This window comes from Lolium rigidum, chromosome 5 (genome assembly GCF_022539505.1).
Source record: "Lolium rigidum isolate FL_2022 chromosome 5, APGP_CSIRO_Lrig_0.1, whole genome shotgun sequence".
NCBI lineage: Eukaryota > Viridiplantae > Streptophyta > Magnoliopsida > Poales > Poaceae > Lolium > Lolium rigidum.
In genome coordinates this window covers 119,653,986-119,726,074 of record NC_061512.1, presented here as the reverse complement: position 1 = coordinate 119,726,074, position 72,089 = coordinate 119,653,986, and the positions used below count along the sequence as shown (strand labels likewise).

At 45.5% G+C, this 72,089-nt stretch overlaps 2 protein-coding genes and 1 pseudogene across 3 annotated transcripts; 1 reads left to right on the top strand and 2 right to left on the bottom strand.

The window, feature by feature from the left end:
* Positions 1-28,164: 28,164 nt before the first annotated feature.
* Positions 28,165-33,755, bottom strand: LOC124656321 (annotated as a pseudogene).
* Positions 33,756-40,208: 6,453 nt separating this feature from the next.
* LOC124655069 (actin-related protein 4-like) lies at positions 40,209-46,851 on the bottom strand. Of its 2 annotated transcripts, XM_047194036.1 has the most exons (18): positions 46,575-46,849; positions 46,416-46,489; positions 45,969-46,049; positions 45,806-45,866; positions 45,686-45,735; positions 45,042-45,096; positions 44,723-44,800; positions 44,593-44,646; positions 43,780-43,833; positions 43,629-43,689; positions 43,268-43,319; positions 42,321-42,387; positions 42,074-42,133; positions 41,925-41,987; positions 41,707-41,769; positions 41,087-41,151; positions 40,693-40,761; positions 40,209-40,613 (listed from the first exon to the last, which is right to left on the bottom strand). In XM_047194036.1, exons 1-18 carry the CDS (start codon positions 46,650-46,652, stop codon positions 40,568-40,570), a joined length of 1,131 nt encoding a protein of 376 aa, XP_047049992.1. In that variant the 5' UTR covers positions 46,653-46,849; the 3' UTR covers positions 40,209-40,567. The 2 variants fall into 2 exon arrangements, with proteins under 2 accessions (XP_047049992.1, XP_047049993.1); XM_047194037.1 differs by lacking the exon at positions 40,209-40,613 and having other exon boundaries at positions 40,689-40,761; positions 46,575-46,851.
* A 5,558-nt stretch (positions 46,852-52,409) lies between these two features.
* Positions 52,410-52,922, top strand: LOC124656320 (probable E3 ubiquitin-protein ligase ATL45). Its single transcript, XM_047195087.1, has one exon. It carries the CDS (start codon positions 52,410-52,412, stop codon positions 52,920-52,922), a length of 513 nt encoding a protein of 170 aa, XP_047051043.1.
* Positions 52,923-72,089: the final 19,167 nt, after the last annotated feature.

Sequence of the window (72,089 nt, the reverse complement as noted above, 5' to 3'; positions counted from 1 at the left end):
AATATGACATAAAGTGTGCATAAAACATGTAGGTATCATCAATAATATGGCATAGAACATAAGAAATTATCGATACGTCGGAGACGTATCAAGTACTTGTCAGGAGACGAGGTTGAACAAGGTATGAAGTGATACCGATGATCAAACCTCGGACAAGTAAAATATCGCGTGACAAAGGGAATTGGTATCGTATGTGAATGGTTCATTCGATCACTAAAGTCATCGTTGAATATGTGGGAGCCATTATGGATCTCCAGATCCCGCTATTGGTTATTGGTCGGAGTGAGTACTCAACCATGTCCGCATAGTTTGCGAACCGTAGGGTGACACACTTAAAGTTGGATGTTGAAATGGTAGAACTTGAATATGGAATGGAGTTCGAATATTTGTTCGGAGTCCCGGATGAGATCCCGGACATCACGAGGAGTTCCGGAATGGTCCGGAGAATAAGATTCATATATAGGAAGTCATTTTATGAGATTTAAAATGATCCGGAAGGTTCTATGGAAGGTTCTAGAAGGTTCTAGAAAAGTCCGGAAGAAACCACCAAGGAAGGTGGAGTCCCTCCGGGACTCCACCTCCATGGCCGGCCAACCCTAGAAGGGGAGGAGTCCCAAGTGGACTCCCCCTATGGGGGCCGGCCAACCCCCCACATGGAAGGGGGGAATCCCACCCCAAGTGGGATTCCCACCTTGGGTAGGTTTCCCTATCACATGGAAGGTTTTGGGTTCGGGTCTTATTCGGAGACTTGTAGTCCAACACTTGGGGCTTCCACCTATATAATGAGGGGCCAAGGGGAGGGGGCCGGCCACCCCAACAACCACCAAGGTGGCCGCACCCCCTAGATGGCCGGCGCCCCCTCTCCCCAAACCCTAGCCGCCCCGCTCCTCCACTTCCCGCACGCTTAGCGAAGCTCCGCCGAAGTTCTCCACCGCCACCGACACCACGCCGTCGTGCTGTCGGATTCAAGAGGAGCTACTACTTCCGCTGCCCGCTGGAACGGGAGGTGGACGTCGTCTTCATCAACAACCGAACGTGTGACCGAGTACGGAGGTGCTGCCCGTTCGTGGCGCCGTGATCAAGATCTTCTACGCGCTTTTGCAAGCGGCAAGTGAACGTCTGCCGCAGCAACAAGAGCCTCATCTTGTAGGCTTTGGAATCTCTTCAAGGGTGAGACTCGATAATCCCCTCGTTGCTACCGTCTTCTAGATTGCATCTTGGCTTGGATTGCGTGTTCGCGGTAGGAAATTTTTTGTTTTCTATGCAACGTTATCCTACGGTGGTATCGAGCCGTGTCTATGCATAGATGGTTGCACGAGTAGAACACAATGGTTTTGTGGGCGTTGATGCTCTTGTTATCTTTAGTTTGAGTACTTTGCATCTTTGTGGCATAGTGGGATGAAGCGGCTCGGACTAACTTTACATGACCGCGTTCATGAGACTTGTTCCTCGTTCGACTTGCAACTTGTATTGCATAAGAGGCTTTGCGGGTGTCTGTCTCTCCTACTATAGTGAAGATTCAATTTACTCTTCTATTGACAACATTAGTATCAACGTTGTGGTTCATGTTCGTAGGTAGATTAGATCTCTCTCGAAAACCCTAAACCACGTAAAATATGCAAACCAAATTAGAGACGTCTAACTTGTTTTTGCATGGTTTGGTGATGTGATATGGCCATAATGTGATGATGAATATGTATGAGATGATCATTATTGTATTGTGGCAACCGGCAGGAGCCTTATGGTTGTCTTTAAATTTCATGTTGAGTAGTATTTCAAAGTAGTTGTAATAGTTGCTACATGGAGGACAATCATGAAGACGGCGCCATTGACCTTGACGCTACGCCGACGATGATGGAGATCATGCCCGAAGATGATGGAGATCATGTCCATGCTTTGGAGATGAAGATCAAAGAGATGAAGATCAAAGGCGCAAAGACAAAAGGGCCATATCATATCACATATGAACTGCATGTGATGTTAATCCTTTTATGCATCTTATTTTGCTTAGATCGCAACGGTAGCATTATAAGATGATCCCTCACTAAAATCTCAAGATAATAAAGTGTTCATCCTTAGTAACACCGTTGCCAATACTTGTCGTTTCGAAGCATCTCGTGATGATCGGGTGTGATAGAATCAACAAGTGCATACAACGGGTGCAAGACAGTTTTGCACATGCGGATACTAAGGTGGCCTTGACGAGCCTAGCTTGTACAGACATGGTCTCGGAACACGTGATACCAAAAGGTAGAGCATGAATCATATGGTTGATATGATGAACACTTTGAGTGTTCGCCATTGAAATCACACCTTGTCTCGTGATGATCGGACTTAGGTGCGGTGGATTTCGTTCGTGTGATCACTAAGACAATGCGAGGGATATTGTTTTGAGTGGGAGTTCACCTAGATTTTTAATTATGTTGAATTAAAATTTGAACTCAATTTGTCATAAACTTAGTCCAAACTTTTGCAAATATATGTTGTAGAGATGGCGTCCCCAATCAATTTTAACCAGTTCCTAGAGAAAGAAAAACTTAAGAGCAACGGTAGCAACTTCACCGACTGGTTCCGTCATGTGAGGATCTTTCTCTCTGGCGGAAATCTGCAATATGTGCTTGATGCACCGCTAGGTGACCCTCCTGCAGAAACTAAAACCGATGAAGTAAAAGCTGTTTACGAGACTCGGAAAACTCGGTACTCTCAAGTTCAGTGTGCCATCCTGTGCAGTTTGGAATCCGATCTTCAAAAACATTTTGAGCATCACGATCCTCATGAGTTGATGAAAGAGGTGAAAGCTATTTTTGAGACTCATGCGGCCATGGAATGCTATGAAGCATCGAAACATTTCTTCAGCTGTATGATGGAAGAAGGCAGCTCCGTTAGTGAGCACATGCTCGCCATGACCGGGCATGCGAAGAAACTCAGTGACTTGGGAATAGTGATTCCTAATAGGCTGGGGATTAATCGTGTCCTTCAATCACTGCCACCAAGTTACAAGAACTTTGTGATGAACTACAATATGCAGAACATGAACAAGGAGTTACCTGAACTCTTTGGTATGCTAAAAGCTGCTGAGATTGAGATCAAGAAAGAGCACCAAGTGTTGATGGTCAACAAGACCACCAGTTTCAAGAAACAGGGCAAGTCTAAGGGAAAATTCAAGAAGGGTGGCAAGAAAGCTGCCACGCCTCCTGTGAAACCTAAGAACGGCCCTAAGCCCGATGCTTGAGTGCTATTACTTGCAAGGAGAAGGGACACTGGAAGCGTAATTGCTCCAAGTATCCGGCTGATCTGAAGAGCGGCCTTGTCAAGAAGAAGAAAGAAGGTATATCTGATATACATGTTATAGATGTTTATCTCACTGGTTCTCGTTCTAGTACCTGGGTATTTGATACTGGTTCAGTTGCTCATATATGTAACTCGAAACAGGAACTAAAGAATAAACGAAGACTACTGAAAGATGAAGTGACGATGCACGTTGGAAACAGATCCAAAGTCGATGTGATCGATGTCGGCACACTTCCTCTACATCTACCTTCGGGATTAGTTTTAAGCCTAAATAATTGTTATGTTGTACCCGCGTTGAGCATGAACATTATATCTGGATCTTTTTTAATGAAAGACGGTTATTCATTCAAGTCTGAGAATAATGGTTGTTCTATTTTTATGAATAATATCTTTTATGGTCGAGCACCTGAAAAGAATGGCTTATTTCTGTTAGATCTCGATAGTAGTGATACGCATCCTATATAACTAAGAAATTCATCCCCACTAACTTATTTCTCTTGACATGCAGCCTATCCACATCATCATGCGATCTCAGCTAACATTTTTCACTAATTTGCATGTGTTTTTTAGGAGTATTTTCGGTCTAGACATGTCGTGATGTTCATCAAACCACAGGGAACTTCTAGCATGCCGCCCATTAAATTTCTTTCTTCCTGATTGGTCGCGGCTCACTACGTACAGCCGCGGAATGCAGCTAGCATTTATCTTCTCCTTCTGGTTTAAGAAACCAAACGATATCAATCTGAAGCACGTTCTCCTCGGTCTTCACTTCTCCACATAACCGAACATTAAACTGATAATCAGAAGCCCAGTCGTGATTCCAGAACAGTAGTCCACTACAAATGTAACCAATGTCTGTTTGTCTCCTCCACTATATGTATATATATATATCTCTCTCTCCCTCTCTCCCTCCCCCTCTCCCTCTCTCTGTATTCTCCTCGAACGGATCAGTAGTTGTGGCTTTTAACCAGCCTGCTATCCTCCATTCCTATTTGTTTCTCTACAGCAGCAGCATTTCCACATCCATTGTCCGAGGTGGTCTATGCCGGCTTCGACCTCCAGTGCAGCGCCGCATGTGACGGCATAGAGACCGTCTAAGATGCAGTATTCTTCTACAAGATTGCTGGACCGCCATCCGCGCCCTCTCCTCGCGCGTCGTCGAGCCTAGGATCTTACAACTGCTTCATGGCTAGCTTCTTGGTTTCTTCATTAGTACACTGTTGTGCACACTGATCGGTGAAATATTTCTCGTTTGTCGTTAGCAGTGCTCATATGCATTCAGAGATGGGACCATGAATTCTGCGTGCAGGCTGAAGTTTGCCCTACAAGGATTTCAGATCTGCTGCCAATTTAGTTGTGCCTATTTGTCGATGATTATTCTCACAGCTTCTGCATGATCTATTTCAATTGGTGATTAATCCTGCCCAACAAGGATTTCAGAGCTACTGTCACAAATATTTTGCAGTCTTCGAAGACTGCCGCAGTTACAGATCCAGAAAATTCGAAAGTAAAAGTAAGATTAGTTTTCTAATTTGTTACTCATGTCCTAGGCTGCATATTGGTCTCTCAATCTGCCTCTTATCTTCATACCACTTTCAACAACGAACACAATATTTTTGCTTGCTAGGTGAGTGATAAAATTCCCACGTGAACTGACCTGATTCTCCATGTCGTGTTTTTTGTGCATCTGTCATATATGCATTGCTTAACTAATGATCTTCTGCGTTAGTCAAGACTTGAGAGCTTCTCTCTAACTTTCTCCAATCTCCCCACCATGCATGGTATAGCCAAACCGATCGAGCCGCCATTAGTGATCTAATTTTTTGTCTAAATGTTTTGAGCCAAACAACTCTCAATAGGTTGGCTGAATGATTAAAAAAAACTTAACATTTGGTGTTCTAAGCACATGCTCTTTTATTTTTGTTCTTGCAGGTTATGGTCACCACAATAATTAAAAGATAAGTGTTTTGTGCTGATTTCTTACCACTGTACAAAATATGTCACTTTCTTCGCTCAGTTCGTTTGGTGGGCCATCAGTCAACAGGAAGCTTCTTCATATCTACATTTTTGCACTGCTATGTGGAGGCACTAACTACGAATATATCTTTTAAGGTCCAAGGATTAGGTAGTCCAGTTTGATTTGCCACTTCTAGGGCTCTGAATATGCTCACATTAGTTACCTCTCTTTCAGTCCATTTTACTGACAACAATACCATAACAATCGTGCCATTGTCCAGCTTTTGTTCAATTTGTATTGCAAGATGTAGCGTTTCTCTTCTACTTCTACTTTTCACTCACACCGATTTTATTCAATAATTTATGCAAAATATTTATTCCACAAAATAGGCACAACATATATTTTAATTATTTTTTGGTAATTCAATGGATCCCGCAGCAAAGCGCGGGGTATCATCTAGTATACATAACATTGATGCTAAGCGAATTAAATTGAATGATAATTCTACTTATATGTGGCACTGTCGTCTTGGTCATATTGGAGTGAAACGCATGAAGAAACTCCATACTGACGGATTACTTGAATCACTTGATTTTGAGTCACTTGATAGATGCGAAGCATGTCTAATGGAAAAAATGACTAAGACTCCATTTTCTGGTATGATGGAGCGAGCTACTGACTTATTGGAAATCATACATACCGATGTGTGCGGACCAATGAGCATAGCATCGCGCGGTGGTTATCGTTATGTTCTAACCTTCAGAGATGATCTGAGTAGATATGGGTATATCTATTTCATGAAACATAAATCCGAAACTTTTGAGAAGTTTAAGGAATTCCAAAGTGAAGTAGAAAATCAACGTAACAAGAAGATTAAATTTCTACGATCTGATCGTGGAGGTGAATATCTGAGTTATGAGTTTGGCATGCATTTAAAGAAATGCGGAATACTTTCACAATTGACACCGCTGGGAACACCACAACGAAACGGTGTGTCCGAACGTCGTAATCGAACTCTCTTAGATATGGTTCGTTCTATGATGTCTCTTACTGATTTGCCGTTATCATTTTGGAGTTATGCATTAGAGACAGCCGCATTCACTTTAAATAGAGCACCATCAAAATCCGTAAAAATGACACCGTATGAATTATGGTTTAATAAAAAACCTAAGCTGTCGTTCCTTAAAGTTTGGGGTTGCGAATCCTATGTAAAAAAGTTACAACCGGACAAGCTAGAACCCAAAGCGGAGAAATGCGTCTTCATAGGATACCCTAAGGAAACTATAGGGTACACTTTCTATCACAAATCCGAAGGCAAAATCTTTGTTGCTAAGAACGGAACCTTTCTTGAGAAAGAATGTCTCACTAAATAAGTGACTGGAAGAAAAGTAGAACTCGATGAGATTGATGAATCTATACTCGTTGATCAGAGTAGCGCAGTACCGGAAACTGTTCCTATACCGCCTACACCGGCAACAGAGGAAGCTAATGATAATGATCATGAAACTTCGAACGAGGAAACTACTGAACCTCGCAGATCGACAAGGGAGCGTGCCACTCCTGATTGGTATGATCCTTGTCTAAATGTCATGATTGTGGATAACAATGATGAGGATCCTGCGACGTATGAAGAAGCGATGATGAGTCCAGATTCCAACAAATGGCAAGAAGCCATGAAATCCGAAATGGGATCCATGTATGATAACAAAGTATGGACTTTGGTAGACTTACCTGATAGCCGAAAGGCTGTCGAAAATAAATGGATCTTCAAGAGAAAAACAGATGCTCGATGGTAATATTACTTGTCTATAAAGCTCGACTTGTCGCAAAGGGTTTCCGACAAATTCAAGGAGTTGACTACGATGAGACTTTCTCACCTGTAGCGAAGCTAAAATCTGTGAGGATTTTGTTAGCAATAGCTGCATTTTTCGATTATGAGATTTGGCGGATGGATGTCAAAACAGCGTTCCTTAATGGAGACATTGAGGAAGAGTTGTATATGGTACAACCCAAAGGTTTTGTCGATCCTAAAAATGCTCGACAAAGTATGCAAACTTCAGCGTTCAATCTATGGACTGAAGCAAGCATCAAGAAGTTGGAACCGACGCTTTGATAAGGTGATCAAAGACTTCAGGTTTATACGAGTGTCATGGAGAGGCTCGTATTTACAAGAAAGTGAGTGGGAGCTCTGTAGCATTCCTGATATTATATGTAGATGACATATTATTGATTGGGAATGATATAGAACTATTAAGCGGTGTAAAAGGTTATTTGAATAATAGTTTTTCAATGAAAGACCTTGGTGAAGCATCGTATATATTAGGCATCAAGATTTATAGAGATAGATCAAGACGCCTAATAGGTCTATCACAGAGTACATATCTGGACAAGATTCTAAAGAAGTTTAGAATGGACGAAAGTAAGAAAGGGTTCTTACCTATGTTACCAGGCAAGGTCTTGAGTAAGACTCAAGGACCGGCTACGGCAGAAGAAAGAGAAAGGATGAGTAATATCCCCTATGCCTCGGCGATGGGATCTATCATGTATGCCATGCTATGTACTAGACCGGATATAGCACATGCTGTTAGTTTGACTAGCAGATATCAAAGTGATCCAGGAATGGAACACTGGACAGCGGTCAAGAATATCCTGAAGTACTTGAAAAGAACTAAGGATATGTTTCTTTGTTATGGAGGTGACCAAGAGCTCGTTGTAAGCGGTTACACCGATGCAAGTTGGAACACTGATCCTGATGACTCTAAGTCACAGTCTGGGTACGTGTTTATATTGAATGATGCTGCGGTAAGCTGGGCAAGCTCGAAGCAGTGCACGGTGGCGAAGTCTTCAACAGAATCAGAGTACATAGCGGCTTCAGAGGCTTCATCAGAAGCGGTATGGATGAAGAGGTTCATTGTAGAGCTCGGTGTGGTTTCTAGTGCATTGGACCCATTAATCATTTACTGTGATAACATGGGTGCCATCGCCAATGCACAAGAGCCAAGGTCACACAAGAGGCTGAAGCATATCAAGCTGCGTTACCACTCGATTCGCGAGTACATCGAAGATGGAGAAGTAAAGATTTGCAAAGTACACACTGATCTGAATGTAGCAGATCCGTTGACTAAAGCTCTCCCTAGGGAAAAGCATGACCAACACCAGAATGCCATGGGTGTTAGGTATATTACAATGTAATCTAGATTATTGACTCTAGTGCAAGTGGGAGACTAAAGGAGATATGCCCAAGAGGCAATAATAAAAGTAGTTATTATATATCTTTATGTTTATGATAAATGTTTATATGTCATGCTATAATTGTATTAACCGAAACATTAGTACATGTGTGATATGTAAACAACAAAGAGTCCCTAGTATGCCTCTTAACTAGCTTGTTGATTAATGGATGATTAGTTTCATAATCATGAACATTGGATGTTATTAATAACAAGGTTATGTCATTATATGAATGATGTAATGGACACACCCATTTAAGCGTAGCATAAGATCACGTCATTAAGTTATTTGCTATAAGCTTTCGATACATAGTTACCTAGTCCTTATGACCATGAGATCATGTAAATCACTTATACCGGAAAGGTACTTTGATTACACCAAACGCCACTGCGTAAATGGGTGGTTATAAAGGTGGGATTAAGTATTCGGAAAGTATGAGTTGAGGCATATGGATCAACAGTGGGATTTGTCCATCCCGATGACGGATAGATATACTCCGGGCCCTCTCGGTGGAATGTCGTCTAATGTCTTGCAAGCATATGAATAAGTTCATAAGAGACCACATACCACGGTACGAGTAAAGAGTACTTGTCGGGAGACGAGGTTGAACAAGGTATGAAGTGATACCGATGATCAAACCTCGGACAAGTAAAATATCGCGTGACAAAGGGAATTGGTATCGTATGTGAATGGTTCATTCGATCACTAAAGTCATCGTTGAATATGTGGGAGCCATTATGGATCTCCAGATCCCGCTATTGGTTATTGGTCGGAGTGAGTACTCAACCATGTCCGCATAGTTTGCGAACCGTAGGGTGACACACTTAAAGTTGGATGTTGAAATGGTAGAACTTGAATATGGAATGGAGTTCGAATATTTGTTCGGAGTCCCGGATGAGATCCCGGACATCACGAGGAGTTCCGGAATGGTCCGGAGAATAAGATTCATATATAGGAAGTCATTTTATGAGATTTAAAATGATCCGGAAGGTTCTATGGAAGGTTCTAGAAGGTTCTAGAAAAGTCCGGAAGAAACCACCAAGGAAGGTGGAGTCCCTCCGGGACTCCACCTCCATGGCCGGCCAACCCTAGAAGGGGAGGAGTCCCAAGTGGACTCCCCCTATGGGGGCCGGCCAACCCCCCACATGGAAGGGGGGAATCCCACCCCAAGAGGTTTGTAGAACAGCAGCAAGTTTTCCCTTAAGTGGATCACCCAAGGTTTATTGAACTCAGGGAGGAAGAGGTCAAAGATATCCCTCTCATACAACCCTGCAACCACAAAGCAAGAAGTCTCTTGTGTCCCCAACACACCTAATAGGTGCACTAGTTCGGCGAAGAGATAGTGAAATACAGGTGGTATGAATATATATGAGCGAGTAGCAACGGTGCCGGAAAATAGCTTGTCTGGCGTGTAGTTGATGGTGGTAGTATTGCGAGCAGTAGTAACGCAGTAAAACAGTAAACAAGCAGCGATAGCAGTATTTAGGAACAAGGCCTAGGGATTACACTTTCACTAGTGGACACTCTCAACATTGATCACATAACAGAATAGATGAATGCATACTCTACACTCTTGTTGGATGATGAACACATTGCGTAGGATTACACGAACCCTCAATGCCGGAGTTAACAAGCTCCACAATTAATGTTCATATTTTAGTAACCTTATAGTGTAAGATAGATCAAAAGACTAAACCAAGTACTAACATAGCATGCACACTGTCACCTTCATGCATATGTAGGAGGAATAGATCACATCAATACTATCATAGCAATAGTTAACTTCGTAATCTACAAGAGATCATGATCATAGCATAAACCAAGTACTAACACGGATGCACACACTGGTCACCATTACATCGTGCAGGAGGAATAAAACTACTTTAATAACATTGCTAGAGTAGCACATGGATAAATTGTGATACAAAACACATTGCAATCATAAAGAGATATAAATAAGCACCTCACTATGCCATTCATCAGTGAATAAGTATTCTGTGAAATATAGCCTAAGAGACCCACACGGTGCACACACTTGTCACCTTTACACACGTGGGACAAGGAGTCTCCGGAGATCACATAAGTAAAACTCACTTGACTAGCATAATGACATCTAGATTACAAGCATCATCATATGAATCTCAATCATGTAAGGCAGCTCATGAGATTATTGTATTGAAGCACATATGAGAGAGATGAACCACATAGCTACCGGTACAGCCCCGAGCCTTGATGACCCACAAGTATAGGGGGTGTATCGTAGTATCTTCGATAAGTAAGAATGTCGATCCCAACGAGGAGCAGAAGGTGTTGACAAGCAGTTTCGATGAAGGATTCACTGTAAATGCTCACAGACAAATATTCGGGGGGTTTTGATGTAACGGTTGAATAAAGTACGAGTAAGTAAAGTGCGAGAGTAACAATTGCAGCGAGTGGCCCAATCCTTTTTAGCACAAAGGACAAGCCGGTTTGTTTACTTATAATGACCAAACGTTCTCGAGGACACACGGGATTTTAGTCTAGTGCTTTCGCTACATACGGCTAAATAATCTTCATTGTTATGATAAGTGTTGTGTGGGTGAACCTATGCTAATGTACCGCCCTTCCTAGGACTAATACATACTTGTGATTATACCCCTTGCAAGCATCCGCAACTACAAGAAAGTAATTAAGAATAAATCTAACCACAGCCTTAAACTGCGAGATCCTGCGATCCCTCCTCGCATCGATATACCAACGGGGGTTTAGGTTTCGTCACTCCGGCAACCCCGCAATTAGCAAACGAATACAAGATGCATTCCCCTAGGCCCATAAATGGTGAAGTGTCATGTAGTCGACGTTCACATGACACCACTAGAAGAATAACACCACAACTTAAGTATCATACCATTGAATATTACTCATCCATAGTTCACTACTAACATTTAGACTTCACCCATGTCCTCAAGAACTAAACGAACTACTCACGAGAAATCATATGGAACATGATCAGAGGTGATATGATGATGAATAACAATCTGAACATAAACTTGGTTCAATGGTTTCACTCAATAGCATCAACAACAAGTAGAGATCGATACCGGGAGAGTTTCCCTATCAAACAATCAAGATCAAACCCAAATTGCTACGGCGGTGACGGTGTCCAGCGGTGGAGACGGCGGTGATGATGGTGGCGATGATGATGATGGTGATGGAGATGATGTCCAGCTCGATGACGGTGACGATGGCGTCGATTTCCCCCTCCCGGAGGGAATTTCCCCGGCGGATTCCTGCCCGCCGGAGAGCTCTTTTCTCTCTGGTGTTCTCCGCCCCGCAGAGGCGGCTGTAACTCTCCGTGAGGAACCCTCTGTGGCTTAGGTCTTCGGGACGAAGGGTTTCGCGAAGAAAAGGAGGCGAAAGGGGTCGTGGGCCCCCCAACCACATGGCGGCGCGGCCAGGGCATGGGCCGCGCCGCCCTAGGGTGTGGGCCCACCACGGGTCCTCCCGGCCCCTCCTTCGGCTTCCTTCGTCATCTTGAAAAATAGGATTTTTGGTATAATTTCCTTCCACGAGTTGATCTTCCGAAATATTGCGTTCGACGGTGCTTTTTCCAGCGAGAATCCCGGCTCCGGTGCTTGATCCTCCAATAATGATGAAACATGCAAAATAGATGAAATAACATAAGTATTGTGTCCCAATATGAAATATATCAATGAATAACAGCAAATTATGATATAAAATAGTGATGCAAATTGGACGTATCAAGCCTCGATGGAGAACTACTCCCTCCTCATGGGAGCAGCAGCGGTGATGAAGATGGCGGTGGAGATGGCAGCGGTGTCGATGGAGAAGCCTTCGGGGCACTTCCCCGTTCCGGCGGCGTGCCGGAACGGAGACTCCTGTCCCCCGGATCTTGGCTTCGCGATGGCGGCGGCTCCGGAAGGTTTACGTGGGTTTCGTCGATCGCATCGGGGTTTTCGCGACGGAGGCTTTAAATAGGCGAAGAGGCGGCGCGGGAGGGCTTACGGGGGCCCACACCATAGGGCGGCGCGGCCCCCCTCCGGCCGCGCCGGGGTGTGGTGTGGGGCCCCCGAGGCTCCCCTCCGGCGGCTCTCGGGTGTTCTGGATGGTTCCGGGAAAAATAGGAACCCGGGCGTTGATTTCGTCCGATTCCGAGAATATTTCGTTACTAGGATTTCGAAACCAAAAACAGCGAGAAAACGGAAGCGGCACTTCGGCATCTTGTTAATAGGTTAGTTCCAGAAAATGCACGAATATGACATAAAGTGTGCATAAAACATGTAGATAACATCAATAATGTGGCATGGAACATAAGAAATTATCGATACGTCGGAGACGTATCGGCATCCCCAAGCTTAGTTCCGCTCGTCCCGAGCAGGTAAAACGATAACACAGATAATTTCTGGAGTGACATGCCATCATAACCTTGATCATACTATTTGTAAAGCATATGTAGTGAATGCAGCGATCAAAACAATGGTAATGACATGAGTAAACAACTGAATCATAAAGCAAAGACTTTTCATGAATAGTACTTTCAAGACAAGCATCAATAAGTCTTGCATAAGAGTTAACTCATAAAGCAATAATTCAAAGTAAAGGTATTGAAGCAACACAAAAGAAGATTAAGTTTCAGCGGTTGCTTTCAACTTGTAACATGTATATCTCATGGATAATTGTCAATGCAAAGCAATATAACAAATGCAATATGCAAGTATGTAGGAATCAATGCACAGTTCACTCAAGTGTTTGCTTCTTGAGATGGAGAGAAATAGGTGAACTGACTCAACAATAAAAGTAAAAGAATGGTCCTTCAAGGAGGAAAGCATCGATTGCTATATTTGTGCTAGAGCTTTGATTTTGAAAACATAAAGAGAGCATAAAAATAAAGTTTTGAGAGGTGTATGTTGTTGTCAACGAATGGTAATGGGTACACTAACTACCTCGCCAACCGGACTTCCAAGAGCGGCTCCCATTTTATTTTATTCTTTGGTGGCACTCCTTCCAACCTTTCTTACACAAACCATGGCTAACCGAATCCTCGGGTGCCTACCAACAATCTCATACCATGAAGGAGTGCCTTTTTATTTTAGTTTTATTATGATGACACTCCTCCCAACCTTTGCTTACACAAGCCATGGCTAACCGAATCCTTCGGGTGCCGTCCAACAATCACAAACCATGGAGGAGTGTCTATTTAAGTTAATTAATTTGGGACTGGGAATCCCATTGCCAGCTCTTTTTGCAAAGTTATTGGATAAGCGGATGTGCCACTAGTCCATATGAGAGTCCGTCAAAAGTAAATGACAAGGTTGAAAGCTAAACACCACATACTTCCTCATGAGCTATAAAACATTAACACAAATTGAGGTAATAAATTTTGAATTGTTTAAAGGTAGCACTCAAGCAATTTACTTTGGAATGGCAGGAAATACCATGTAGTAGGTAGGTATGGTGGACACAAATGGCATAGTGTTGTTTGGCTCAAGGATTTGGATGCATGAGAAGTATTCCCTCTCGATACAAGGCTTAGGCTAGCAAGGTTGTTTGAAGCAAACACAAGTATGAACTAGTACAGCAAAACTCACATAAAAGACATATTACAAGCATTATAAGACTATACATTGTCTTCCTTGTTGTTCAAACACCTTACTAGAAATTATCTAGACCTTAGAGAGACCAATTATGCAAACCAAATTTTAGCATGCTCTATGTATTCTTCACTAATAGGTGCAAAGTATATGATGCAAGAGCTTAAACATGAGCACAACAATTGCCAAGTATCACATTACCCAAGACATTATAGCAATTACTACATGTATCATTTTCCAATTCCAACCATATAACAATTTAACGAAGAGGAAACTTCGCCATGAATATTATGAGCTAAGAACACATGTGTTCATACGAACCAGCGGAGCGTGTCTCTCTCCCACACAAGCATTTATTCAAACAAAAACGAAAACAAAAGCACACAGATGCTCCAAGTAAAGTACATAAGATGTGACCGAATAAAAATATAGTTTCAAGAGAAGGAACCTGATAATTTGTCGATGAAGAAGGGGATGCCTTGGGCATCCCCAAGCTTAGATGCTTGAGTCTTCTTGAAATATGCAGGGATGAACCACCGGGGCATCCCCAAGCTTATACTCTTCACTCTTCTTGATCATAGTATATCATTCTCCTCTCTTGACCCTTGAAAACTTCCTCCACACCAAACTCGAAATAAACTCATTAGAGGGTTAGTGCATAATCAAAAACTCACATGTTCAGAGGTGACACAATCATTCTTAACACTTCTGGACATTGCATAAAGCTACTGGAAGGTAATGGAACAAAGAAATCCACCCAACACAGCGAAAGAAGCAATGCGAAATAAAAGGCAGAATCTGTCAAAACAGAACAGTCCGTAAAGACGAATTTTAAAATGGCACCAGACTTGCTCAGATGAAAATGCCCAAATTGAATGAAAGTTGCGTACATATCTGAGGATCACTCACGTAAATTGGCATAATTTTCTGAGTTACCTACAGGGAGGTGGATCCAGATTCGTGACAGCAAAAAAATCTGGAACTGCGCAGTAATCCAAATCTAGTACTTACTTTTCTATCAACGGCTTAACTTGGCACAACAAAACACAAAACTAAGATAAGGAGAGGTTGCTACAGTAGTAAACAACTTCCAAGACACAAAATAAAAACAAAGTACTGTAGGTAAAAACATGGGTTGTCTCCCATAAGCGCTTTTCTTTAACGCCTTTCAGCTAGGCGCAGAAAGTGTGTATCAAGTATTATCAAGAGACGAAGTCTCAACATCATAATTTGTTCTCATAATAGAATCAAAAGGTACCTTCATTCTCTTTCTAGGGAAGTGTTCCATACCTTTCTTGAGAGGGAATTGATATTTTATATTACCTTCCTTCATATCAATAATAGCACCAACAGTTCGAAGAAAAGGTCTTCCCAATATAATGGGACAAGATGCATTGCATTCAATATCCAAGACAACAAAATCAACGGGAACAAGGTTATTGTTAACGGTAATGCGAACATTATCAACTTTACCCAAAGGCTTCTTTGTAGAATGATCAGCAAGATTAACATCCAAATAACAATTTTTCAGCGGTGGCAAGTCAAGCATATTATAAATTTTCTTAGGCATAACAGAAATACTTGCACCAAGATCACATAAAGCATTACAATCAAAATCTTTAACCTTCATCTGAATGATGGGCTCCCAACCATCCTCTAACTTTTTAGGAATAGAGGCTTCGCGCTCTAGTTTCTCTTCTCTAGCTTTTATGAGAGCATTTGTAATATGATGCGTGAAAGCCAAATTTATAGCACTAGCATTAGGACTTTTAGCAAGTTTTTGCAAGAACTTTATAACTTCAGAGATGTTGCAATCATCAAAATTCAAATCATTATAATCTAAAGCAATGGGATCATCATCCCCAATGTTGGAAAAAATTTCAACGAGCTTTATCACGAGCAGTTTCAACGGTTTTAGCAGTTTCGAGGCAGTTTCTCGCGCTTTGCATTAGAAGTGGAAACATTGCTAACACCAATTCTTTTATTAGTATTAGTAGGAGGTGCAGCAACATGTGTGGCATTAGCATTACTAGTGGTGGTAATAGTCCAAACTTTAGCTACATTCTTCTCTTTAGCTAGTTTTTCATTTTCTTCTCTATCCCACCTAGCACGCAGTTCAGCCATTAATCTTATATTCTCATTAATTCTAACTTGAATGGCATTTGCTGTAGTAGTAATTTTGTCATCTAAATCCTCAGGTTTAGCAGCCATTTTATTAATTAAAGAAGATTGTGATGCAGACATGTATGAGATTCGGGTTTCGAGCATTAGCAAGTTTAGTTTGCAACCCCGAGATCTCCCTATTCAGATTTTCAAGTTGATTCCCTATATTCTTCAACAAGGTAGATTGCTCATTCATAGTTTTAGTAAACAATTTATTTTGCTCATATTGTGATTGCATAAAGCTCTTGGTGGATCTTTCAATTTCTAGCATCTTTTCTTCATTAGGTGAAGCATATCTACCATAAGAGTTACCATTAGCAGGGTATGGCCTAGAATCATTGTGATTGTTATTTTTAATGAAATTCACATCAACATATTCTTTTTGAGCAACTAATGACGCTAACGGAACATTATTAGAATTAACATTAGGCCTACCATTCACAAGCATAGACATAATAGCATCAATCTTATCACTCAAGGAAGAGGTTTCTTCGACAGAATTTACCTTCTTACCTTGTGGAGCTCTTTCCGTGTGCCATTCAGAGTAATTGATCATCATATTATCAAGAAGCTTTGTTGCTTCACCAAGAGTGATGGACATAAAGGTACCTCCAGCAGCTGAATCCAATAAATTCCGCGAAGAAAAATTTAGTCCTGCATAGAAGGTTTGGATGATCATCCAAGTAGTCAGTCCATGGGTTGGGCAATTTTTAACCAAAGATTCCATTCTTTCCCAAGCTTGAGCAACATGTTCAGTATCTAATTGTTTAAAATTCATTATGATACTCCTCAAAGATATAATTTTAGCAGGGGGATAATATCTACCAATAAAAGCATCCTTGCATTTAGTCCATGAATCAATACTATTCTTAGGCGAGAGATAGCAACCAATCTTTAGCTCTTCCTCTTAATGAGAAAGGGAACAATTTTAATTTTATAATGTCACCATCTACATCCTTATACTTTTGCATTTCACATAATTCAACAAAATTATTGAGATGGGCAGCGAGCATCATCGGAACTAACACCAGAAAATTGCTCTCGCATAACAAGATTCAGTAAAGCAGGTTTAATTTCAAAGAATTCTGCTGTAGTAGCAGGTGGAGCAATAGGTGTGCATGAGAAATCATTATTATTTGTGGTTGTGAAGTCACACAACTTAGTATTTTCAGAGTTGGCCATTTTAGCAACAGTAAATAAAGCAAACTAAATAAAGTAAATGCAAGTAACTAATTTTTTTGTGTTTTTGATATAGCAAACAAGATAGCAAATAAAGTAAAACTAGCAACTAATTTTTTTGTATTTTGATTTAGTGCAGCAAACAAAGTAGTAAATAAAACTAAGCAAGACAAAAACAAAGTAAAGAGATTGAGAAGTGGAGACTCCCCATGCAGCGTGTCTTGATCTCCCTGGCAACGGCGCCAGAAAAGTGCTTGATGTCTACGTTCCCCCTCCTTTCCTGTAGACAGTGTTGGGCCTCCAAGAGCAGAGGTTTGTAGAACAGCAGCAAGTTTTCCCTTAAGTGGATCACCCAAGGTTTATCGAACTCAGGGAGGAAGAGGTCAAAGATATCCCTCTCATGCAACCCTGCAACCACAAAGCAAGAAGTCTCTTGTGTCCCCAACACACCTAATAGGTGCACTAGTTCGGCGAAGAGATAGTGAAATACAGGTGGTATGAATATATATGAGCAGTAGCAACGGTGCCGAGAAAATAGCTTGTCTGGCGTGTAGTTGATGGTGGTAGTATTGCGGTAGTAGTAACGCGAGTAAAACAGTAAACAAGCAGCGATAGCGGTATTTAGGAACAAGGCCTAGGGATTACACTTTCACTAGTGGACACTCTCAACATTGATCACATAACAGAATAGATGAATGCATACTCTACACTCTTGTTGGATGATGAACACATTGCGTAGGATTACACGAACCCTCAATGCCGGAGTTAACAAGCTCCACAATTAATGTTCATATTTTAGTAACCTTATAGTGTAAGATAGATCAAAAGACTAAACCAAGTACTAACATAGCATGCACACTTGTCACCTTCATGCATATGTAGGAGGAATAGATCACATCAATACTATCATAGCAATAGTTAACTTCGCAATCTACAAGAGATCATGATCATAGCATAAACCAAGTACTAACACGGATGCACACACTGTCACCATTACATCGTGTAGGAGGAATAAAACTACTTTAATAACATTGCTAGAGTAGCACATGGATAAATTGTGATACAAAACACATTGCAATCATAAAGAGATATAAATAAGCACCTCACTATACCATTCATCAGTGAATAAGTATTCTGTGAAATATAGCCTAAGAGACCCACACGGTGCACACACTTGTCACCTTTACACACGTGGGACAAGGAGTCTCCGAAGATCACATAAGTAAAACTCACTTGACTAGCATAATGACATCTAGATTACAAGCATCATCATATGAATCTCAATCATGTAAGGCAGCTCATGAGATTATTGTATTGAAGCACATATGAGAGAGATGAACCACATAGCTACCGGTACAGCCCCGAGCCTCGATGGAGAACTACTCCCTCCTCATGGGAGCAGCAGCGGTGATGAAGATGGCGGTGGAGATGGCAGCGGTGTCGATGGAGAAGCCTTCCGGGGGCACTTCCCCGTTCCGGCGGCGTGCCGGAACAGAGACTCCTGTCCCCCAGATCTTGGCTTCGCGATGGCGGCAGCTCCGGAAGGTTTCTGTGGGTTTCGTCGATCGCATCAGGGTTTTCGCGACGGAGGCTTTAAATGGGCGAAGAGGCGGCGCAGGAGGGCTTCTGGGGGGCCCACACCATAGGGCGGCGCGGCCCCCCCTCTGGCCGCGCCAGGGTGTGGTGTGGGGCCCCCAGGGCTCCCCTCCGGCGGCTCTCGGGTGTTCGGATGGTTCCGGGAAAAATAGGAACTCTGGGCGTTGATTTCGTCCGATTCCGAGAATATTTCGTTACTAGGATTTCTGAAACCAAAAACAGCGAGAAAACGAGAGCCGACACTTCGGCATCTTGTTAATAGGTTAGTTCCAGAAAATGCACGAATATGACATAAAGTGTGCATAAAACATGTAGATAACATCAATAATGTGGCATGGAACATAAGAAATTATCGATACGTCGGAGACGTATCAGCCCGCTGGAACAGGAGGTGGACGTCGTCTTCATCAACAACCGAACGTGTGACCGAGTACAGAGGTGTTGCCCGTTCGTGGCGCCGTGATCAAGATCTTCTACGCGCTTTTGCAAGCGGCAAGTGAACGTCTACCGCAGCAACAAGGGCCTCATCTTGTAGGCTTTGGAATCTCTTCAAGGGTGAGACTCGATAATTCCCTCGTTGCTACCGTCTTCTAGATTGCATCTTGGCTTGGATTGCGTGTTCGCGGTAGGAAAATTTTTGTTTTCTATGCAACGTTATCCTACAGTGTCGACGCCGTGGCCGTACCACCACGCATGGCAGCCGACGGTGTTGAAGCGACCGGTGGAGTGGTCGGCCGCACGCGCGAGCTCGACGGCGCGCTCATCTTCAAAACGCCGCTGCCAGGTCGGGCTTTGGACGACGTTCTCCGGCAAGCTCCTCTCCGCCGGCGTCATCCGGTTTCACCGTTCCCTCGCGAGGGCTCGCGTCTGTACTCCTTCTGGTGGCGGCTGTGGCACGGCGAAGCCGGCGTTGGAGACGTGCCAGCCATGCGGCAGTTTGTACTGCACCAGCACGGGGATGCGGTGCCAGTACAGTACGTCGGCCTCGTCAAGGCTGAGCTGCAACGAGCGGAGCACGCCGCCGCCGCTGCCGCCGGCCTCGTCATTGTGCGCCATCGTCGGTGGGTGCGTGGGAGATTTGCGCGGCGGTTGGACGGTGGCGGCTAGGGTTGGAACGCGGGGAACATCGAGAAGTGCGCGACGGTGTGGTTTTAAGGGAGGCGGCGGACGCGCATTGAAGGCACATGGGCACGGTAGATGGACGCCGTGTGGCCAGTCGCCGCCCTCGCCGTTTGGGTTTCCGCGCGGGAGGCCATTAACGCTGATGACCATCCTCCCCGCATCGTTTCCGATGCGAACCACCGCGTCCTCTCGCTGACAAGGCGCCCCCACCCGCGAAAACCGTCATTCCGCGAGGCGCCGGCACGCCCGATTCGCGCCCTTGGCCAAGGGGCCGGCACGGGGTTGTCGGTGCTTCTACTGAACTCGAAAAATCGCAGGCGCCGTTTGGGACGCGCCGGTGTCAGCCTATTTTCGCTCCTGGCCTCAAAACGCTGTCGGGACCGCTATGGGAGCCGACGGTGGAGATGCTCTTAGTACCCCTACGCACTCTTTTTCTTTTGGATTGCTAAGTTCGTGAATGGCAATGCCCCACGAGTACATCAGCAAAGGCGGCGGTCCACCGGTGATATATTTCCTTTCTACTTTCTGATTTTTATTTTCCTATTGTTGAAATATTAAGTAAGATTTTTCCAATTACACTTAGATTGAAATTGAGATTTTTTATCATTTGTATTGCCACTAGAAATTTTTCAGTTGCACACTTGTTGTAACCGAGATTTTCCTAGTTATAATTAGGTTGCAAATGAGAATTTTACAGTTACATGTGGATTGCAACTGATATTTTTTTCAGTTGCACGTGGGTTGCAACTTTTCCACCAACTGAGAATTATCTAGTTACACATGGAAAACAATTGAATTTTTTTCAATTGCACACTTGTTGCAACTGAGAATTTCCAGATTACAATTGCATTACAACTGGAATTTTTCGGTTGCAGCTCGTGGGTTGTAACTGAATTTTTTTCAGTTCCTACCGAGATTCTCGGTTGCAGGTTACAACTGAGATTTTTCAAGTCGCACGTAGGGCTGCAACTAAAAATTTCCAGTTATACACTTGTTGCTACCGAGATTTTCCTAGTTACAATTAGGTTGCAAAGATTTTTCCAATCGCACGTGGATCGTAACTGAAATTTTTCCGGTTGCACATTTGTTGTTAATGAGATTTTCCTAGTTACAATTAGATTGCAACTGAGATTTTCCCAGTTATTTCTTAGTTGCACATGAGATGAGAGTTTTTTAGGTGTACTTTTCTTCTTCAATAGTGTGCATATGTGTTTGCTTTTTATGATTGTTATTTTGTGTTGGTTTGGGAAAAACAACGCAAGCAGAAATAAGCCACTCAAATCTCCCTCTATAAATAATCCAGCCAAAGAAAATAAAAACTACAGAATTAAGTGCAAAACAACGGAGCATTAGTACTTGAGTTAATCACACGGGGATAGGTCGACCGAGAATTACTAATTCTCAGTAAAGAGATGTCTAACTAGGTATCTCTACTGTACAAATGAATACTAATTCTTAAATAAAACTAGGCTTATTTTCATATGAACACGTTTCTAAGAACCCTGTATTGTATGTGGTCTTGGGCCCTCCATATTCCATAGACGAATGCATTCCATTGAGGTGGAAACAAACCTCTTTTTTCGAGACCATATCTTTATAGAAGAAGAAGCAACAAAAAAAGTACAAGAACAAACAAGCCGATGCAAACACCGGTGCTTCGAACTCAACTCCCCCCACCCCCCCCCCCCCCGCGAACTAAAGCCTACTCTCACGGTAAAACCTGACTTCGTCCTCTCTTCGCGATCTCCAAGAAATGGAACTCTTCTCTAATTAAGCTAAAAATCTGAATTGGATTCATTGCCAAACACCCTGGCATTCCTCTACTTCTAGAGTATCTAGGCCATGAGGGCAACCGGAGAATCAAAGCGCTTCCTATCTAGCTTCCTCACTCTCTTCCGGACCTCAGTCCACCACCTCTCCATATTAGAGTTAAGTTGTGGTTCGGGTATGTTCAGGGTAGCACTAGTTAGGACTCTGAACCAGACCTGCCTAGCATGGGTGCATTGGGTGAGGATATGATCCACATTATCTTCCTCTTGCAAGCATGTAAAGCACGGGTCCGGCAAGTATTTTAGCCCATGTACCGCCCTCCGATCCGCTGTCCACAACCTATATTTCATTGCTAACCAAGCAATGATCTTGCATTTCAAAGGCGCAAATGATTTCCATATAGGTGTGTGCCATGTCAAAGCATCTCATATGTACTTTTGGAAGAGTAAGCTCCAGACTCAGAACCCTTCTAGGTGATGCGGTCCAGATAGTCGCATCGCTATCTACACTATGGACCGCCTCCCACGACATGATGCACTAAACGCAAATGTCGATAGTCACCTCCCCTGAGATGTCGTTAATCCAAGCATTATCAGTCTCTGCATCCACAGCCATACCGGTATTCTTGCGCCGAGTCGAAACAAGGCTAGCCACCGTTGGTGCAATTTCCTCTTCCTTTCATCCATTGATCCATTGATCACGCCAGAAGAAAATACCCCTACCATCTCCAATAGTGAAAAGAGCCAAGCTCTAGAAACAACTCGGACACCTCAGTATGATGCATACCCGGCAGACCCTGCCACGGTCGTCTCAGCCAACACAACCGGACACAGAGGGCCAAGCCCTGTAGCCGGAGATCCTTGATGCCTAGCCCACGAAAGCATTGCGGTTAGCAAATGGCGCCCCATGCAACAAGATACTATTGATACGTGCATTTTACATCATCAATATAGTAACTCATATAATTAGTTTTGAATGATATTTGTCATGATACATCAATATTTATGCATTTTAGTTGACTTACTGGATTTTCCTACAAAGTCTCTTTCATTGGTATTTAATTTCTAAGAGGCAGAAAACTCCTTTTTCGTATTTTGCTGTTTCAGCGACCTTTTGGACACCTACAAATCAAAGGAAAAATACATGATCAGTTTTTCACAGAAAGAATGACCGTGGGCCAAAGAAGCACACGAGGGAAGCCACGAGCGACAAGCGAGCCCAGGTGGCGTTCCCTACTTGGATGGGCACACCACCCATGCTCGTTTGGGCCTTGAGCATCACCTTGAATCCTCCTTTTTACCGATGTCTCCTTCTCGCCAGAAAACCTAAGCCATATTTCCCAAGATTTATTGAGGCGGCGGCAGAGGTGAAAGTCATCTCCTACTCCGGGAGAGAGCAGATCCTACCGCACCGGTACCTTCGGTGAAGGGAAAATCGATGCCATCATCATCACCACTCCTACTTGACATAGGGGGAGGAATCTCCATCAACATATCCATCAGCACCATCATCACCATTTTCGAGATCAACTCCATCCTCCCTCATAGTTTGCGATAGATCGAACCCTGGATATTGTTTTAAGTTCTATTGCATGATTGTGATAGGCATCTTGTCTTTATTTGGTGGAGAGATTATAATTTCAAATTGTGTTGTAATCATTATGCCTCTGGTCCACATCATATGTTTGGCAATTTTGAGTAGTTCCCCATGTTTCTGTGGGCATAGGATGATCTGGCTATGATTCTATATAACGTGCAATGAGTATTTGTTCTATGATGGTTTTATGCAAACTTTGACTGCATATTACTTCACCTATATGGGCTCATAGGGCTGCACCTTAATGTAATGATGAGGGTTGGAAGGGACGGAATGACAAAAACCGTTTTCCAATACTTTGAGTTGCATTAGAGAGGTTTATGTTGGGGACCCATGAACTAACAGCTATGATGGGACATTTTGTCTTAATCATTCATATACTTGCTCATGAAAATGGCTCTAGGACCCATCATAAGGTGTGTTTCTCATATCTGTGGCTGCACCTAATTTAGGCTCAGCCCCTAAGGAAATAAACTTGATAAGAATTCAACATGTTGTGTAGAGATCTAAATGCTAGTAAATCCATGCCGTCCTTGGGAACACTTGTCACATATAAGTTCACACACACACACTTGAGTTTGTCCTCTTCTTGCATAGAGGATTGGGATTTCTCTCATTGAGATCATTTACTTAGTGATATGTACTTTCCGTGCTTCATTTGATTGCAAACTATACACTCAAAATACCAAAACTACTGTATCCTTTTTATTGTTTACTTGTCAAACTTGCTAACCAATATCTTCAGCTTCTCATGGGTTTGACAACCTTTATTATTGAAAATTACTAGAATTGATCTCCTGCACTTGGGATCCATCAATTATCCACCACGCACCTCATTTTCCGAGCCCAAAAAAATGCACGCAACAACTTGTTAATTTCTTCAAGGAAACAGATGCCTCTGCCACCACCATATGATGAACCGCTATAGCCAAAGCAACTGACTTGATTAGAATTAGCCTTCCCTCCGTATGAATGAGACCTCTTTTCCACACCGAGACACACTTGATCACCTAATCAAGCAGCGGTTGCCACTCTGCCTTGGTTAGGGGCCAAGAGCTAGTTTCAAACCGAGGTATTTAATTGAAAACCAAGCCAATTCACATCCTAACTTGCACGATTCTCTCCTCGTCTCAATCTGCTCCTCTAATTAGAGTTGTGGTGGTTTTTCTGAAGTTAACATGCATACCAGAACCGCCCTCACAAAGAATACTTAAGATTTGCTTAATCGCCAACAACTCCTGGAATTCCGGTTTGAAGAGGAGATTCTTTGTGAAGGCATGATCCCAGCCAAGTTACTAAACATCGACTCATGCACTGATTTTTTGATCGCCACCATCAAAACTTCCATATCTACAACAAACAACATGGTGGAGGTGGGATCCCCTGCATCAGGCCTCGCACATGATGTATGCACTCACCCGGAACTCCAGTAAACAATGATCTAATTTGTATTTGCAATGTACAAGTGCAAATCAATCCACTTAATAAACCTCTCCCCAAACCCCATTATCCTCAAAGAGAAACCCCCAGGAAGTCGAGTTGAAAGCACGTGATAGATCGAGCTTTAGTAACACACATGTTTGTCTCCTCAAGTTGATCTTCATGGCTACTTGACGAACAAGGACGAAGTTTTCATGCAAAATCTTTTTTCATACTAAAAATCTCAGCAAGTCTCTCATGTAGACGGTTTGCAATCATCTTTGTGAAAAGTTTTGAGAAACTATGGACTAGACTTATGGGTATGTAGTCCTTGATCTTCGTCGCATCCCGCCTCTTAGGGACCAGCATCATCAAAGCTCGATTTAGAATAGAAAAACTCCTTCCATCTCCCACTCCTAATTTTAGCAAGCCAACAAAAAATATTATGGTCAATGATCATGCTCTTTGATAAAATGCCCATATGAAACCGTCCGAGCATGGTGCTCGATCGGGCTGCAAATCGTTGATAGTGTTCCATGTCTCATCCTCTGTGAAGATATTGTGAAGGTCCTAAAATTCAGCAACCGATGTCTCCAAAGCCTCCAAAATGATATTGTGAACACTGTTCTGAATACTCAAAAGCAGATTGACATACGATTGTAGTGAACACTTCTTTCTTCCTCTCCTGGTCTGTCACAATTGCTTCTCCCACTCTAACTGAAGAGATGTAGCTCTTGATCCTTATGCCGTTGGCAACCACATGAAACAACTTAGATTTGGCATCACCCTCCTACAACCACCTGATTCTAGATCTTTGCCTGATGATCGTGCGTTCAAGGGACGCCAGACCAAGTACCATTTGCCTGTTGCGGAGCTAAGACTCTGCCAGTGTGAACCTCCTCGTCTCTTGGGAGACATCAAACTGGAAGATTATGGTATTTTCCATGGAGATTTTTAGTTTCACGTTTCCAACTCTCCTCTGTACCCAGGACTGAATGTATTTTTCTGCGTTTCTAATTAAGACATCCATTCTCCGAAAAGGATCAGGCTTTTTAAACTGCTTCATCGAACCTCCAATTTTAGCCAAAATGCCTCAAATTTAAATCTTCGCTTAGGCATGAATGCAACATTCAAAGCAAGGTGTATTGTACATGATCTGAGACTAGAGAAGACAGTGTTTGAATCATAGAGTCTTGGTGTGTCAGATCCCAGTCCACAGAAACGAGGGCGCAATCAATGCGAGTAAGCATAGGCCTCTCTCTCTCTCTCTCATTACTCCAAGTGAAAATTCTCACATGCAAGTATAATTCCTTGAGCCCATGCTCATGCAAAAAGTTTCGAAACCTCAACATCATGTTTCTATCCAGAAGATCATTGTTTTTTGAGAGGCGTTTAGAATCATGTTAAAGTCTCCCAGGACCATCGAAAGCAACCGAACGATGAAGAAAATAATTTTTCTGATAATAACATGGCAACCGTTATAAATACATCAGTGTCATCATCGATGCCACCAACCCACCATGCTACCCTCACGAAACACACATATAAAAGGAGAAATACCACTGTCCCACATGGCCACCCTTGCGAAACACATAGATCAAAGGAGAAAGACCGCCGTCTATCTTTCCATTGAGCTTCATCGTCATTAGTCCTGAGCCAAAAACTCCAACTTCACTTTCCATGACCATCGACAAAGACCTATTTTTAACCAACGACAGAACCCATGCCAAAAAGCCAACCCAATCCCATGCCAAAAAGCCACCCCAATAGGTTGATAAAGAGGCAGCTCCGACTTCAATGATGAGCTTCAAACGAGAAACATGTAGGTGAACCAAAAAAAAAGCTCGCTAGATTATCAGTGACTAGGATCCATTCACCACTGTAATCTTTGCCAAACAATTCATAACACCACTAGATCTAAAATAGCTTCCGTGAGAACCGAGCACTAGTTCAGTGGTACGGTATTGTGACCCAAGACATCCGGATTTTATTCCCAGAGGGGTCACCTGAGTTTCTCAACCTTCTTAATATGCAGAGTGGTTCCTCCCATCTTTGATATGTTTTTTATAGAGCAACCACCCTAGCAATCCCCAAACAATTTGTCCCACCAATCGGATCAATCTCCAAAACAATACCCCGAAGAGAGAACATGACTTAATTTTAATGTTGTAAAGAAGCTCACTCCTTGCAGCCTAAATTCAAAAATGTTTGACTTGACTTAACTTATATGTCGTCGATTAGGTACAACTTCAGTTACCAACTATCAGTGGCCGCTAAAAAAGACTTCACTCCGGGATACACCGGAATCGAGAATAGTAACTCGTTACATTTCTACATCACCGACAAACAAAATCAGCACATGAACATATGCCATTAATGACAAGTGCTAGCCAAGTTAGTTTCACAAGAAGACCTAAAAACTAGTCATGACATGAATAATTATCCCTAGATAATAGTTGCCGACATAATAAGGTGGTGTTGGTCGCCTGCATCTAACTGTTGCCCACACATCTTCTGACAACACATAGCTTGTTTCACCATTTCATGGGCATTTCCTTTGGACATAGGAATCAACATGCTCTTCAAACCTGTTAGTGACACACTATAGTTCTTGCAATTTGTTCTATTTCTAGCACAGTTGGTGCACTAGATTTTTCTTTCTAAAAGGATCTCAAGAGCCCCGGCCTCTGCACCGAAGAGATGTATGCAATATTTGTTATAAATTTATTCGATAGAGGTCATGAAAGAACATACATCAAACAACCCGAATGGTGGTGCTTTGGTTTTCCTCATATTATAGTTATTCTAGATTTTTTTCCGTTGCATAGAGAGGAACACACAAGTCTGAGGCGATAAAAATATATAAGTCAACTCTATTTCATTTTTAAATTTTGCTTCATCCTTGCTCCTATTATTGTGAATGTGCTTTGCTTCGTTGTAGAATTGCAATGCACTGACGTGAGCTATATAGAATATGATGTATCGATCTTGAAATGATGTACACTTAGGAGGATCAAAGATACATCTCGCATATTAGAATACAAATATTCTTCTTTATTGATTTTTAAGTAATATCAAAATATACAAATCCCTATTGGATCAATCATAATTGTTGAGAAAAGCCATAATCAAGCGGTAAAAAAGCACAACTGCAATAGATTAGATGATACAAGTTCTCTTAGAACAAGGTAACCGTGATGTTGCCAGTGAATGAAACCATTAGCACCCATGTACCCACCGCACCATTGTCTAGAAGCGAATAGGATTGAGAAAAAGGCACCTAATCGTCCCGTCAAGGCCATTGCTGAATGTAAAAGAGTCCTTCTGGTTGGCATACATGAACCACATGCTGATTGATACATTCGCGACTAGTTGTACTGCAGGAAATAGCTCAGCGAGCTCAAAGCGTGCATGGTTTGTAGTCTTCCATGCATCTTCAATCATAGAACCTATCTTGGCAATGGCAACATCACCTGTCACACCATGCTCACTAATGTAACACTCCACTGAACTGGCCACATCATTTTTGTTCTTTCCACGCTGTAAAAAACACATATGCTTCATGAGAGGTGTTATCAAAAGATAAAAAGTATATGGGTGGTATTCTTCAGATTTAATTTGTACCTTAAATGAAGCAAGGTCATTCATTAATCGTGTCACCACTGCAGAAAGCCTTGACAGCATCTGTACAACCGAGTGCCCAGTCGAGTACCTCCTTGGTTGCAGTATCACCCATACCAACAAACAAGCCAACACATGCTAGTGGTGCACCAGAGCATATACTAGATACCTCCACTTGATCATTAAATCTTGGCTTGTAATTATGGTGAGACCATTCGGCTTCTTGGAGATAGTTAGTTGATAATATTTGAAACTACAGATGGAACAAAAAATCATTACTAATGATATAAGATTTGCACAATGTTGACCATGTATATATGGATGTAGACAATAACCTTTGTATTTGAAATATATACGCACATTTTAAGTGTTACAATATAGAATAAGATACGATACCCACATGGGATTATACCTTAAGGGAGCAATGATATCTTTAGTGAATTTCTAGTGAAACTTCCACATCATATTGAAACATATGGTTTCTACATCTAAAACTACAGAGCACACATATCTAGCATTAAATTTCATAAATTAAAGGTCTTTGAATGAAGATATGTCTTGATAAATTACCATCACTTAAGTTCCAAGCACAGTTCGTGTTACGAGAATAATACAAATAAAGAAGCAAAACATAGCACACATGAATTTTCACTTTGTGGTTGGGAGATGCAAGTGGCGTACCGCTTTTATGCTAAAAGAGACACGATACTTCTCATCTGGTTTCAACTCGTCTTCAAACTCTTTAAATGTGCTTATCAGCTTGAGGTAGAAATTCTTGAGGTACTCTGGTAGAAGAGAAATGGCACTCTCCTCCCATCTGTATGAAAATTATTTAGTTGAACCTTTGAATGAAATTATGTGAATGCACGTTTCGTTCCAAAATTGAGAACATAAAGCAACATCAAGAATTACCAACCTTTGTATAGCTTCATTGAGTTGTCTACACTCCATCAAACTAGCACGCACATCATAAGTGTCATCTGTCATGATTATTATTGCGACTATATTTTGGCTAGAATAATTCTTGCACGCGAATACTTTTTCTCACAGTATGCTGTGTATGACCACAAATAGCACTCCACTACACGGTCTCGTGAGTAAGTTAGCCCCACTTCTCTGTAAAGATCTCTCCACCACCTACAATGATTTTTTTGTTACTTTATGTAAACGAAATTTTCTCTTAGATCATTTATGAGATGTATGCAATGAGGGATGTCCCAAAATTACTACACATGAAGTTAATGGATGTTACTAAACTTGCATCATAGTTTGAGCATCGAAGAATTAAAATATGTGTTTTCTAGATAGCTTATTTTATTATTGTGTAAGAGAGTTTACTTCTCCCATAAATATGCATGATTGTCGAATTAATAAAGCACACATGTGCATAGTATCTCTCACATGTAAGCTTAGAAATCAACTATATGTCATGAAAAGTTTTGTTAGATCATGATAGGGATATTTATTGAGATAATTAAGAAGACAATATAGATGAAAATTACTTGTCTTATACAATGCCCACCCATCTGTATGCCTAGTTGCGTACTTGATTGGTAGAGCTCGGATAGGTCAGATATTTCTACCCCTATCCAAAATGCAGATAGTGTAGGACATCCATATGATTTTCGAGATGGTATTTTTACCATCAATATATGTACAAGCATGCTCCCTCGCATAAAGAAGTATACACTTCAAATAAACTTTCATGATAAATCTCATGATAGTAATTTTGTATTTGGGATCCTAGCAAACCTTTTCTAACAGATGATCAATCTTGGAGTTATTTGGTAGGTAATATTGCTATAATGACATCCATTTTAGATTGGAGGTAGTAATAGTTCTTAGTGGTTCAACTATGAAAGTTTTCCAAAAAAAAAAAAGGAATGTTGAAAGAACCTACAATATTTAGTATCCTGATGTCAAGAAACTAAACTCTTTACAACTTTTGTATGTCAAATATTAAAGTTACCTCGAGAGAGCCTTGAGCTCCTTCAAGTGGAGACGTTGCAGAAGGTTAAAATCCAGTTTTGCAAATTCTAGAATTGAAGAATTGTGCATAGGCTCATATTTGTATTCTGACATATAATGCAGCGCCTCTACTCTCTTCAAAGTCTTAGGTAGTGGTAAGTGAAGAGAACGCCTGACTTGCTCAGCCAATGGGGGCTTGAGGTCGCTTTCCATTGACTCAAGGTGTTTCCTTGCAAACAAGATACTTTCTTCAAGCTCCGTCTCTCCATGAGTTAAAAGATATGATGCGTTGTATAAACTTAGGAGTCCCCTTGGGTCATTACTTATGCCAACATTGAACGCCCCATCTTCGTCTTTGAACTTTTTGAATACATCTGCAAGGTATACATGATACATCTAATGAGCATATTATGTAGTCTTTGATGGCTCTTATCTCATATGTTTTTTACGTCTTTTATGCGAGTAATACAAAGATATTCCAGACAAAGTTGATTATGAACATGATGTCAGCTGTGATGTTTTAGTATTAGTACTAGCAATCACATGAATGTGTAAGATATCTCACATGTAGTAAAATTATCAATTTTAAGAAAAAAAATATACATGTAAAACTATAAGGTTAATTACAGACAATACCAAATGCATTATGCTAGGGGGTTTGGTTCTTAGTATATACCTGGAGATACCCAGAGTCCATGTTGCCTCAGTAAGCGGAATCGAAGAGCGACCTCATGAAGGTTGGAGCTATTGGATTCAGAAGCATGTATGTTTCTTAATATGGAGACAATTTGTTCATCGAAATGATGATCTATACTTAGATGTTGGAGAGTGTCCACAAGGTTCAGTTTATCAACTGTAGTATTGCAAGCCTCAAGTATCACAAGCACATCCTCCTTCAATTGATTGGATCTATCTGCCATCCATTCCTCAGACATCTACAAGCATACCAAAATATAAGTTATATAGTGTTAACTAATGTCTTCTGTAGTATGATGACATTATTTAAATGTGTGTTAAGAGCAGACAATAAGAATGTTTGTATGCATGATGTTTGTCGAATAAATTTGTAATAATCTTACAAATATGGGAAGCTATTTGAAAAACATGCAAACGAGATAATACCATGTTCAGACATAAATAAGAACAATTGGTAGCAACACCAAAAAAATCCAGACATAGGTGTCACTACTTAGTATCCCTTGTCAACAGATTTCGAATTTGCCATGTCAAGCTGATCGAAAAATAATCGAACAGCTACGGATGTACATATAAAAAAGTATACCTGTAATATTTCTGGACTGTAGTCGATGAAGAAGTCACCCCATACTGTTGGATGAAACACAGGCGCCGTGTTTGGAACGGTTGCACCTTGGGAGTATACCTGGGCATGGGAAGCCCGGCCCGAACGGCCCGACCCGACCCGGCCCGAAAATCCGGGGCCGGGCCGGGCTTTTTCTCTCTATCGGGCCGGGCTCGGGCCTTCTTTCTTCAGCCCGTAATTATATCGGGCTGGGCTCGGGCCACAGGAAAAGGAAATTACCACTAGATCGGACCGGGCCGTCGGGCCAGCCCGGAAAAAATCGGGCTTTTTCGGGCCGCGGGCCGGGCTCGGGCCTAAATTTGCTGAAAGTTGGTCGGGCCGGGCCGGGCTCGGGCCAAGGATTTCCCGTCGGGCTTTTTTCGGGCCAGCCCGAAGCCCGGCCCGGCCCGAGAAATGCCCAGGAAGACTTGGGAGTAAGCCATGACAATAGATTGTTGTTGTCGTACTGCGATGGATTGTTGTTGCCGTAGTGTGTACTAGCTTTGAAAGAACATGGAAACGGAAGATGACCTTATATAGGCAGTACGTACACCTGGGAGAGGTGTTAGAAAGATCTTAAAATAAAGCTGCATCCATGAGATTGCTTCTTCAAACTTTAAAGAACTATTTTGTGTCAGGGACACACATGGCAGGTACATGATATTCAAAGCAAAGGGCATAATGCATAAACATGACATGTGTGGTAGTGGGATACCGTTGACATCACTAACCGCTAAATGGCAGAAGCTTAATAAACGTGCGTGGAAATCAAATTGAGTAAAATGTGCGTAACCCTTTGATGAACTATCTATATTTTATGCAGCTCAACTAGCGTCAAAGAGGGAAAAAAATTCACATCTAAAGCATCTCAAAACTTAGTGCCATGGAGGGAAAAATTCAGATATATGAAGCATCTCCAAACTTAGTGCCATGAAAGTGTTCTACCGACAGAATCACATGCATATATGTATCTCGTCATTTAAAAAGTGTCACCGTGTTCTGTGTGCGAGTATGACCATCCACATCTGAAACTAATCTAGCTATCTACATATTATATTGTGAAGGGATTTGCTAGTCACCGTGTTATGTGTGTCCAGCCTATTTTCTAATCGTTTGAACTCTATGCTTTAAGATTTGTGTAGCTTCTTGTCCTTTGTGTTGCGGCTTCGTGGATGTTTGAAATGAACGTAGCGTGAGTTTGTCGGGCCTTACTTTTGGACGCGGCGTTTTGGCTCGCATGACCAGATGAGCATATTATCGAGAACGTCGAATATCATGTATTCATGTTGGGATGTGTTCTGCTAGTCTTTGTCAGATTGGTTCTTCGTCGAGCAGAAAATGAGCTATACCGCCGCCCACAGAGAACTGTTCTACTGTACGTATCCAATTAATGCGTCAGTTGAGCCGCTCCGTCCATCAGTTGATGATGCTTTTCTTGAGCCGTTGGTGTAGGAAATCGCTTAAACTTATGTAGTGCCGGTCCAAAATTTTGGCTGTGCGTGCGTTTAGTTCAGATGAAAGGATTTGGGGGCTTCTCGTGCGTTTTGCTCACTTGAAAATAGCAGCTGACCAATATTGCGCTACCGCGTCGGCGCAAGGTTTTTTTTCTCGGTTAACAATTTTTACCGGGAGGCACCGAAATTAATGGTTACCGCGAAATCTCGGAAATCTTGGTAACTTACCGAACGAATTAATTCAAACAAATTTTGAACTTTAAAATAAATAATTTAACTATCCAAATTTCACTGAAGTGTTCGCTAGGCAAAGTAGTCAGGCCTACGCCCATTCATTTGCCAGCTCGCGGGTTCGTATCCCTTTGAAAACATGCTATGTTTTTGCTATTTAGCCATACAGCTAATCGTGTAAAACTTGCAAAAGCAAAACAATATGTGACTCGAAACCGAGACCTCAAAGGGCTACCTCGAGCGGGCTTACCAACAGGGAACACCATTCGTTGTGTTCCAAGTCACGTTCTTATACTATGAATCTATTTTTCTGAAGTATAAGTTTAAATATAACCGAATTGTTTTGGCCGGTACCGTTCTTTCTCCGAGGGTAGCCGGATTACTGGTTTCCGGCGAGATTTCGGAAATCTCGGCCGAGGAATAAAAAACCCTGCGTCAGCGTCGGCTGGGAAGCGTCTCGGCGTTCTCCCGGTGGCTGGATCCGTGGACTTTCCCTCTGGATCCCGTAATAAGGTTAATTAGTAGATCTTGTGCCTAGGGTTCTTAGAGAACATGGTCCCGATTTTGGTTGTTCGTACTGCCCAGCCCAGGTTTGAATTCGGTGATTCAACCGCGAAAGCTGCTCTTGCGGATCCTGGCTATGAAGTTCACACAGAGGAGAGGAAGGAGCGGTGAGCGTCGTGGCTGGTGTGACGTAGGGCCTTGGAGACGACGAGGTATACAACGTCGGGCCGGCCAAGCAGCCGCTATGAAATTGTTCCGAGGTCAAGGATGAACCTTGTTCAGTGGCTTCCGTGAATTCTAGTGGAAGGGTGAACGCCAAGAGGAGAATTAGGGCAAACGACGGACAAGCATGTTCAGAACAGTCCACTCTGAAAGTTAACCCAGAAGCTCCCCGGCTTGACGAAACGGTCGGTGCCTGCCTAAAAATGTTGTTTCATTTATCTTTTGTCCTCGTGGATTAGTACATTGTTCCTGGGAATTTGTGGCGAGCATAGTTCAGAGATTTAACTTAGGGTTAGCATGGATTCAAAAACAATTATGTCTCAGTTGCAACTTCACTTGTAACGGAAGGAAAATTAAGTGTTTAGCATAATTCTGAAGCATCTACCTCTCAGTTGCAACTTCATTTGTAGCTAAGAGCAGGTCTAACAGACCCCGTAAAAGGGGCAAACCCGTATAATAACCGCCGATTTGAGGGTTTCGGCTCTACCCGGCCGTCTAGCACGCCCCGTAAAAACGGTCCCCGAATCGTTTTTTGCTGTTTTCGAGTACGGGGCGGGTCCTCGCCCCCTACTTGTGCGGGGTGGGAGCGGGGATAGTGGGCGAAGAGGAAGAGGATCCCGAAGCAATTCTTCGAAGCACCTGCGGCGGCCGCCGATTCACCGGGCGAAGCGCCGCCGGCTGCCAAGAAGACGGGCCGGGTGAAGACCAAGGCCGCCGGGCCGAGGGGCGCGGCGCCGGCCAAGGTGCGGACAAAGGCAATCAGCCGCATCGGCCTCGCGCCTCCGCCGCCCTCCAAGGTCACGACCCCTCCTCCGTCCGTTCCGGCCGTTGCGCCGCCCGCGCCGCCGCCAACCACCATCGACGTAGACAAGGTGTTCGATGTTGAGTCCAGAACATCCTACTTGGACATGCTCAACGATTCCGCGGTGAATTTGGACGCCGGTATCGGTGCATTCGATGGGGAGTGCAATGTTGAAGACTTTGATGACGAGGAGGAGGATGAGGGTGACGAGGAGGTGGTTGAGGTTGATCCGGCTGCCGCCGGTTCTTCGTCGACGCCGGCCACGCACGGCGAACTACAGCGAGATCGAGGACGCCATCTTGGTCCGTGCTTGGAGCAAGGTGGGGATGGATGCGTGCACCGGAGTGGACCAAGGCGGCAAGCGCTATTGGCAGCCGCATTGAGGATCAGTACCACCGGCTGAAGCCTCGCACGAAGAGCATGGCGGACAGATCCTACCGCTCCCTTGAAGGCCGATGGAACATCATCAAGCCGGCTTGTTCTCGTTGGAGTGCTGCCATGGATCAAGTGGCCGACAACCCTCCTAGTGGATGCGTGCCGGACTATGTAAGTTTTCCTTGTGTTGATGATGTGCAAACATCACAAGCTATCCATATTGTGTTGATGATGTGGAAACATCTCCTCATACTATTGTTGTGCAGCCCAAGTATGCTCAACAACGGTACAAGGACATGGCCGGCTCAAAGAACAAGGAATTTCAATTTCAACATTGCTTTTCCATCCTTCAACATCTTCCTAAATGGAAGTTGCGGGACAACGAGCCAAAGTGCAAGAAGGAGGCACTTCTCACCATGGATGATGAAGCGGAGGACATGAGTGGGAGAAACACCGGCAAGCCCGAGGGCAACAAGAAGGCCAAGGAGAGGGTCAAGGTAGAACTTAAAGCAGCTAGCTTCCGGGAGAAGTTGGATCAACTCATGAAGTCCAAGGAGGCATTGACGATGAAGACGTTGGAGACCAAGCTCCTCATCACCGACAAGAAGAGTGAGGTGAAGCTTGCCAAGGTGCAAGCAAGGAGGGAAGATGCCAAGTTGAAGGCCGAGCTTGACATGAAGATGATCAAAGCCAAAGAAGCCAAGGCCATGAAGGAGCTCTTGGCCGAGGAGAGGGAAATCATGATGATGCGCACCGACGGCATGGACGAGGATCAGCTGGCGTGGTGGAACGAGACCAAGGCGGACATCATTGCGAGGAAGAAGGCTGCGCGTCAAGCTCGTGATCAAGGTGAGTCTCCGGCGAGCGGTGGCGCCGGTGGCGATGGATCCCTTGATGGTTGATCACATTTGGGAACTTCCGTGGCTTGAACATTGCCTATGATCGCGTTGTGATGTTAAAACTATGAATTATGCATCATATATTTCGGATGTGCTATGTTTGATGTGAAATTGTTGTGCAAATTGCTGTCTAAAACCCTGTTTTGAGGGGCCGGAAACTCGGACGAGCTAGCAGAACCTGTATCCCCAGCCCGTAAAACAGAATATTCTATTTTACGGGGTGGGGATACGGGTTCTGCTAGCTCGTCCGAGTTTTCGGCCGGTGAAATCCGGATACAGGGCCCTCTACTCGGGTTTTAAGGGGCGAAAAAATATGGGGCCTGTTAGACATGCTCTAAGCAAGAAGGGTCAGTCGTGATCCCACTTCTAACTACGACAAAGAGAAATTTGAGGTCACCAGTATTCTGGAACATTTCTCTCTAAGTTGCAACTCAACAACAAAGACTAGTTACAACCCGGTTGGAACTGGGACAAAGATCAATTTAGGGTTAGTACGAATCTGGGAGCAGTTCTCTCTCAGTTTGCGACGCCACTTGCAATTGGGCAACAAAGGTCACTTTCAACTCCACTTTTTCGCGAAAACGCAAAAAGCTTTGCGTTTCGATTCATTGATAGAAAAGAAGTTTACATTACAAGCCTAAGACAAGGCTGGGACACCCACACACACACACATCCAACACTCAAAACGTGATTACGACAAAAGGCCGCAATCCGTCGAGTGCTCCTCTAAGACGCTACAGTGTTAGCTCCTCCGCCAAACAGAACCCATGCCGATGAAAGTCGCAGTGCTTGTGCATCATCGAAATTACCAAGAACCTGCCAGCCGCAGCCAAGAGGCGTACCACCCGGATCTCGCGAGCCCACCCAGCTCAGCTGGGAGCATTGCTGCTCCAGGGACGCCGTCGCCGCAGCGGCTACCTCCTAGCAACCTCAACGGACGCGCAAGCATGCATTCTTCAGCAGCCCGCCATAGAGCACAGAGGCCAGCCCACCACTGCTCATCCAGAGGCCCGCTCGCGCTGTCCGAGGAAGATCCTCGTCGCGCAAGCCACCGCGATACCCCTCAAGAGGCCGGCGTGCCACCTACATCGCAAGACACCTCCCAAGCGGCCAACACAGAGAACTCCGAGGAAGAACCACTGCCCAAACTCAAGTTCCCAAGACGACACCTCCAAGAAGGGTACGACGTCAAAGACGCCGTCGTCGCCCGATTTGGCATGCCAAATCTGATGTTTTCACCCGAAACCTGAGACCCTGGGCGAGGGAGGAGCCACAACTCCTCGATGACGCCACATAGGAAACGGCACCCTCAGGCGTCGCCGTCACCGGCCCCGAAAGGCAGGGCTTTCGCCCGGAGCATAGTACCTCACCACCGCAAGCAGTGTCCGCCCTTCGCCCAAAGCTCACGCGCTGACCCGTCCAATGGGAGGGCTCGCCGGCAGGGTTGCGCGCATCCACCTCAGGGAGGTATCGCCGGCCACCCAGCACCGCCTACGCGCCGCCAGCGCCGCACGGGCGCCCCGAGCCACCACGCCAAGATGGCGTTAGGCTCAGCTCAACCCGGCCAGAGCAGCAGACCACCGCGCTCGGAGCCGAGGAGGATGGGCGAGGAGCGGGTGGGCGACCGCACCCAGGCGCAGGTGGCCGGAACGGCCGGGGCCCGCCTTCCCCGGATCGGGCCCAGATCTGGGCCGGCCGACCCACGCCGCCACGGCGCCAACTCCGGCCGCCCAGCACCGTCTCCGTCAACCCAGCGCCGTCGCCGCCTTCCCCAGCACCGTCGCCGTCGCTGGGCAGCCATGGAGCTCCTGCCGCCGCCGTCGGGTTTGCCCGCGCCCCTACATGCGTGCGGTTGGTGGAGATGCCCGCCGCCGGCGGCACCGCGCGGGCTTTGCCCGGCGGCTCCCGCCGCCGGCGGCGGAGGAGGGGGCGGGAGAGGTCTGGGCGGAGGAGGGAGTTAGGGTTTCGCCCTGACTCGCCCGCGGGGACGAGCCAGGAGCGTGTTGCTCGGTGTTGGCTGAAGAAAATTTAGACACTTTCAACTCCACTTGCAACTAGGAAAAAGAGAAATTAGAGGTTAGCACGAATCCCGAAGCATTTATCTCTAGATTGCAACTCTACTTATAAGTAGGAAACAAAGATCAGTTGCCGCCCTAATTGCAACTAAGTCAAAGCTAGAGATTCATGGTTAGTACGGATTTAAGAACATAATCTCTCTCCGTAGCAACTTCATATGCAACTGGGTAATAAAGGTCAGTTGGAACTCCACTTGCAACTGGACAAAAATAGAAATTCAGAGTCAATATGGATTCCAAAGTATTTCTCTCTCGGTTGTAACTCCACTTGGTCAATGGCTCGATGATCTGGTGGTAAACTTGTTTGTATTCTCGAAACAGAAGGTCGTGGGTTCAAATCCCGTTCGATATTGTGATATGGTCTAATTTTATCTTGAAGGGCCAGCCCAGAGCTGGCAGACCGTAATAAACAACAACAAAACGTAAAATCAGTAAAAGGCGCACGAATCTCCATGTAAGATCCGACAGCTATCCAGTTCACTGAGCACAAGATTAATTCTCAATTTACTAAAAACTAGCAAATCATATATAAATCAACCAGACAACGAATGGGACTTTTTGCTCCCCTCTCTTCTCTGCCGCTGCCTCAACCCTAGCTGCCTCCAGTTCATCCTCCTTCATAGATTGGTTCCCCTCCTCCGGTCGGCTTCGTCGGCGTCGGGAGGAGTGGGGAACCCGATCTATGCGTTGAGTTTCGAATAAAAGTATTGTTTTCATTAGATTATGTTAGGATTTTGGTAGCCGCCTTCTTGTTGGTTTCCCCTCAATGAAGATGGCATCGTCTGCAATAAGTGATCTTCGGCCTTTCGTTCGGCGACGAGATCTTCTTCCCGGCGTCAATGGTGGTATTTAACAATCACAATTTTCTAGGTATGGATCTTCGGATCTTACTTCGCCAAATCGATTTTAGATCTTTTGTCGTTGTTGTCGCGAGGAGGATTATCCTCGCAGTTTTTGTCCCGGCTGCTACATCCTTGATAATGGTGAGTCGTACTCTCGGCTCTCCATCGACGACGACAAAGACAATCGGTTATTATTCCCAGACATACTCTTGCCGATATTGTATGACTGCTTTAATGGTTGCCTGCGTGCACGCGGCCTTGGCATTGCGGCTCAAAAAATTATGGGAGAACTAATCGTCGGTATCTACAGATCTATGGTTCATTATTTATCTTTGACTGTCTTCAGAAAAGTACAAGATTGTGTTCTGGAAGAAGAAAGAAATTGAAGATCTCAAAGATTTGTTACTATCTTTTAGACTTTATTTTGTAATCGTTGGAGTCAGTTCATGTATATCTACCATGTACTATTTATTGCTATGAATATATGGTATTAATTGTTAAAAAAACAGACAACGAATGGTATCTATCTATTTTTAGAGATTTACCTAAATTTAGATGGAGGGAGTACAGCCTTGCCGGAATTAAGTTTTGATCGATGAGATGCATAACATAATATGGTATGGGGATGACTTTTGGCTAGGGGTGAAAGGCCTGCTTTAGCTCTAAACTCTATTTTCAAATAAACAGAGCAAAAAATATGAAGAAAAGAATTTTCGAAATAATTATTTAAAAATAAACCAGTGTCGTCATAGACACCACCAACCCACCTGGCAACCCTCACAATACGCACAGATCACAAGTAGAAAGACCACCGTCGATGTTGTCATTCAGCTTCATCGTGATCACTCCTGAGCGAACACTTCAAGTTCACTTTCGATGACGACCGACAAAGCCCTTGTCCACAACCAACAGCAGAACCCGTGCCAAAAAGTCTAACCCAACTATACCCATGCCTCAAGAGAGAACACGACTTAACTTAATGTTGTGAAGAAGCTCACTGTTAGCAGCCTAAATTCAAAAAACGTTTGACTTGACTTAACTTACATGTAGTCGATCAGTTACAGCTTCTCTTACCAGCTGTCAATGGCCACTAAAAAGACTTCACTCCAGGATACACCGGATTCTAAAGAATAGTAACTCGTTACATTTCTACATCGCCGACAAACAAAATCAGCACACCAACATCTGCCATTAATGACAAGTACTAGCTGAGTCAGTTGCACACGCAGACCTAAAAACTAGTCATGACATGAATAAATATCCCCGATAATAGCTGCCAACATAACAAGGTGGCGTTGGTCGCCTGCATCTAATGGTTGCCGACACAACTTTCGGCAACACATAGCTTGTTCCACCATTTCATGGGCATTTCCTTTGGATATAGGAAACACCATGCTCTTCATACCTGTATGTAGGATACATGGCCGATATTTTTAGGCGTCCAAGATGAGCAAGGGAAACAAAACCAAAATTATCAAACTTACTCTGCCTTGGAGAACCACATTTGCTGGAACGACCCAAGAGATGCAAGAATGCTTCCTCCAATCCAAACACTGCATTGAATTATCACTGATGTCAATGAACATCTAACAGATGAATCTCGGCACTGGCGCCCACATTGCATGCGTTTCTCTATGTACGGTAAGTTCTACTGGCAAAGGCGATCAACATGGTTTCAGCCAATTTTAAACCAATTTCAAGTCCACGGCAAATTCTTTCGTTTAGCTAATCATGTAATTAAAACAGCAAAAATCAGTTTAACTTTCCAGTCACACATAACACAGCAATCATTCAAACTGCCCTGCTGCAAACCGTATCCACTGAGCATAGGAGGTACAATTTGGTAATCGGATACAAAGACAAGTATAGTAGTCCAACCTGAATCGCCTCTCTATTGAATTTCCACTTGCCAAAACCTTTACACGAGCATTTTGAGGGGACTCCTGCAACCATTGGGTTAAAAATAAGAATAAGACTTGCAGAGATTCAGGGAACATTCTCAACAGCTTTCATCGCTTCATTGTAATCACTATTCACTAACCAGCAAAATCAAGACTAAGGAAACATTATCAACATCCTTTACCATAGAGATTCTTCTTTTTATGAATTATCCTGTTATTACTAGTCACTGACCAAAACAATAATGAGATCCATTTAATTCTTCTATTTGAAGGAAGTTGGCAGAAATAAGGTGGAAAGCATGTGCCTGTCTGAAGCAAATAAGCTACTGAATTGAATCAATACATAGCAAAGCTTTAAAAAAAATACACGCCTAACTCTAACACATGTCATTATATAGAAAATAATAATGTACAAATCCTTTTGATTATAAACCTCCTATCATTTCTATGTGAAAATTCTAAATGTTTTTGCACATGCTAGTGGTTCAAGGTTGAATGCTCATATTCTAAAATGAAATATACATGGAACTGGAAGTGGTAAGAATATAAAATATTGCGACATTTATCCTAACTTGTTCAGTTAATTATTATTTTTACCTCCATTACTTCCTTTTCTAGGCGCTCCTTTAACTGCAGAATTGATGATGAGCCGCCAGAAAGCTATCCAGAATACAAGTTTGCAGACGTTAGAAATGCATTAACGAAACATAATAGGAGAATTAAAGATTATGTCATACAAGTTATTTAACTAAGCTCCTGCATGGGGACATGAAGAGAAAAGTAGCACAATGTAACACTGAAATTAATGTCCTTACCAAAATGCTGCTGAGTAGCTCCTTGCGAATGTCAACATCACACCTATTTACACTGTCAAGGACCTGATGAAAAACAATGGTGGTAGCAACTTCATTAACATGAACTGTCCAAGTTGCACAACAGCATAGTCCCCATAACTTTAACTCACCATTCGTGGAAGTCCACGAATTGAAGTAGAATCTCCAAATCCTTCGACACCAGGAATGGTCTGTTGGTCACAACGTTAGTGTGCGTGAGGGATGGTGCAGATAAGTAAGCTAGGTCCAAAAGAACTTCTCGAATATTAATAGCATGAACTGAAGGAGAAAGCAATGAACTTGTTCTGTTATAGTGTAATCTACAACTATCACCAAGTAACGTACGCGGACAGAGCAAATTAGAGTTATCCCACTCACCTGAGAAAGATATGGATTGAACAAAATGTCAGGAATCTTGAATCTATCTGCACCAACTTCAATAGTTCTGCTCGGATATAGCACAGATAAGTTATAAGCTCTTAAACAGTATAAGCACAAACAACATATCTGCCACAAATTTGCAGTAACAGCAACAGGGAAAGTTGAGACATCAGCATCCCAACATCTTATAGGTGCATTGTCCATCCGAAATCGAAATACCATGTCTAGGCATGAAAATAATCTACTCCTACAATTATTGTAGTAGCTAAATCATGATATGGTCTACCAGGCTGCAAAATTGCAACTCAAGACTCCACTAAAATGTGGCACATGAGCAGATCCCAGTTAACCGTGACTTGTAGATTTCCCCATTCTATTTGTGGACTTACATTTCATCGGATTTTGGGTTGAAACTTCGTGGTTACTGTCAGGATCCCGATGGATCTGACCGGAAGAGGATCATCAGGAACAAGCATTTGAGGGTAATTAGGGATAAAAAGGGATAAATTGCTGAATTAAATCTAAGATAAATTGCAGAAAATAAAGAACAAAATTAACGTTCATATTTCTTGATTCATTGGAACGGGATACATTGCTAGTCTTATAAAGATTAAGGCAGCTACAAGATGACAACATGGGTGAAATACCAATACTACCCTCATAGAACTAGTAGACCACTATTACCCCATATTAGGTACATATCCTATTCCCTGACATTTTTCAGTGGTGCAATATATTGGTTTTATGTCAACTGGTAAACAATGAATTTTTCTATGACCATTTGTAGGGTAAACTTAAGAGGCATGCACAATGGAGTAAGAAGGCAAGATGCACTGGATATACATATACTCCTCCAGAAACATAGGTACTCGCCCATATACTTTGTCTAATTGGTAATAACTCACTGGAAACAAATATGTGTCTACATAGTATTGATAACTTACTGCCCATCTGGAAGCTCATATGAAGTTGTAGGAACATTTGCATATGCCACTTCTGCATAAAAATAAAACAGGGAAAGTTAACAGCAGCCCAAAAGGGGAACATAAAGCAAGATATGCTTAAAGTACAAAGAGATGTGTCAAATCAGTCAAATGAATAAAACGGTGACGGGCATACGACATGCATGAAAGTAGCCAGATATGGTGATGCATATATAAGATTCATTAATGGATCATCTGAGCTGGCATATTCCTTGTACTGTGTGTACAGGTTAGCATGGTAGAAACAGTATTAGCCAAGCTTGCACATTAATATAGCAGAGCTAAGCAATCTTAGAAATAATATATTTTCTAAATGTTATACCATCAAAGGGAGTATCTGGAACTCTGCAAACTGACTCCTTGATGTCGCTAGCAATAGCTCTCTGTGATATAGAGTAAGCATCAGCATTAAAGGCATCTAGACAGTAATCAACAAAGCAAAACAAGATTCACAGATTTGCCGATAAACATACCATGCAGTACAACCTATAACTATCCGTCGTGTTTGGAAAATCCAGATCTACAACCTGAAAAGGCAAACATAGGTTCACAGAATATAGACAACATAGTTTCCCTTATATTTGTGTAGTGTATTTTTTCAGGCTTTCAACTGTATAAGAATGTCAGTAATCGGTTGCATAATGTGCATTAATTTAGAATATAACCATGATTAACACGTCAAACTCAGAACGTTAGGTAAACCACATAAATACGTACTGAAGAATTATAAAAGGGGCAGATATATAGTCAGAGGACCACCAAGTGCTCATGTATCTATGAATATTGATATGAACAAGAAGGCGCTACTTCATGATATTTGAAATGCCAAAATCGTATTCAGATATTCAGGATCTATCTAGAGACCAATGCCATGTGGCAAAACTTAATTGGGTGCCAGAGAAGAATTTGGCAAGGGGAAGGTAGTGAGACCACTTCACAGGCTATCTCACATTTTGTTAGCCATGGATAACCTAGAGACCAGATTGTAGAATTGGATGCTCTAGCCAGTTGAACCGAAAGACCGATTGAGGCAAGGGAAGAGACTAGGCAACTATATTTCAACAGAGATACCAGCCCGCGAGGTCTTTCCCTTATTTTCCACCACTTTTCTTTAATGGTGTGTTGATTTCAAACTAATGGCTCAGCTCACATTCAATGGTACAAGTAGTTTCAAGTTCCAACAAAGGGGCACATCAAATGATATAAAGAGTTATCTCTTTGTCTGAAGGTGTCACAAGCAGACAAGAAACAAATTAATATCAAACATAATGTTACAGAAACTATACCTTGTAATCGCCAGGGCTCACTTCCTTCTTCTTAAATGAATATCGGGGCCTAATCTGAGAAGTGAACAAATGGGATATGAAAATACAGCAAGGACTAGTATGCTATGTCAAGAAAGAGGGATATGCTTACAACAACGCCCTTGCTCTCCAAGCTTTTCATCATACAGTCAGTTAAAAATTCACCACCAATTGGAGAAGTTGCAACAGACTGCCACAAGAAAATAAGTTAGTGAATGATAGAAGAAAAGACTTCAGAAGAGGCAAGGCAAATGTGGTGTCAGCATATGCCAGGGACCATATAATATAACTTGACATCTTAATTTATCAAGTGTTGAAGCAGAGGACTAAACACATTTTCAAGTGAAATGTAAAAAGTAAAATGGGCAATCACTATTAGATACAGGCAAGTAAACCTCGCCTTGAATCGGTATATTAATAGCATAACATACCTTTTGCAAAACATAACCATCATGCACAGCAGAAATCACAGTAGACCCTCCACCACTGTACCAAACATGATCAAACTGTCATATTCCAGCAATTTCTCTCACAACATAAGACCCAAAGAGGTGAAATTAAGATAAAATAAATCGTCAGTAGACGTTTGACACCAGTTTGTTAAAGTCTAATAGCATAGCTTATAAAATGCTTAAGGAATTGAGATGGTCACCTAAGCACAAAACCAGCAACTAGAACCCAAAAAAAGAGGTGGCGGTGTAACATTATGATCTCAAATTTGACAAGTCTTAACTTCACTAAATGACCTTTGGTTTTCACAAGTTCAGATACAAGCTGTTCACATCAAGCAAGAAAACAGGAAATTTAAGCATTAACAGTTAGAACCAACTTCTTCATGAGTATATTTCCTTGCCGCAGATGGATTGTTACACAATATATGTGTGCTATGTGCAACTTATTGGTGAAAAACAATATACTTCAGACATAAAGTAGGAGATTAAGAACCAAGCAGACACCACAACAAGGTGCACTTGTTCATAAACTGCTCAGGCTAACATGGAAAAAAGAGACCTTCATTTATCTATATGGAAAACAGCAGGTTGTGCAGTTAAGACGTAATCAAGAAAATTCTGACCTGTCAACCACCAGAGATGTAGCACGTCCAGATGCAAAAGATGTGAGAACCTGACAGCCGAATCAACAATTAAAAATAATAGAACTTATTGCATCAAAGATACTTCTGCGAGAGACATACTGCATTTTTTGCTAGGAACAGCGCTGGCACTTTATACTTCTCAAACATAAGTTCTGCTGCTCTATGAAATATGGAAAATAAGAGTCAGGCTTGAAGGAAAGTTTTTCTATAGAACCATGGGTCAGTGATATACATATTTTAAACACAAAACATATGCACATACTTCTCTCTTTGCTGTCCACTGTTTGTAGATGGTTCAGCTATCAGCATAGGATGCTCTTCGGGATTGATCAATAGCCGACGTCTGAAATATAGAACGAGCCAGTGTGGTAGTACAGTGGAAGAAAGCAATAGTAACTCCAATATACGTATCATAACGAGGAAATCCTTGTACTTAATCAGCATTATCTTTTACAGAAGTCACAGCATCCCAACGAGTTAAATAAAACAAGAGGGAAACAATGAATCATGCCTCATGCACACACAAACTAAGAGAAAATCATAATCAGTATACTTAGCAAATTATGTCAAATAAACACAGAATGCTACTTTCTTAAGCTTAAAGTAGCAACTTTATCCTAGTTCAAATAATGGCATTGCTGATTACTGATGAACCATGTTAAAGAGGAGAAATTGCTCAGAGCAGCATCAAGTAGATAAGTAAAATTACCTAAAAGCATGATTCCATATGTTGTCAACAACATCCCAATCAGTAACTATTCCATCTTTCATTGGCGGGATCAGCTGTTCAGTGGGGATGGGAGAGAATAATAAGAAATAGTTAGCAAAATTATGAGCAAAAATTACCCTAGAATGTGCAGTTACTAACCTCCATATGATCCCTCCTGAACTCTAATTCTTGACCGACAAAATATTTGCGCTTTGTCTTGGCTTTGTCCACATCCATAGGCTTGGATCCATTCTTAGGATCTGGTGTAGAGTCAGACTCCTTTTCTGGCTTAGCTTCATCGGTATCTTCAGTTTGTTCAATTGAACCAACAAGCTTAACATATCAAAACCAGATAGTGAGTGCAATAAGTTGTACTGGCCAGAAGTCCCGAATTAGGTAGCTCACATGCTCTTGAACAAACAAAACAAGACAATTTCCAAGAACAGTTCAGGCAAAGGAGAAGAAACAGTGCTAAACCAAACAATAGCATTAAGTGGTCAAATTCAAACCATTTTCTTAGTGCTAATCACCCAGTACTTCTTGTTTTCTCTGATTGTTTTTACATGAGTGGTTCGCTTACTTCATCAGAGACATAGTGAAACTAGCAATTGACTGCCATGCTGCAAAAAATGGGCCCAATAATCCTACTAAGTAAAGAGGAAAAATCTTCACACAAGGAAAATAAAACATTCACTGTACAGTCTAAGGGAGGCAAAAAAAAGAAAAAAAAAACTTAACAACTTGTAGAAAAACTGAATTCCCACAACTGAAAGACGACATATTCAGCACTTGAAATTCAGTTTCTGCTTCAACTCACAGTACATGTACGATATGCTCACACTAGCTAACACTAACAACTAGTGGAAAATCTGGGTCATTGGACAGGCCAGAATCATGAGCTAACTTTGTCGTCAATAGATCAGAAAAATTGCACCCGCTGCACTGAAGCCAACAGGTAAGTGCGGGTCTCTTACCGCGGTCTACTCAATGCCTGAATTCAACTTAGTACTAAAGTGGCTATGTCTATGTGGCTACAAAATTTATTTATGACTTGGCCCGACACAGCATTAACTGATACAACTAGCACACCATGTTGGAACCAGAATCTGAAGCCATCGAGCTAAAATAGCTGGAAATGACTACACCTAGTTCATCCATCACCGGCATAAATCTAGCTCAAGATACCAATTCCACTCCCAATTGAACGAGCTAATTCGTCCATCACCACTCCTAGTTCAACGAACTAAAAACAGCCTGCCACAGAGGGACTCTCGGGCAAACTCGGAAGAAATACCCAGCATAATAATCCGAACAGTTTGAGAAGGAGCATATTTTCTCTCACCGACGTGAAGACGGATTTGGGGGTGTCGTCGCCGGCGTAGCCCGCCTTACAGCTGTACGACCCCACGTCGATGACGATGGCCGAGACCTCGTCTGCGGGGGAGAGGGAGCGAGACTGAGCGCGAGATCTCCAGCAAGGGTTTAGGGTTTAGCTGCGCAGGGGCAGGGGCGGGGGCGAGAGGTCTTACCGCCGCCGTACATGGTCATCCTGAGAGTGAGGGCTCGGCCAGCGGTGGGGCAGGCACGGGAGCGGCGCGCGGCGGCGGACCTGGATTGGGCGCCGGGATTGCGGCGTCTGCGGCGAGGCGTCGGAAGGTCTAGACTCGAGAGTGAGATTTGTTTTTTTCTTTTTTTTCTGAAGGGATACTCGAGATTAGATGAGATGGGCTCGGGAGTCGGCCCAGGAAGCAACCAGCAGCAACAGCCTGTTGGCAGGACGAGGCCCGGGGCGGAGTTTTTGTTTTTGTTTTTGCACCTAAGGCCATTTGTTGGGTTTTTTTATTTCACAGAATCACAAAGTATAGCTTCTTCTTTCAGGGAATTTTCTGTTGTTGTCGACGAGGTGTACATTAAAGGGATCCACTTTCACCGCTCGTCTTCGTGAGTGTGTCGGGACTGCTGCAAGCCATGTGAATCAACTATTCCATTCAAGATATATATACTTTAGTGGGCTTAGTGGAGCGTCGTCTAAATGCTAGTGCTAGGTTTTGGGGCTATGGTGTCCATTTGGAATTTGTGATATTCGTTTGCCCACTTTACTTATGTGCTCCCTCAAATTCAAAAAAACAAAATATGATCAATATCTGCAATCGATCTCAATGCATTGTGTTTGGGCGATAGAGGACGATTCAGCTTCGGTTAATGCTTTGGTTGAATGGTCTATCATCTATGGTTTCCAAACCGACAAATCTCGGTGGGCTTGGAGTCCTAAACCTAGAGCTGCAAAACAAAGCACTACTTCTGAAACAACTTCATAAATTTAACTCATGAACCAATGTTCCTTGGGTAAATCTTGTATGGTCTCTTTATGGTAATAGAGTTCCCCATGCCCAATTTAGAAGAGACTCGTTTTGGTGGCGTATTTTTTTTAGTTTGGTGGGAGACTATCATAGTATCTCTACATGTCATGTTACAAGTGGCACCTCAGTGCTCTTATGGAAAGACTTTTGGTCAAACGGAGAGTTGCTATGTCATATCCAAGTTTATATTAATATGTGATTCACAAGGATATGTCCGTGGAAGGCCTTGCTAGCGTGGATGATTTAAGTAGATGTTTTGCCCTCCCTCTTTTGGTTGAAGCTTTTCAGGAATTTCAAGGTGTCTCAATTGCTGCTCGAGACTTGCATTGGGGCTACAATGTTTCACCATTGAACATTTGCTTGGGGAGATAAGTATACCCCTACCAGATTCTACAAATTTATGTTTGAACAAATGCCAAAGGATGTGGCGCTCAACTTCATTTCGAAGTCCAGATCCCTCATGAAGTTGAAAGTTTTTTTTGTGCCTCTTGATGGTTGATCGGTTGAATACCAAAGAGATCAAGCTTCGTAAGCATTGGAATTTGGATATTGGGCCGGGTTGTGTGGTTTGTGTAGGTGCTTACCTTGAGACATGTGTCCATCTCTTTCTTGAGTGTGACTTTGCAACTCGATGTTGGGAATTCCTTCAAATCGAATGGAATATTTCCAGTTATTTTGTTGGATAGATTTGTTGCAGCCTAGGCCCAATTCAATGGACCATGCTTCGTGGAGGTTTTTGCATGTGCTACCTGATGTGGAATGACTATATTCTTAAATCCTTGCCGGTCTCTTTTAACATATGGAAGGTGGGCTTCCAAGATGACCTTTTGCTTCACCAATACAAAGTAAAATCAGCATCTGTTCAACCCCTTATTGAATGAATGTTATCTATCTTTGTTTAATTATTATATCATGCTACTCTTAAGATAGTTCTACCCCCTGATGTATTCTAGGTCACTCTGGTGATCTATGTAATTTGTCTCTAATATATGAAAAAAGTACACCCTAGGGGTTTTCCCTACGATAAAGGTCTCAAAAGAAATCCCGGTGTTTCACCCGGTGTTTCATGTGTGTCAATTAAAAAAGCACTTACAAAATAATGTTGTTCCACAACCCGGCTTTTCCCTCATGAGTCTGTGTGGCAAGATACACATCGGTCCATTTCAGTTTCTGGAAACACTATCCTTTTCTAGGAATGGGGTTCTTGTCATACAATGGTTCATTGAATGGGAGAATCTAGCACATGTTGATGCATCGTGGGAAGACGCCAACTTCATTAAGAATGTATTTCCAACCTGTGAAAACTTGGTTCACTCAGAACAACAACATTGCAACTTGAGGGCAGGTGTGTTGTCCAGGAAGGGGAAATGTTGAAACCAAGATTCAGACAACATTATCGAAATATTCAGTTAACACTTCAATTCTCTAGCTCATACCGTCTGGGTGTTGTTATGAAGATCTAATGGATGAGGCGCACGAAGGGATATCCACTGTGTTGTGATTCAATCCAATGATTATCATTTTCTTTTCTATTTGTTTTCTCCTAAAAGTTACCGTTTATCTCGTAAGGGCCGAGCTCGATATCTCACAGATGTAAGCGACCATATATGCCAGTTGGCTATGGAAGGAGAGCATCAATGAAAAACACAAGAATCACTTTACCCTTTATTGTCGTTCTAGGGTTAGCTGCAATAGGAAACCGTTAATTTGTTGCGGAGTTAGCGGGATCTGACATGACGTTGGGTAGGGTGCGGAAGAACGCGAAACAGTCAGAGCAGCGAGGGGAGAAGTGAATACGGGAGGTGGAGGGGCCTCGAAATGCAGTTGTTGGTATAGGAAATCGGCTTTGGATTCGTAAATTTTCCAATCAACATAGAAAATATCGCAATTTTCGCGAAAATAAATTAGCAATCTTACTTTTTTGCACGGGGAACACATATAGAAATGCTATGGGAGAACCTTTTTTTAGCTATGATTGTGTTAAAACAGTTTTTTTTAGCAATTTGAGGTAAATATAGTGCGATGTGTTCGTTTATCGACCCCTCAATCCCTCACCCCTTGTCAGAAGAAAGTAAATCCGGCTTCTCGTCTCTGCTTACCAAACCGACATGGATACCGCTTCAACACCAAATAGAATTTGAGCTCGCATATTGGTGTCTCTGACTGCATCCATTCACCTAGAAAATGTCAACTGCCGCACGATCCCTGGCTAAGAGCATCTCTAACAGAACCCGTAAACCCCGTCGGAACCGAACTTTTCCGGCGGATTTACGGGTTCGGGCCGAATGTGTCGCAGATCAGCGACCGAAAAGATGGGTCGGCCCGTAAAATAAGTTCAGGGGCCCGAATCGGTCCCCGAACGGCCCCTATTAAAAGGGTTCGCGGAGGGGAGTTCGGGTCGCAAACCCTACTTCCCTCCGCCGTTCCTCTCCCTCCGCCGCCGCCTCTGACCATTTCCGGCGAGCAATCCAGCTCGCCCCAGCCACCGATCGAAAGCCCGCCGCCACGCGATGTCGTCCCGTCGAGGCTCCCAAGGCCGTGGCGCCGGATTGGGCGGCGGCGACTCGCCGCCACGCCCGCCCGTCTTCCGCACCGACGCGGAGCGCGCGGAAGTGGAACCGGTCGGAGGGCGCGCGCAAGCGCAGCGCCCGCCGGTGGACGAACTGGGGGCTCACGCCCCCAGGGAAGCTCGCCAGGTACGGCAACGCCGGCGAGGGCTCGTCGTCCGGCCGATCCAAGCCGCGCACCGCGGCTCCCCGTCGCGGACGAGCAGCGACGACGACGACCTCGTCCCCGCGCGGTCGCCCACCTTCTCCGCCGGGGACTATGTCCACGGCAGCGACGAGGAGGACGCCGTCCTCGCGCAGACCAAGGCCATCAGCGAGGCCGAGGCTCGCGCGCGCTTCCGCCGGGAGGAGGCGGAAGCCGTCCGCCTCGTCCGTGAATACGAGGCGGCCCGCTGGGAGGCCCGCGTCTGCCGCGTCAAGCTCGAAATAGTCGAGCTTGACGCCGACGACGCGTGAAGCTCATCGACGACAGCGTCGGCACCCTCTGCCGCCGAACCGCTCCGCCACCACCGGCATCGTCGCGCGCGTAGGTCAATATAGTGGCCGCATTTTGCTTTAGCTAACTAGCGCCCGCCGGTGTACCAGTAACGTAGCTTTAATTTTATGAACAATGCATGTTTCGATGCTCAATCGGGGCATCAATTTGATGTCGAATATGATCATCGCAAAATTTAGCCGCGCCATTTCAAATTCCGCTTTTCAGTTCCACTTTTTCGGTTTCTAATCTGCGCCACTGCCAAATTCGAACAAACTATCGTTTTCGGAAGACTGAAAACAACTTTTTCGGTTTGCACTTTTTCGGATTCTGTTAGAGATGCTCTAAGTACACTCGAGCAATATCTTTGTGTGTGCGATGGGGGCCCGTTCTATGCTAGTAGTGCTTACAGGCGACTCCGACACGGGCACCGCCCACCGAGTCGAGTCGAATTCGAACTCCCAATGCTCGATACCGACTTCCCTACATCCCCACGAACATGCTCGATATCGACGATATGCTTATTTCATCTTCACAAATCTCCATCTCGACTGGCCATATCGTCTGAGCAACGAGTGCGCGCACGTCGCAGATGATGATGGAGGCGGCGCACGCGACCACGACCACGACGGCAACGGCGGGCTGTCCAAGAGCGGAACCGCACTCGTACTTCGGCCGGATACTGCCGGAGGAGCGCGCGGAAGCGCCTGCGCGCTTTTCTGTCCACGCCTTTCTCGGATTTCTTCGGCGGAGGAGGCCCGCGGGTCCTCGTCGGGTGCCGTTCAGGTGGGAGTTCACTCCGCCCGTCGACGCTGCTGCGGCGGCGGCGGCGGCGCCGTACAGGAACGGCGGCTTCGGCGCTGTCCCGGCGTCGGGCAGGGCCATTGACGCGCTGCCGGAGACTACGGCCGGCGAGGCGAGGGAGAAGGAGTGCTCGGTGTGCATGGAGGTGTTCGGGGAGGAGGGGGAGAGGCTGAGGAGGATGCCGTGCTTGCACGCGTTCCACGGAGGCTGCATCTCCGACTGGCTCCGCGTGAGCCGTCTCTGCCCGCTCTGCCGCTACGCGCTGCCCAGCCAAAAAGAGGATGAACGTATGCTGCGCTAGCTACCAGTAGATTGGCACAGCGCCACAGCCTACTATGCCAGGATCAGGACATGATTATAGACAAACCTACTTCCTAAAAGTGGCCGATAATTTGTAGATGGAGAGCTCGTTGCCCTAGAGCCGGCGTTGTAACCTTTAATCTTTTCGTCTTGTCACACGTACATGTTTTTTTTATGGGTTAGACTTGAACAATTATATTCTGTTTATTAGTGCAAGTTAAATATGCAAGGACGATTCCAATTTAAAGTTGTATGATTTCAATTTGTTGACATTTTTCTGAGTGAAACATAAAGACGGCTGAGATTAAATAATACATGTTCAGGTTTACGGGTAGGATGGATGAGATTAAACAATACCGCGATACACCTTTGGGTATTTACACTGTTTTAAGACTTGGGGTCTATAGAAACACAATCCAATTTAATTTATCATCGTAAAATTTGGTTATGCTCCTTTATCTTTATCTTCTTATTCATAGCTCTTCAATCCCAGTGAAGCCGACACGACCTGCTTCATCTGTCTCTGTCGCCGACATGGTTCGGGTTTGTTGTGGATAGGATGGGTCCGGTTTCCGTCGCTTAAGGGATTATAAGAAAGGTCTATTTTTTCAACTTTGAAAACAAAATATGCTGAATTGGAATCTCATACTAAGAATTCTTGTGGTTCTAGAGAATCCAGCTCCAGGAAAACCTCGAATGGATCATGAAGAAATTTGTACATGCACAACAAGTTCTTAAATCAAGGCATATGGATCCTATTATACTGTGAAGCTTGTGGGGAGCGGGAGGCAACAAATTACAGCTATACGTGGGCAACCTTATTTTGGGATGAACTGAGAAATGCGACTGGTTTTGAAGTGTTGATGCTACATCAAGAGTCCTAGGTGTCATGCATTATTGATGGGCGCCATACGCTCGGATGAGCAGATTAGTATGACTATTTGAGCTACGCGGAAAGAAAGTAATGCGCGGAAGAATGGATATATAACCGGGACGGACTGTGACTCGCTCAATCCGCTCGGTTTTGCAGACCTCCCTCGATCTAGCCCAAACTAGTCGAGAAAGGAAGAAAACGTTTCAAAAAAAGAAGCTACGTTGGAAAACTCTCGAGTCAGGTACTATTAAAATCAACATAGATGTAAGCTTCTCTAATGATACCATGTCTAGAGGGCATAGCCTGGTCATTAGTGTTATATTGTGATCCAAATTCAATCAGAAGACTAACGACGGAGCGATGCGAGACCCGTCTCATGCGATATGGATCATCATCACCACCTATATATACCTCTTGTAAGCCGTCGGCTAGGGTTTCATGACTTAATAAGATAATCCACGGTGTTTATAAACACTCCCCGATATAGTGCAGTTTTGCTGGCTTGCGTCAGTGGTTTCTCTTTTTGTTAGAGAAAGTTTTTCACGTTAAAATCTTGTGTCCATCGTGTGTTTTTTCGTTCTTCATTATTTGCTTATCACGCTTATAACAGTTCGTGAATTAGGTCTATTTGCCAAGAATTAAGGAGATCAATAGGGATTTGACTAGCATTAACATTATTTCCGTTGGGCGTGAAGCAAACATGGTTGTTCATCTATGCGCTAAACAAGCTAGTATTGATAGAAGCAGATTCCTGCGGATTAACTATAACCTGTGTTTTCTCGTTGATACTCTTCAGAGTGATTGTAATCATGTCAGCTAATCAATAAAACTCTATGAATTCGCAAAATAAGAAAGGCCACCAACATGGTTAAGGTATTTTATGCTTTATCCCCAAACTCTAAACAAACCAAAATATTTTTCTCATCTTATTAATTGTGAAGAAAATAATTTGCCCAATTAATAATTAAAAAGAAGGGAAAAATCATTATAAATGCACCAATGTTGTCATAGAACATGACCACATTGGGAACCACCAGCCCAACCCTCACGATGCACACACATCGACAAGGAGAAGGAACACTATCGATGTTGTCATTGTCATCTAACCTCCTTCAGCCAACAATGCCAATTTCACTTTCGATGGCCATATACAAAGCCCTGGCTGCTAGAACCCATGTTGGCCCATGCCAAATAGTCGACCCAACATGTTGATGAAGAGGAAGCTCCAACTTCATGACGAGCTTCAAACAAGAAAGTTGCACAGGAACCCCGAAAACACGCTAGATTGTCGGTGACGAAGCACATGTCGCAACTCAGCTCTCCTCACCACTTTCATTTTTGCCTCACAATGCCCGAACCACTGGCCAAATCAATCCAAAAAACAATGCCACCAAGAGGGAGCATGCATGACACCATGTGGCAGCATTATGTGATCTGAATAGACCCAAATCTAGGGTTGCCCATGAAGCCTACTAGGAAGGGAGAAGAAAATTACAACCACGACACCTTCAACAAGGTTATAAAAAACAAATACGTACACCTCCATCGTCAAATTTGACCATAGCTGATGTTCGGCTTTAGCCAACAGTCCCGCCTTTGAAGACCCTGACTGACTTGGTCACCGAGCCAACAACAGCAGTTTACCGTCTAGCCACAGGGAGCGTGGACTTGGCCCATTAGCACATGGCCCCACATAGGCCATGTCACACAACCCTTAAGGAAGATAGCCTCACGAAATAGCAAGCAGTGGTTGAGGAACTCCCACAGCTCGAGCTAGTGGCCGCATGGATTCCTCGGCGAGCAGCGGGGCATCCCGCGTCTTACATGGCAGCCGGTCTCGAGCTCTCTTTCTGTAGGGATTCGTAGCATAGAAAACAAAAAATTTCCTACCGCGAGAACGCAATCCAAGCCAAGATGCAATCTAGAAGATGGGAGCAACGAGGGGATGAACGAGACTAATCCTTGAAGATTTCCAAAGCCTACAAGAGGAGGCTCTCGTTGCTGCGGTAGACGATCACTTGCCGCTTTCAAAAGCGCGTAGAAGATCTTGACGGTGCCACAATCGGGCAGCACCTCCGTACTCGGTCACACGTTCGGTGTTGATGAAGACGACGTCCTTCTCCCCGTTCCAGCGGGAAGCGGAAGTAGTAGATCCTCCTTGGAATCCCGGCAGCACGACGGCGTGGTGGCGGTGGTGGTGGAGAACTCCGGCAGAGCTTCGCCTAAGCGTATGCGGGAGTTGTATGTGGAGGAGAGGTAGCTAGGGTTTGGGAGAGGGGCTTGGGCGCCGGCCCTCAAGGGGTGCGGCCAGGTGGTGGCAAGAGTGGCCGGCCAGCCCCTCCCCTCCTCTCTTTATATAGGTGGAAAACCCCAAAGATTAGGTCAAAGGTCTCCGAATAAGACCCCAACATAAAACCTTCCATATGACCAAACCTAGGGGGAGTGGGACTCCCCCCTTTCCTTTGGTGGGGTGGCCGGCCACCACGGGGAGGAGTCCACCTGGGACTCCTCCTCCCTTAGGCTGGCCGGCCAAGGTGGGTGGAGTCCCTCTGGGACTCCACCTTCCATGCTGATTTCTTCCGGACTCTTCTAGAACCTTCCGAGAAAAATACCGGATCATTTTCAAACATAGAAAATGACTTCCTATATATGAATCTTATTCTCCGGACCATTCCGGACCTCCTCGTGATGTCCTGGATCCCATCCGAGACTCCGAACAAAACTTCGAACTCCATTCCATATTTTCATATCTACTTAAACGACATCAAACCTTAAGTGTGTCACCCTACGGTTCGCGAACTATGTAGACATGGTTGAGACTTCTCTCCGACCAATAACCAATAGCGGGATCTGGAGATCCATAATGGCTCCCACATATTCAACGATGACTTTAGTGATCGATCGAACCATTTACATACGATACCGATTCCCTTTGTCACGCGATATTTTACTTGTCCGAGGTTTGATCATCGGTATCTCTATACCTCGTTCAACCTCGTCTCATGACAAGTACTCTTTACTCGTACCGTGGTATGTGGTCTCTTATGAACCATTCATATGCTTGCAAGCTATTAGACGACATTCCACCGAGAGGGCCCAGAGTATATCTATCCGTCATCGGGATGGACAAATCCCACTGTTGATCCATATGCCTCAACTCATACTTTCCGGATACTTAATCCCACCTTTATAACCACCCATTTACGCAGTGGCGTTTGATGTAATCAAAGTACCTTTCCGGTATAAGTGATTTACATGATCTCATGGTCGAAAGGACTAGGTAACTATGTATCGAAAGCTTATAGCAAATAACTTAATGACGTGATCTTATGCTACGCTTAATTGGGTGTGTCCATTACATCATTCATATAATGACATAACCTTGTTATTAATAACATCCAATGTTCATGATCACGAAACCATGATCATCTATTAATCAACAAGCTAGTTATACAAGAGGCTTACTAGGGACTCCTTGTTGTTCACATAACACACATATATCAATGTTTCGGTTAATACAATTATAGCATGGTATGTAAACATTATCATAAACACAAAGATATATTATAATAACCATTTTATTATTGCCTCTTGGGCATATCTCCAACAGTCTCCCACTTGCACTAGAGTCAATAATCTAGTTTACATATGTAAAGATATAACACCTTGGCCTTCCGGTGCTTTATCATGTTTTGCTCACGGGAGAAATTTTAGTCAATGGATCTGATATGCTCAGAAACGTATGTATTTTGCAATTCATTTGCGTCTCAACGCATCACTCATTTTCCAAATGAGTCGGCATTAAATATGTTTGGTCTTCTGGTGGAACCTTAATTCCGCGATCTGAAATATGTCACTAATATTGTCACACACAATATAGCTTCAAAGTTCTGACACTATCGGAACTACACCAAGTTCTCAAAGAACCTCTTGACTTAACATCCTCAGTCATTGTCAAAACAATGACATACTCTGCCATTGTTTGTAGAATCCGTCACAATATTTAGAACTCTTCTAAATCTAGCATAGACAACTTCTAGCTCATTGTGCTACCTTTTAAACAACACTTAGTCTAATTTGAGATTGAAGTTTTATTTTTATATGTGACAAAACAAATATTGGTGCAACACCTTACAGCGATTTGTTTGTCATTTCTCCATACAAAACTATATATATATATATCCTTGGTTCTTCTTAAGTACTCAAGAATATTCTTACTGTTTTTCAATGATCATCACATGAATCATCCTGGTACATGCTCATAACACTTTTAGAGCACAGGACATCTGATTGTGTACATATTATTCGTGATCTATAATCACTCATGTGTTTTTACTCATTGAGTGTCAGATACACTCAAGTCTTGTCAAACCTTCACATGACAAGAACATTTTCTTAATATTTCTATATTGAACTACTTCAATATCCATTCTATGTACTTTGACTTAAACTTATTATGTGTTTCAATCTATCTTCATAGATCTTGACACTAAATTTGTTTCAATCCATATCCTTTCATTGAAGTTAATTTCTCAATGAAATCTTTTAATCAAGTATATAATTACATCATTTATAACCAACTATATGTCATCTACATAAGTATTATAAATATGTCTCAGCGCTCCCACTTAATTTCTTGCAAATGCAAGCATCTTCATCGTTTCTATGAAATCAAAAACTCTTTGACTATTTCATCCGGTGAAGATTCCAACTCCGCGATACTCACTTCATCCAATTGAAGTTTGTATACCTATCTTAGTATTCCACGGACCAGCAAAACTTTGGTTGTATCTTGTATACACCTTTAATACGCACTTCCGATAAGTAATGTATTTTGCCATCCTACTAGCATATCTCATAAAAGAAATATGTAGTGATTACTAGAATAATCCACATAGACTATAAGCATTGCTACGGAAGATCTAATCTTATCGTAGTCAACTCTTTGAACTTTGTCGTAAACAACTTTTCGACAAGTCGAGCTTCTTCAAGGATATTTCATCCAAGTCCATCAATTTTATAGATCCATTTACTTTCAAAAAGTATTCATCTATCTTGGATTTCATGGCGTATAGCCATTTTAACGGAGTCAGGGCCCATCATAACTTCTTTGTATGTAGTTGATTTATCATTGTTCAAAAACAATCCTTTGTCCACAAATCATTTATTTGATCACAAAGTAAACCATACCTACAAGGTTCAATATGTACTTCGATCTCCATGGCTAAAACACTTTGTAGTCATGGGAGCCATGATCGTCGTGGCCGCTTCCGGAACCAATTCCGATGCTGCGCTACTCTGATCATTATGCTCAGGTTCATAAACCTTATCAAATTCTATTGTCCTCCCACTCAAATACTTCGCTAGAAACAATTTCTTGGAAATAAATAAGAAACATCGACAAACACTTTGTGTCTTTGTATTCATAGTGGAAAGAATTCCCAATCAATACTTTGGGATAACCAACAAAGATATTCATCCGATTTTGGTTGTAAACTTATTACTTATGTGCATCCAAAATTTAAAGAAAGGACTATTAGGGTTTATACCCATGCCATAACTCGTATGGTGTCATTTCAACGGATCATGATGATGCTCTATTTAGTGTAAAAGCGGTAGTATCTAAAGCATAATCCACAAAAATATAATGGCATCAATATTTTATCTCATCATTGACCCAACAAGGTTTGGATACATCTCTCGGATACTCCATCATCACTATGATACTCCAAGAAACGTGAGTTGTAGAACAATTTCATAACTCTCTTAGATGTTCGCTAAAACTCGTAATTCAAATATTTCCACCATGATCCAATCATAGATATTTGACTTTTCTATTACGATGATTTCCACTTCATGCTGAATTTTATTTGAATCCATTCAAATGTTTCAAACTTCTTCCTTATCGAATATATCCACATTTATATATTCAATTCATTGTTGGAAATTTTTATGAAGTAGAAGAATCTCCCGCACACAACTATGCCCAGTGAACCACATACATCATCATGTATATTTCCACTAAGTTAGTTGCCCATTCAACTCTTGGCCTATGAACGGTATTTTAGTCATTCTCTTTTAGAAAAGATTTGCAAGCGCCAAACGATTCAAAAATCAAATGACTCCAAAAATCCATTTGCATGGAGTTCCTTCATGCGTTCCTTTCTAACATGACCTAAATGGCGGTTCCACAAATAAGTGGAATTCAAATCATTTGCCTTATGGCATTTTAGCGTCGGTATTATGTGTGTGTGTTTCACCATTAAGATTTATAATAACTTATCCATCGTACATGGAGTAATGTCATAATTTGAACAACTCATTGTTTTCATTTGACCAGAGCAAAATAACAATTATTAAGTTCTTTATTATAAATTCTAAGGGCTAGGTAGAATGCCAACGACAAACATGATAACACTTTATTATGTTCCAGACGTGCATTATTACCTGTTATCACCAGAATTTGACCGGATCAGAGGTGGGCCGCGATTAAGATGGGCTTGAAGAATATACACGGAAGAAATACATGAATCGGCCTTGTATACAAAGTTTGGGCTAGTTTGCCCGTGTATCTGTAAATATAGTAGGATACGTGTCGGTTAGATAGAATTTGGCTCGTGCACGGTTGGGATTATTCCCACGTTAGAAAGTCCACGGACTATAAATATGTATCTAGGGTTATTGAGAAAGACAACAATCACGTTCATCACAAACCAATCTAGGCGCATCGCCAACCCCTTGTTTCGAGGGTTTCTTCCGGGTAAGCATCATGCTGCCTAGATCGCATCTTGCGATCTAGGCGATACACGTTTATTCGTTGTTCATGCGTTGCTCGTGCTGAAGCCTTGTTGATGGCGAGCAACGTAGTTATCATAGATGTGTTAGGGTTAGCATTGTTTCATCGTATCATATGCTTTCGTCCATGCAACCCTTAGACGTCTAGCCGCCCTTACACCTATCTTAGGTGTAAGGGCGGTACCTCGCTTGATCATTATTTAGTAGATCCGATCCGTTATGGTTGCTCCTTGTTTTTCAAGGATTAGTTTAATATCTGCATAGTTAGGCCTTACAAACGGGTTGAAGGATCCAGTGGTACGTAGGGTGTAGTTTGCTAGCCCTAGATAAGATGTTCCGGGGATCAACTTCATGTTGGTTTTTAGGCCTTGTCTAGGGTCGGTTTATTATCACCGTGCGTGGCCGCCAGGCTCAATCACGCGTAGGATGTTCCGATTATGTGGTGAAAACCCTAAATCGTCGTAGGTCGTTTTAGCTCTATATTGATCAAGCAGGACCACCATGTGATCGTATACCTCATACGGATCATGGGTGGATCGGCTCCTTGAGCCGATTCACAGGACAACCTGAGAGCCGATCGAGGCTCGTATTTAATGTTTACGTGTATGCCATGCAGGAAACTAAGCGAAGCAAATCCATCACCTTCCTGACCAGGTATAGGTCGGTGGCACGCCCTTGCACCAGCATCGGACGTGCGTGCCGAGTCTTTGTGGGCCGTCGCTCGAGGGACCAGGGCCAGCCGCGAGTCCCGGGAGCCTCCCGGCTCTACTCGTGTTGCCCGTCGCTGCTCGCCGGTGGGTTTCGACCGCAACACATTCTCGGCACGCCCGGTGGGACAGTCTTCGACATCAACCGCATCGCCATCTACATCCGAGATGGCGGAAGGAACTCCGATCACGTACGAAGACCTGACCGAGGAGCTCAAGAAGAAGTATGACGAGGTCAAAGCGATCCTCGAAGCCGACCTCATCGGCTCTTTCCAGAGAACCCGCTCACACGGCATCAGGTGGAAGGGGTTCTCACCCGAAGGCGCGCTCGATGGAGTGGACCTGTCTGCCCCGTCAGAAGAACGCACCAGGTCTCTGCGCCAGGAGATCAATTTCATGGTAGCTCATTCGCTGCACCGCCATTCTGAGAGCCTGGTGAACACTTTGGAGCGTATCGCCCTTCGGGTGATCCAGGAAATCATGAGGCATCAGCACTCTCCGTCAGGACCAGCTCTAGGGACTCACCAAGGAGAGATGCCACTCCAGTCCCGACCATCGCTGCCGTTCGCGTTGGCAGCACCAGAAGTGCCGAGTTCACCGACATACGTCGTCTACAAGATCGCTGGTGACCCTAGTGATTACCAGTTCTTGTATGAGGCGCCTAAGGAGATCCCTCACGGATACACGTGCACATACGTGCTGCATCGCAATGAATCGGGCACTCACGAACCGGGACCGCAACAGCAGGGACTTCGGAACAGGCGGGAGGAACTCTGGAACAGATCTTGAGAAGCAGACGTGGCTAGCTAAGTATGCCACTCCGACGAACCTCCAGAGCTCAACTCCTGCAGGTTGGCTCGAGCTTGAGAAACAAGCGTGGCTGGATAAGTATGCCACTCCAGGCGAATCTTCGAGTTCGACTCTCGCGGCCTAGCACCGCGGATCGGATCGATACAATCTTGAGAGACCAGTTCGGCATGGTGCCGAAAAGGAGGGCAATCGGCTATTCCAAGCCGTACCCCAACGAAGTACGATTTGATCCCACTACCACCCAAATATCGGCTCCCTGAATTCTCCAAGTTTAGTGGATCAGATGGCTCCAGCTCAATCGAGCATGTGAGCCGATATTTGGCACTGTTGGGCACGATCTCAAGCATCGGATGAACTACGTGTGAGGTTCTTCGCACAGTCCCTCACAGGATCGGCTTTCGGGTGGTACACATCGTTGCCACCAGACTCAATCCGGACTTGGAAGCAGTTGGAAGAGCAGTTCCACATGCAGTATCACTCAGAGGCTTCCGAGGCCGGCATTGCCGATCTAGCACAAGTACGACAGAAGCGCGGAGAAACAGTGTCAGAATACATCCAGCGCTCCAGGACCGTTAGGAACCGATGCTATTCGGCTCGTGTGACTGAAAAGGAAGCAGTCGAGTTGGCGGTGGTGGGTCTCGCATCACCGATCAAGGATGTGGCCTCCCAAGCAGACTACCCTTCGCTGGCGCATATGGTGCAGAAGCTGTCGTTATATGAACAGTGCCACCCAGAGGTGTACCAGGATAAATTCAAGCGTGCGGTGGTCCTGGTTGAGGCGAGATGAAGATGAAGGCTCATGCGGAGATCAAGAGGTAGCAGTGGCTGAATGGACTCGGGGGGCAAGCCCCGTGTCCTGCAAATGGGTCAGGCCACAAGGTCCTCCAAGAGGGTTTGACTTCGACGTGACCAAGGCTGAGCAAATTTTCGACCTCTTACTTAAGGAAAAGCAGCTAAAGGTACCCGAAGGCCACAAAATCCCCACGGCGCAGGAGCTGAACGGAAAGCCATACTGCAAATGGCATAACACGTTCACCCATACCACCAACGACTGCAGGGTGTGGCGTCAGCAGATCCAAATGGCGATAGAACCAGGGCGTCTAATTTTCAGCCAGTACGCCATGAAAGTCGACACACACCCCTTCCCCGCCGTTAACATGGTGGAGTGCACTTACCCTGGGAGGTGCCAGCCAGGTTTCTCGTTCAACATCAACATGGTAGGATCTGGGCACCACCTCGGTAAGGACGGAGACGAGGGCAGCTGCTCTCATAACAAGGACAAAGAGGAAGCCGTTCCACGCGATCGGCTCCGGCACGATGGCAAGCGCTACATCACAGAGGGAGAAGTGAGGAATGTGAGATATCAGCGACCTCTCTCTGATCACCTCCTCAACAAATACGTGAGTCAATACGACCAACGCCGACGGTATGACAACGATGACGAAAGAGATCGTCTGGCTAGCAGGGGCGCCAGGAGACATCGCCGGCATGATCGCGAAGAGGAGAGATATGAGCGCCACGCCAAGGAAAAGTCAAGAGAGCAAGACGACGTGGATAGGCATTGGGACTGTCCCTTCTTCAGACACTGCTGGGATTCAGGAATGAGCCGATTGCCTACAATCGGCAACTGCCCAGAATGTAGACAGAAGAAGAAGGATGCAGGTGACGTGTCCGTGTTCAAACGTCTAGGGCCTCTCCCGCCTCGGAACAAGCACGCTGAGTCCTCTCGGGTGGAAGATCTCGAGAAATTAGAAGACGATGATGAAGAAGAAGAAGATAAGTACCACCGGCCAAGGTGGTGCCCTGATGGACTCAGCCGTTCCCAAAAGTGTAGGGTTCAGCGACTACGTGGTTTGGAGGAAGCCGAAAGGTTATACCTGCACACGTTAAGGAAGGCGCGGCCTGATCTGGCCGCGAAAATTCAGCGAACTCTAGACGAAGAAGGTCGGCCACAAAAGAAAGAGTGGCGCCCCAGACAAAAGAAAGCCGATGATGAGACATCGGCTGGCACAAACATGGTGTTCATCCTTCCGACGGAGTTTAGTGCTCCGAGATTAGACGAAGCACTCGTGGCACAACTTGACTCGCGGCCCACGGCCAGTTATCTTTGAGAAGCCACGAGAAAGAAGCTACGGACACCCGAAGGCCCTGTACTTGTAAGGTTATATCAATGGGCAGCCTGTCAACAAGATGCTGGTAGACACCGGAGCGGCAGTCAACATTATGCCATACTCCATGCTACGTCGGTTGGGACGCTCTAGCTCGGATCTGATCAAGACCAACATTACACTGAGCGATTTCAACGGCCAAGCATCTGAAGCACAAGGTGTTCTGAACGTGGATCTGACCATAGGAAGAAAAACCATCCCTACGACGTTCTTTATTGTCGATAGCAAGAGCACCTATGCTGTCCTGCTAGGGAGAGATTGGATCCACACCAACTCTTGCATTCCATCCACGATGCACCAATGTCTAATACAGTGGGATGGAGATGAAGTAGAGGTCATCCAAGCAGATGACTCAGCTGAGATTTCAACGGCTGGCATGAACGTTTGGGAGACGACAGGCCAGGAGCCACTCTCAGGCATCACTTTGGACGACTGCGAGCGCATCGACGTGACGAAGGACGGAGTGAGGCTGGTCTTATCCACCGGCCTGACCGTGTAACAAGAGCAAAATCTATGAACGAATGTGGCAAGGCCGATCCTTGTGATCGGCCCCAAAAAATAGAAAGGGATAATCTTGTCTCAAGCATGTCACGTAGTTATACTGAAGCAAGACCGAGATGTAAACCTTCATTGAACAATTCAATCAACATGGAGGCCGATTCCAGCAATCGGCCAAAATTATCCTCACCATACGTTCTGCCCGTGTTCAACGTCGATCCAACGGGCGGCGGAAAGCGGAGATACGGGTTTACGCCGGCTGATGAGCTGGAAGAAGTCAACATTGGTCCGGACGGAGCCGATGTTCAAGTACAGTGCCTTGGCTAACTACAGAGCCGATATCTGCAATTACCTGACAGATTCGGCTCGGGGCCACCTAATTAGATAAACATGTGCGATACATGTGCAGTAAAATATTGGGGGCCGATAGAAAAATCGGCCAGTAAAAAAAAAATTCATGATGTACAGCCGATGCACAGCCATCGACAGTTCAATAGTGCTGTCAGATGTATCAGTTTTGGCGTACAAGGCAGCCTTTTGCTCATTAAGCCGTTGGCATTTTGTCTGCAATATCGGCTTTCAACGGAAGAAGAGGTGATCGGCTCTCTGTGCGTAGGCTGCCCTGCCCCGCTCTGATGGGAGTTTGGGAAACGGCAGGTTCAGTGGCTGACCTTTTCTTGGAAGCCGACGGTGGCAGGTCTGGCTGGCTCTGCGTGGTGGTCTTCTCAGAATTGCCCGAGCTCGAGTCCCTTCAACTGAACCGTGTGTCCTCACCGCCGTGCTCGCCTTGGCCGAGGCTCGGGGGCAGCCGACCTAGTAGACACTCTGCTTTTGGAAGCTGATTTGGGTGTCATCGGCTGGCTCTGCATCACAACCTCCTGTAAGGGTGATTGAGTTTTGCAGAAGAAGGACCACTGGAGTTGCTGGGAGGAATTTGAAAGGGAAGCCGTCATCATCTGCAGGGTCAGGACCGTCCTGTTGCTGCAAGTAGACAGAGCAAGGGTATAAAGGGAGATCAGCGCAAACCACTTCAAAAATAAATTGTGAGTAGTGGTACCCCCTCTGCAGGGATGTCATAATCGGCATCAAGCTGTTTCAGCAATGGTCCCAGAGCTCTCCTGAGGGTACGAGTCTTCCACATTGATCACCAAGTCTCAAAACCAGTGACCAAACATGAAGCAATTCAAAGCAACAGACCAAAAATAGCCGATGGTTTTCAGAAGGTTTTTTATGTTTCTCAAGGGGAGACAGTGGTAAGGCTAAAGCATCGGCTATTCCTGCAGTTTCCCAAATGGCATGGTGGGTTTTGAAGACTCTATTGTACTATGAAAACCCAATCTTTAGGAAGATTAGGCCAGGCTCGTAAGCAGTCGGCCCAGGAAGTCAGATCTAGGTTTTGGTACACGAAGGGAATTCTATTTGCCTTGCATGAAATCAGATGGGTGTCGGGGGGAAGACCCCGGGTAGGGCAATGGACGCAGAGCAGCCGGCTGGCCACTGGCCGGCTCGCGGCAAAGGCCGGCTGAGGAGCAGCCGGCTGGCGCCGTGGCCGGCTGGTCCGGAAGCCGGCTGGCTCTAGGTCCTAGTCGGCCCGGCTACGGCCGCCAATCGCCGTAGCTGGGCCGGCTTCTACAAGCCATATCGGACTAGGGGTTTGTACCTCAGACCGACTCGAGGCTGGCGAGTCTTGCACTGGAAGGAACCGGGTTGGTGATCCGGGTTCCCAAAGTCCACGCTGACTTCATATTCGGTAAAGCGCGTGCACTGTGGAGCAATAGTGCCACGCGCCGGACAGGCCATCATGGCCAACGACGATCCGTACTGGCTACAGTGGCTGATGGCGACAGGGACACCTCCTCTCCATACCGCTGACCTTGGCAGCCGGATGGGACAGGCCATGAGGCCTCAACGGCTCCTGACGTCACTGCCTCGGGAAGGAGCGGAAGCCGGAGCCGGCCAAGCCGGCCAGTAAACTATAGGGTCGTATATGTAAAGTGCTGGTGCCTATATAAGCCGCACTACCCCCTCTCGTGTAGGGGATCGATCATTCTCACTTCATTCCACCCTTAGCGCTGCCCTGTGAGAGAGACTATCGTCTCCCTTAGCCTCCCAGGAGCAGCCGGACACAGCTCTAGGAGCACCATTGTATTGTGTGATCATCATATACACTCTAGCAGGAGTAGAGGTTTTACCTCCATCGGAGGGCCTCGAACCTGGGTACGTCGCCGTGTCGCTCGTCCCCATACCCGCATCCGGATACCGCCGTGAGATCCCTCAGGAACCACCTTCGATTAGCCACCCTATGGCATATGTCGTGACGATACCACGACATTTGGCGCCCACCGTGGGGCCTTCAGCATCCTCGGCCGGTGTCTTCATCCGGACGGGCCTCACCATCACCACCGGCGAGCGAGTCGCTTCAGGCTTGATCCGGAGATTCGGCTCCCTCGGCTCGCGTCGCCGACAACGCTGGCCGCTTCGCCGACCGGCCCTTCCCAGCCCGGCGGCAGCGTCATCTCCTTCGGCGGCTTCGACGTCTACATCGCCACCGTTGCACCGCCGCGCTACCCGCGGCGAGTGCTGCGCTGCGCTAGCCCTCCTCCGCGAGCCGCGCAGCAGCGCTCCCGCCAGCCCCGCCGTCGTGCAAGTCATGATGGCTGGCGAGGAACTCCCCACCAAGTCCACGCGCGTTCGCGGCCCCGACCTGGAGCGCAACGTCGGCGGGCATGCATCCGCATCAGGCGCAAAGCCGCCACCACCACCATCCCGGCTGGAAGAAGTCCGGGCAAAGCTGAGCACTCCGCTCACCACCGGTGCCGGCGCCGACGCCGCCACCGTCGAGGCAGACACGGAGGCGCACCGCGTGCTCCTCCTCGCAGCACCGAGGAGCTGGCTGCTGCTAGCGCCGGTGGGACATCACCCAGCCGCGAGTACAACCGCGCCCACGGCCTCACCCCAGGCGGCGACAACCCCAGCCGAGCCGGCCAGATCCGCCGGAGAGGCCGCGACCTAGGCGCCGAGATCGACCGCGATGGCGCGGACGCGCCGGCTCCGTCAATGGAGCTGCCCATCTACAACACCCCCGACAAGAACATGCTCGCCGCGCAAGCCGCCGTAGAGGAGCTGCGCGGCCTCGAAGGCGAAGAGTTACGCCGCCAGACCACGCGGGTGACTGAGCTGCTAAAGGCTGCCAACCGGCAGTCGAAAGACCCTGGTACGCCCAAGACCCTAGAGCTTCTCACGCTCGTGGTGCCGCAGGCAACGCCAGGGACACGGCCGAGTCCACCTCCCCAGCGCCAAGCCGGCGCAATGACTCCCGCGCCACGCACGCGAGCTCAAGCCGGAACCAGGAGCAAGACTCCGAGCCTCGACGCCCACACCGGCCGGCTCCAGAAGCCAGCGGCGCTCGCCAGCCGGCCCATACCCGGCTGGGCCCGCGCATCGAGCCGGCGGACGCCCGAGATCGCCTCGACCGGCTGGTCGAATCCCGCATTGCGGAAGAGGAGGATCCAGCCGGCCCCAAGTGCTTCGGGCCCCGCATCGCCAACGAGCCCATGATCGACGGCTTCCAGCTCCCGCGCGACACCCCCAAGTATGACGGCACCGCCAAGCCGGAGGACTGGCTGCTGGACTACTCCACCGCAGTCGGCATCGCCCGGGGCAACAAGCGCTGGACGGTACGCTATTCTCCCCTGATGCTAGTCGGCTCCGCCCGCACCTGGCTCAACAACTCCGCCAGCCGGCAGCATCAACGGCCGGCTGGACTTCCAGGAGGCCTTCGTCGGCAACTTCACCGGCACCTATCGCCGGCCGGGTCGCCCTCAACAGCCTTGAGATGTGCAAGCAGGGCCCGGACGAGACGGACCGCGCATACCCGACGCGCCGGGTGCGAGATGCGCAACTCCCGCGAGGGTGTGCATGAGATCCAAGCCATCGGCTTCTTCATGGGAGGCTGCCGGCCCAACACCATGCTCGTGGCACAAGCTGCGCCGCAGCCGACCCCAAGTCGATGGCCGCCTTGATGGCCATCGCCGACAAGTACGCGGCCGGCTGAGGAAGCCGGCAAGGCGCCGGCTGATATTTCACCGGCCCCAGCAAGACGGGACAACCACAAGCCGGCTGAGCACAAGCCGGCCGAGGGCGGCTCGCATGGCAGCCGGCGGGACAACTACCGCGGCAAGCGTCACAGCGACCAGCCGGACCGCCGGTACGGCTCCGCCCACGTGGCCGCCGTGGCAGACAACGCGGCAGGCGGCAGCCGGCGCCAGAAGCAAACAGACCGGCAATGGAAGCCGAAGTACACCTTCGAGCAGATGCTCGACTCGCCGTGCAAGTACCACAGCGGCAAGAACCCCTCCAACCACACCACCCGCGACTGCCACTTCATGAAGCGGCTGACAAGCGGCGAACCCCTCCCGCCCCCACCCCCGCCCCCTCCACCCGGCGGGCCGGGTGGCCAAGGCGGCGCAGAGAACGCCAACCTCGAGCACCACGAGGCTAACCAAGTGCAACATGGCCGATATCTGGCCGAAGATGCTACCTACATCATCTTCACCTCCGAGCCCGAGGACAAGACGAGCCAGCAGAGCCGTTCCCTCGAGGTCAACGCGGTCATACCGCCGGTCCCCCAGTACCTAAACTGGTCAGAGCAGGCCATCACTTTTGATCGCCGCGACACACCGGCTGTCCTGCCGAAGCCGGGCAGCTACGCCATGGTCCTCGACCCCACCATCGCCACAACCCGGCGCAGCGTGCGTTTTTCGCGCGTCCTCATCGACGGCGGCAGCAGCATCAACATCCTCTACCGCGACACCGCCCGCAAGATGGGCATCCGAGAGGCCGAGTTGCGCCCCACCCCCACCGTCTTCCATGGCATCGTGCCTGGCCACTGCTGCCAGCCGATTGGCCGGATCACGCTGGAGGTGATGTTCGGGAAGCCGGATCACTTCCGCACCGAGAGAATCGAGTTCGAGGTGGTGGACCTCGTGAGTCCCTACCACGCGCTCCTGGGCAGGCCGGCCCTGACCAAGTTCATGGCGGTGCCCCACTATGGGTACCCGAAGATGAAGCTGCACGGCCCAAAGGGGGTCATCACCATAGCCGGCGACTATCGCCGCTCCATGGACTGCGCCACGCAGAGCTCCAAGATGGCCCAGACGCTGGTCATCGTCACCGAGAAGCAGCTCATCCACGACGCCGTCGCCCTCGCCAAGGCCGCGCAGACAGACATGCAGGCTACAGGCAACCCGGCTGGGACGACTCACTTCCAGCCGGCCGACAACACCAAGAAGATCCTGCTGGACCCGGCGCAGCCGGACAAGTACGTCACCATCGGTGCCGGCTTGAGCAGGAAATAGGAAAGCGAGCTCACCAGCCTTCCTCCGTGAGAATCGGGACATCTTCGCATGGACTCCAAGAGACATGCCGGGTGTGCCGAGGGAGTTGGCTGAGCACCACCTCCACGTCCGGCCTGAAGCCAAGCCGGTGAAGCAGCCTCTCAGGCGCTTCGCCGAAGAACGAAGGAAGGCCATCGATGAAGAAATCGCCCGGCCGCCGGCAGCCGCGCTCATCATGGAAGTGCTGCACCCGGACTGGTTGGCGAACCCGGTCCTGGTTTTGAAGAAGAACGGCTCTCGGCGCATGTGTATCGACTACACCAGCCTCAACAAGGCGTGCCCGAAGGACCCCTTCCCCTGCCGCGCATAGATCAAGTCATAGATTCGATCGCCGGCTGTGAACTCGTTGTCTTTCCTAGATGCCTATTCAGGCTACCACCGCATTCCTTTGAATCCGGCTGATCAAATAAAGACTTCGTTCATTACCCCGTACGGGGCTATCGCTACACGACTATGCCGTTCGGCTTGAAAAATGCGGCGCCACCTACCAAAGGTGCATGCAAAAATGCTTGCAGGATCAAATCGGCGAAACGTTCACGCATATGTGGATGATGTCGTTGTAAAGACCAAGGAGACGACTACCCTCCTTGATGACCTGAGAGAAACCTTCACCAATCTGAGAAGATTTCGGATGAAGCTCAACCCGGCCAAGTGCACATTCGGCATGCCGGCTGGCCAGCTCCTTGGCTACCTCGTCTCTCAGCGAGGGATCGAAGCCAACCCGGAGAAGATCAGTGCCCTGGAGAAGATGGAACTGCCGCAGTGCCTCAAGGACGTCCAGAAGTTCGCTGGCTGCCTGGCTTCCTTGAGCCGCTTCGTCAGCCGGCTGGGGGAGAAGGCACTGCCCCTGTATCAATTGATGAGGAAGGCGGACAAGTTCGTCTGGTCACCGCAGGCGGATGAAGCCTTCCGTGACTTAAAGCGCATGCTCTCAACCGCGCCAATCCTTGCAACGCCGGGTTCAATGGAGCCGATGCTGTTGTACATCGCAGCCACCAACCGAGTGGTTAGCGTTGTCCTGGTGGTGGAGCGCAAAGAAGCCGACAGGGAGCAGCTGGTTCAGCGCCCAGTCTATTACCTTAGCGAAGTGCTCTCCCAGTCGAAGCAAAACTACCCCCACTACCAGAAGGTCACCTACGGCGTCTACATGGCGGCCAAGAAGCTCAAGCACTACTTCCAAGAGCACCCCATCAGGGTGGTTGCCACAGCGCCCTTGGCGGAAATCATCGGCAGCAAGGATGCCAACGGCCGGGTTGCCAAGTGGGCCCTGGAACTAGCCGCCCACACCATCCTCTACGAGCCACGCACAGCCATCAAGTCGCAGATCCTCGCGGACTTCTTCGTCGAATGGGATGAGATGCAATATCTGCCGCCTGTGCCGGATTCCACACATTGGAAGATGCACTTTGACGGCTCGAAGATGCGCAACGGCTTGGGAGCCGGCATCGTCATCACCTCTCCCAAGGGAGACCGACTGGACTACGTCCCGCAGATCCACTTCGCCGCATCCAACAATGTGGCGGAGTATGAAGCGCTCATTCATGGGCTGAAGCCGGCCAAGGAGATTGGCGTGCGTCGCATACTATGCTTCGGCGACTCCGACTTGGTCATACAACAAGCATCTGGCGACTGGGACGCGAAGGACGCCAACATGGCCTCATACCGCTTCCATGTCCAGCAGCTATCCGGCTTCTTCGACGGCTGCGAATTCCACCACGTGCCACGAGCAAACAACGAGGCGGCTGACGCCTTGTCCAAGATTGGCTCAACCCGGCAAGCCATTCCGCCGGGCATCGCCTTGGCGGTTATCAAGAAACCGTCCATCATATCGTCACCGGATTCGGATTCAATATTCGTGCCGGCTGACCCGGGGGCTGCTCAGCCGAACCCGGGGGCTTCATCGCCCAAGTCGGGGGCTAG

Excerpts from the sequence above, each read along its gene's own strand:
- LOC124655069 (XM_047194036.1), bottom strand. The coding sequence starts at position 46,652 with ATGGATGTGGACAAAGCCAAGACAAAGCGCAAATATTTTGTCGGTCAA. Across the intron at positions 42,134-42,320 it reads TCAATCCATATCTTTCTCAG|ACCATTCCTGGTGTCGAAGG; the intron begins GTGAGTGGGATA and ends TGTGACCAACAG. Across the intron at positions 41,988-42,073 it reads TTCGTGGACTTCCACGAATG|GTCCTTGACAGTGTAAATAG; the intron begins GTGAGTTAAAGT and ends GTTTTTCATCAG.
- LOC124656320 (XM_047195087.1), top strand. The coding sequence starts at position 52,410 with ATGATGATGGAGGCGGCGCACGCGACCACGACCACGACGGCAACGGCG.